A 72,089-nucleotide genomic window follows, 5' to 3' on the forward strand; every position below is an offset into this window, starting at 1 on the left:
TGTCACAATGCATGTGACAAACCATAAGCATATAAATAAATAAACAAACAAACAAATAAATAAATAAATAAATAAGGGAAGCATGAAATATGGCAATATAGTATGTAGATGAATAAATAGCAGGAAGAGGGACTCTGAAATGTATATGGTGACATTTAGGGAAGGAGCTTCAAAAGAGAAAAAAAATTGTCTTTCATAGTCTTTGGAGCATCAAAATGAATAAGACAATTAAGTGAACCAGGAGAAAATAAGGAAATAAATTTCAAAGAAAAGAAAGAGTAGTTTAAAGGTGGTTCCATGTGAACAGATTTGTAATCCAGTGAATTTCAACCATATGGATTGACTTAGTAATATATGCACAAATGTAAACTGGTACAACCACTTTGGAAGTCAATCTGGCTGGCGCTTACTCAGACATTTAGGAATAACACTTTCTCAAGACCCAGCTATACCACTGCTAGGTATATACCCAAAATTTGCTCATGTACACAACAAGGACATTTGCTCAACCATGTTTGTAGCAGCTTTATTCGTAATAGCCAGAACCTGGAAACAACCCAGATGTCCATCAACAGAGGACTGGATATAGAAATTGTGGTATTTTTACAAAATGTAATACTACTCAGCAATCAAAAATGAGGAAATTATGAAATTTTCAAGCAATTGGTAGGATCTAGAAAAGATCATTCTGAGTGAGATATCCCAGAAGGAGAAAAACAAACATGGAATATACTCACTTATATAGACCTACAAGATATGATAAACATAATGAAGTCTATACACCTAAAGAAGATAAACAAGAAAGCAGACATGAGGTAAGATGATCAATCCTCACTTAGAAAGACAAATGAGCTGTGCATTGGACGTATGACAGGAGTCTACCACAGAAGGCATCTGAAAGACCCTACCAAGCAGCGTTTCAAAACAGATACTAAGACTCATAACCAAACCTTCAGCAGAAGGGGAGTCAGTATGACGGGGAAAGGATAGGAGCCCCACATGGACCAAATATATCTGGGCACAGGGTTTTTTTTCTGAAACTGTTTCTCCAACCAAAGACCATGTATGGATATAACCTAGAACCTTTACTCGGACGAAGCTGGTGGTAGCTCAATAACCAATTGGTTTCCCGTAGCAAGGGGAACAGAGACTATCTCTGACAGGAACTCAATGGCAGGCTCTTTGACCTCCCCACCCCCCAAGGGAGGAGCAGTCCTGCTAGGCCACAGAGGAGGACTTTGCAGCCAACTCTGAAGATACCTGATAAAACAGGGCCAGACGAAAGGAGAGGAGGTCCTCCCCAATCCGTGGACTTGGAAAGGGGCAGGGAGAAGCTGATGGAGGGAGGGTGGGATTGGGAGGGAATAAGGGAGCGGGATACAGCTGGGATACAGAGTTAATAGAATGTAACTAATAATAATAAACAATTAAAATGTAAAAAGTATATATATATGTTATAAAAGAAACCATGCATTATTTCCTTTTGCAAATTTATATGAAATTCTAAGAAGTGCAAAGTAATAAAACATGACAAAAAGCTGAACAGTGATTCTTTGTGGTGTAGAGAGGAAATAATAAGAAAGACGAGACAAACTATAGAGTAAAAAGAAGAGAGATATACATATACGTATACGTATACAAATACATAGAGAGACACATACACACATACACATACATTACATTCATCTGGAGAATAATAGTTTCCTGAGCATATTTATGTGTTAAATTTTAAATTTTACAGCTTAAATATGTATATCTTACTACATATGAACTAAACTTCAATAAAGCAGTTTTAATATCATAGCAAGTCAGGAAGGATTACACACACATACTTTAAAGAATGCAATTATTATAGCACAAAATGACCACTGATATTCATAACTCAACATTTAAAAATTCTGTTAGCTAGTGAGAAATAACAGTGATCAGTAATTTGGGGAAAGTCTTGAATGCTTTATTTAAAACTTTCATAGAAATAAAAACCAACTGGGGTTAAAACAAGATCTAAAGATGTAAAGATCTAAAGATGGGTGACTGCCTGTTGGCACAATGCTTATTGGCTGTTTATAGAAGAAGCTTTGACACAGGAGAGTATTTGCGAAGATAGTAGCTCATCAGAGGCAACTGTACTTTCTCAAAGAGGTCAAACATTACCCTAGATCTTGTATGTGGACACACAAGGGAAGCCAGGTAAATCCCATAACTTCACATTTATATCACATTTATGAAATTGAAACTGTCTCAAAATATTCCAAAATAAAGAGTCACACTGATTTATCTGGCAATTATTATTGACTGTGGTTAGGAGAAGGGATAATCACTATAATCACATACTAGAGTGTCAGAACTTACTTAGTACTTTCCCATTCTCCATTGGTTCCAAATTATTTCATGGCTAAATGATATAAACACATATGCATACATGCGCACAAACAAACATACATACACACAATCATACTTGGCCTGGGAAAGTGCTCAAAATACAATGACTACAGAAGATGATATAATCATGGCATATTTGCATAGGATGCATTCTGTGAGGTCATTGCACCTCAGTCCACAGTGTTTAATTAATCTGTGTAAAGGCAGGAGCAAAAGCTGATGCAGGGACTCTATGTCTGTCATAAGTGCAATTTCCCCCTCATTCTTCCTGAAGCATACTCACCACACACTCTCACAAAATACTTGATATACGTCCTTACTGTGAAAGTTCTTAGCGACTGGAAGCTGCTCTTTCTTTATATGTGTGGACATATGACCTTCTCCCTTTCACACACAAACTCACACATATACACAACATACACACAATGAAATATGAACTTTTGTGGGCTATAAAAATAAGTGCTATTGACTGTCTTCTATGGCCACAGGTTAAACTTATACCTTTCCTCACCAGATAAAATGGAGGAAAGAAAAATAAAATAATAATAAATTCTAGGCTCTGTGATTTAAGTGTGGCAATAGATCATAGCTACAGAAAATAGAAACCACAATTAATAGCTTGACCTCTGGGAGCTTCACACTGTCTTCTGAACCTCACAGCCAGCATTTCTGAGGAGACCTACAAGACTCCAGGAATATCCAGCACTACTATTGGGCCACCACCCCAGGCCTGATGCACCAGGAACATCCAGATTAGAACCTTTATCCTGTTTCCATCAGCTGCTGGATGAAGCCTCTCAGAAGACAGGTATGCTAGGCTCCTGTCTGAAAGCATAGCAGAGTATCACTAATAGTGTCAGGAGTTGGCTCTCAAGTTGGGCCAGTCATTTGTTTGCCATTCCCTCAATCTCTGCTCCATCTTCATCCCTACATTTCTTATAGGCAAGACAGAAGTCTAGCATAACAGTATTCTGAGAGGCTTAATCTAGCAGCTAATGGAAACAAATATAGAGGTTAAGAGCCAAACAGCAGGCAAATTTTCTGAGAAAGCACCAGATTGATTTCCAAAGTGATTGTACAGGTCTACATTCCCACCAACAGTGGAGGAGGCTTTCCCTTTCTCCACAATCTCTCCAGCATGTGTCATCCCTGGAGTTTTTGATCTTGGACATTTTGATGGGTATAAGGTGGAATCTCAGGGTCATTTTGATTTGCATTATCCAGATGACTAGGGCTATTGAGCATTTCTTTAAGTATTTTTCTGCCATTCAATATTCTTCTCTTGAGAATTTTGTCTAGCTCAGTAACCCATTTTTAATTGTATTACTTGGTTTGTTGGTGTTTAACTTCATGAATTTTTTATATATTCTGGATATTAGCCCTGTCAGATAAAGGGTTGGTGAAGGATCTTTTCCCAGTCTGTAGGCTTTCATTTTGTTCTACATCAAGATCCAGCTATACCACTGCTGGACATATATACAAAAGATGCTCAACCATACAACAAGGACATTTGCTCAACTATATTCATAGCATCTTTCTTCATAACAGCCAGAATCTGGAAATAACCTAGATGCCCCTCAATTGAAGAATGGATACAGAAATTGTGGTACATTTACACAAGGGAATACTACTCAGCAATTAAAAACAAGGAAATCATGAAATTTGCAGGCAAATGGATGGAACTAGAAAAGATCATCCTGAGTGAGATAACCCAGAAGCAGAAAGACACCCATGGTATATACTCACTTATAAGTGGATATTAACCATATAATATAGGACAAACATACTAAAATCTATAGTCCTAAAGAAGTTAACAACAAGGAGGACCCTGGGGAAGAGGTTTAATCCTCACTCAGAAGAACAAACAGGATGGACATCAGAAGTGGGGAAAAAAGAGGGAACAGGACAGAAGCCTTCCACAGAGGGCCTCTGAGAGACTCTCCCCAGCAGGGTATTGAAGCAGATGCTGAGACTCATAGCCAAACTTTGGGCAGAGTACCTGGATCTTATGGAAGAAAGGGAAATAGAAAGACCTGGATGGGACAGGAGCTCTACAAGGAGATCAATAGAACCAAAATACCTGGGCAGGGGTAAGGGGCTTCAGAGTCTGATGTATCAACCAAGGACCGTGCATGGAGAGGACCTAGATTCTCTGTTCAGATGTAGCCTCTGGCAGCTCAGTCTCCATGTGGGATTCCTTAGTAAGGAGAGCAGGGGCAGTCACTGGCATGAACTTGGTTGCCTGCTTTTTGATCACCTTCCCCTGCTTTTCTAGGCCACAGAGAAAGTGGATACAGACAGTCATGATGAGACCTGATAGGCTAGGGTCAGGTAGTAGGGGAGGAGGATCTCCCCTAACAGGGGACAGAGTGAGAGAGGGTGGGTCAGGGAGCAGATGAGGGAGGGGGTTACAGCTGGGATACAAAGTGAATAAATTTTAATTATTATTAATAATAAAAACAGTAGGCCAAGCTCTGGGATTTTTGTGGAAGAATGGGAGGAAAGATTGGGGAGCCATAAGGGTCAAGGATACAACCAAAAGACATACAGAGTAAACTAACCTGGGCCCAAGGCAGGTCACAGAGACTGAACCACCAACCAAAGAACATGCTTGGCTTGAACTAGACCCCCAACACAAATGTAACACATGTGCAGCTTGGTCATCACAATGGGAGTAGGGGCTGTCTCTGACTCCATTGCCTGCCTTTGGATCCCTTTCCTCTATCTGGGCTACCTTGTCTGGCTTCAGTGAGAGAGAAGGCGCCTAGTCTTGTTGTGACTTGAGGTACCAGGGTAGGTTGGTTTCTACTTGGAGCTTCTCTTTCTCTGAGAAGAAAAGAAGGGTTTGAGGGTATGACTGGAAAGAGAGGATGGAGGGGTCTGGGATCAGGCTGTAAAGTGATTAAATAAATAAATAACTGGGGAAAAAAAAGATCTCAACCTCTGGCTGTCTGGAAGTTCTACTCTTCCACTTGCCCTGACGTGGATAAATCACTTAAGTGACGTGTGTGTGTGTGTGTGTGTGTGTGTGTGTGTGTGTGTGTAAAGTGATGTACATATGCCACATTATATATAATTATATATATATATATAAACATACATAATTTTACATAAAGAGTAGTAATACTAAACCACACCTCAAAAAGACAGATAAAATTTTAACCTAAAAATCTCCTGTAACAAACCTTTGCAATTCCTGGAAATTTATAATGTTTAGTAAATTATTAGTTACTGCTACTACATTACTCTCACTGTGATAATTCCAATGCCACAGCACCAAGAAGCAAAGAAACATTAAAATTCTTAATTATAGACCTTGGGAATTCCTCTGAAACAAACAAAAATTTTTTGTATTTCTAGATCATTTCAGGATTATTTTCAGATATTTTTGCCTACTCAATATGTACTTATTGTACCAAAAAATCTACTGAGTTCAGTAAATACTAGTGAAAGAGTTAGCCATGGTGCCTTCCCAGTCATATATTGGAACCTCAAAAATATAATCATGGCTCAGAGGTTAAGAGCACTGGCTGCTCTTCTAACGGTCCCGAGTTCAATTCCCAGCAACCACACAACCATCTATAATGAGATCTGGTGCCCTCTTCTGCCATGCGGGTGTACATGCAGCTGTACAGAGCACTATACATAACAAATAAGTCTTTTAAAAATATACAATCATATCAAATGCGTTATTCCACTTAATTGTTAAGAAACTAAGGACTGATGAAATTTGTAAAAACAAAGGTCAACACTGAAACCTGGAAATAATGCGTACAATAAATATACATAGAATAGCTTTTGTTTGTAGATGACTTGTTTCCTAGGCACAGAAATTAAAAAGATGTTCTTTTCTCATGTCACTTACTTTCCAGTTGTGAAATATGGGTCAATATCTGACTGAAAACATCTCACCTTTCTAATGATGACAGCTAGTACATAGGATACTATGTCAGAAAGTAGAGGTGGGATGTTTGAGTCTGCTTTTGAGTCTAGAAAAGCTTTCCAAAATGAGTGATACTTGAGAAAAAAATAAAACAAATGTAAAAAGCAGAGAAACGATGTTGCTTGTTAAGAGACTGATTAGGGCCTTCCATCAATCCTTGATCTTCTCAGAGATTTCATGATGGCTTCTTTTACCTCTTTGTTCCTCAGGCTATAAATGACTGGATTCAATAATGGGGTCACTACTGTATAGAACACAGAAACAACTCGGTCACCCTCTGAGGACTGGTCAGCATTGTCTCTCAGGTACATGAAGATGAGGGTACCAAAGAAGAGAGCTACGGCAGTGAGGTGGGAGGTGCATGTGGAGAAAGTCTTGGCTCGGCCTCCAGAAGAGCGGATCTTCATGATGGCCACGATGATGAACAGATAGGACACCGAGATCACCACAATGCAAGCAGGCATGACAAAAATGGCAAAGATTATAATCACCACCTCCTGGATGTAGCTGTCCCCACATACATGTTTCAACAGAGGAGGGAGGTCACAGAATATAAAGTTGATCTCATTGCTTCCACAGAACGAGAGAGTGAAAGCTGTGACAGTCCGAACAAAGCCACTCGAAAAACCAGCCACATATGCCCCCATTACCAAACCTACACGGGCCTTCTCCGTCATGATGGTGACATAAAGCAACGGTTGGCACACAGCCACATAGCGGTCATAGGCCATGATTGCCAAGAGGTAGCAGTCAATGGAAGCAAAGAAGGTAAAGAGGAAGAACTGAGCTGCGCAGCGAACTTGGGAGATGGTTGTGCCATGTTCCCACAGCACAGCTAGCATCTGAGGGATGATAACAGAGGAGTAGCAGATATCCACAAAGGAAAGGTGGCTGAGGAAGAAGTACATTGGGGTTTGAAGCTGACGGTTCTTCTGGATCAGGATAATCATTCCTGTATTCCCCAGCAGAGTAGAGAGGTAGAAACTCAAAAATAAAAGGAAGAGAGGGAGCCCCCACTCAGGATGTTCAGTGAATGCAGTCAGAAAGAACTCAGTCACGAAGGAGTAATTCTTTCCAGCCATCCATCTACGAGCTTATCTGTGAGAGCTAGGACAAGATGCAAAGAAGAGAACCTCACGATAGGAGGTTAAGTCATTTCAAGTAATGGAGTTTAAATTGGTTTTTTTAAATGTGTTCTTTGACTACAACAAAGTTTGCAGACTAAGGAAAACTTAATGGAAATGCAGAGCTCACTCTAAGATAAAAAAAGATGGATATGGATATGTCTATTAGAGTAAGAACAGAAAGTAAGTGAGCTAACAATCCAGATCTGGTACAGCTGTTCTCCAATTAACTACGTGATGCTATATGGAGCACTTAACTTTTCTGAACTGCAATTTCTCCTTCAGTCAGGAGTGGCTAATGTACCCTTGTGCTTACGAGATGATATGCTGATTTAAACAGATGCAGAATGACACTGGAAAGCTAAAATCACTACATAGTAATGCAGTCGATTGTTTAAATTTTTAACTGAGCATCTCAGGTTAGTTTCCTCTCAGTTCATTTTAACTTTCAGTAACTGCTCTCCCTGCATGCAGGATTTTCTTCATAATGAGATGAAGAAAATCTCATTATGAAGAAAAATCATTTCAAACCGAGTTTGTCTTTCAAGTGATAGCATAAAGTGAAAGACTCAGAAAGGTGATCCTTGAAGTACATTTTCTTCTAGAAAAAAAAACATGCATACATATATTTCTTCCAAAGAACAATATAGCTAAAGAATAACAAAAATAAGACTTCAATATTTGAAAATTGGTGGATTTTTCTTTGACGTTAGACACAAGAGGCCATGAAATTCAAAGATGTCAGTGAGGGCTATAGATGAAGGTTTAGAGTGAATGAAGGGAAGGGAAAATATTGTAATTATATTATAATCTCATGAAGAAGAAACATAGAGGTTTCAGGGTTCCTAGACCCTACCACCCCAAGAGTTTTAAGTGTCAGTAAACCTGCATCTATGAAGCATACAGAAATGTTCTGCTCACAGCAAAATATTGAGAAATTTTCTTTCTTTTTTATTTAAAAAAAGACATAAGAAATCAGTACATTAGAGAAATTTTCTTGTTTCAGTTATTTTTATGTAGCTGAACAACCGAAGGGGTGATTTAATGTACACATACCAAATACTCCCCAAAATGAGCTTATGTAAAACTTTGCTTCTAAGCTCTCTGAGCTTTTGAGTGCTCAAAATTTTGATATAACTAACATGAGAATTTTCCCACAGTGATGATTTTTTAATCTATTTGATTATCAAAGAGATTAGAATATACACACTATTTCTTCTCAAGGAGTATGTGCTGTATTTAACTTCCTTGAAAAGGATGCTGTGATATCCCCATTAATAAAATTATGTTGAGTAACTACAGAACTTCTTTTACCAGTCCAGTCCAAATGAACACTTTATATTCTGTCAACAAAACAGCATGATCCAAAAAAAAAAAAAAATCACCATTAATCAGCAATGGTCTCTGTCTGTAGAAATATTTCTGTTTTCAGTTTAACCATATGAATTCATAACAAACAGCTGCAGTGCTGATTCATGCTGACTGGATAATTATGACCGCATATAGATATATGCATATATACACTGGCATTAGCCTTACAACCAAGAGAGCAAACATAAGTTTCTACAGGTTTTTAACAAAGCCCCGTGAGGAATGGTTGATTATTCTCAAAGCCTCTACTAAAGGCAGTTTAATAATAAACATACATATTTGAAACGTAAATAAAAGAGAAACTTCTGTAATCTAGTACTGATGAATACTAATGGAGAAGTCTGAATAAATGAATCTGGAAGTCCTTGAAAAAGTTCTACAACAGGATTGTACAGAATGATTTTTGTGATTAGAACAACAAATTCTACTAAAGCTATGGCAATGCTTAGTTAGGCTGATCTACAAGGGTTAATAACAAAGAAAGAATTAGATGCATACACTGAGCTGTCTTTACCTGAACTCTGCTGATACCTGGTGTGGTGTTTCTATCTGTAGCCTAATATTCCAGGTGATTGCTGAATCTAGTTCACCATGTAGGGCCTCGGTTTTGCTAAGGATTCTTTCCCCTTTGCTGAAGATGCAGCATTTTCTAATAGTCATAGCATTGTGGTTGAGGTGAATCAGATGCAGTTCTTTTATACCTCAATCTCATTGCGAGGAACCTCTCTTCCCTCTCAGCATGAGCAAAAGATATAATCCTCACCCTGGTTTCCTGGGATTGTCTCAGACTCCTGCTACATCAGGGCTTAGAGGACCAGCATGTGTCACTGTGTTTCTGATTCCAACCACCCTGAATATAAGAAGCCTGATATGCATCTTATAGTTACTGTGAAAATGCTACAGTTTAATGAGCTCCTAGAGTGACTCTCCAGGGAAGGTGATTTTGTGACTTCTTAACAAGGTGTCTAATGTCTTTGAAAGTTCCTTTCTAATTTCAAATTCTCAAAGCCCCACAGCATGTCTTGCCATCTCTCAGTAGAGTTGGTTCCATTACACTTGTCTTCTTCCCACTTTGTACCAAAAGGAATGCATTTTTTAATGTCTATATCCTATATCCTATGTCTATGTCCTATATCTCACTTTGATGCTATCCCAGCCAGCTATGACCTTTTCACAAAATGATGCTGTTTATTTTTTTCTTTTTTATTGATTTATTATTTGTTACAATTTATTCACTTTGTGTCCTTTTTGTATCCCGGCTGTAGCCCCTCCCTCATCTGCTCCTTGTCCCACCATCACTTCCTCTTCTCCCCCTATGTTCTTCTTCTAGTCCAATGATAGGGGAGTTCCTCCTTCCCTACTATCTAACCCTAGCCTATCAGGTCTCATCAGGACTGGCTGCATCCTCTTCCTCTGTAGCCTGGCAAGGCTGGTACCCCAGGGGGATGTGATGAAAGAGTCAGCCACTGAGTCCATGACAGAGACAGCCCCTGCTCCCCTTACAGGGTATCCCTCTTCAGTCTACATCTGAGCAGGGGTATAGGTCCTCTCCATTACAGTCTATGGTTGGAGCATTGGTCTCTGTAAGCTCCCTGGGCCCAGAATTTTTTTTTTTGTTCTGTTGATCTCCTTGTGCAGTTCCTGTCCCCCCACCCCAGGTCTTTCTATCTCCCCCTTCATCCATAAGACTCCCTACACTCTGTCCGAAGTTTGGCTAGGAGTCTCAGCATGTTTCTTAACAGACACACTGGGATGTGTGACTTTGAAAGTTCACTGTTAAGAATATGATCAAATCACATTATATACATATACAAAAATGTCAAGGCATGTTGATATGGACACCTATTGTTCCAAAGCTCAGGAGGCAGAGGCAGGAAGGCTGTTGGAAATTCAAGGTCAGAGAGGGATCTACAAATTACATTGAGATCTTAGTTCAAGAGAGACAGAGAGGAGAGGTGAGCATGGTATGTCCTGCGAAACTAATTAATCTGTAAAACAGATATAATTTTTGGTAGAATCAGGGAATGAAGAAAGCGAGGATTCAGAGAAGGTATTATGAAGCTCAGGAGTTAAGAGGCAGTGAGCTTACTGATTTCTGCCATAAAATGTTGAAAAGTCCTGAGGTTGCCTTTACCATATTTCTGGTCCTGAAAATTCAAAGTATATGAAAAATGCTCAAAGAACTGTCTGAAGGGTCAGTACTAACACAGCTACCTTCTGACAAGGTATATTCATCACGGGAAGTAGATATCTGTATTGCTCACAATTATCTCAAGTGTTTCAAGTACTCTGCAAAAATATACCTGAGACAATGACTGATGAGGTTTCACTGAGAGTCTAGTTCTATTTTACTGTCTACACATAAAGCCACAAAGTAAATGTTCCAAGTCCCATGGATGCCATTCTTCCTTATGAGAGAACAGAAATGGGGTGTTTTCTATGCTCTTGTGTCTTATGAATAAGTTTCCAAATCTGAAGCTAGAAAATATCATAACAAAGACTAAGCCTGTTCTTAAAATAGACAATACGAAGAGACTGCAGGACAGTTCTGCTTATCCACACTGTCTTTCAGAATCCCCAAAGGAGCTGTTAAAATTCCAAGGCCCATATTTTAGTGTGTAATAATTAAATAATTAAATAATTAAATAAGAATGTTTGAGTATAGGACCCAGACATCAACACACTTCTTTTTTTTTTTTTTTTTCTGCCAGATGACTATATGTGAGTGAAAACTTCAGAGGCACCGAAGAAGGCTCCTGAATGTTCTTAGGTGTCTCAGTTAGATGATTCAGAACCAGCATTACTCTGATAATTTTCTTAGATATCTTAGAGGCAACTTCATTTTATTTATTATTTATGTAGAAAATCATACTGTATAGGACATTATAAAGTCCTATAATTAAGAAAGGATACCAACCTTAGCCCACTGTGGGAGGATGGTCTAACGCTAATTACTGGTATTCAAGATCTGCTTACTTTCCCTAGATACATCCATCCTTGTTTGTGTAAACCTGCCTAAAAATATATATATCTGATTGGTTCATTAGATGGCCCATACTGGAGCAGGGCAGAATAGGGAAAGCATGGCTAGGTTTCTGAGCTTTTGAAGAAGGAAAAATCACTAGAATCAGGGGACAAACGATGGGAAGATAGAAAGAAGGATGCCACAATGGGTTAGCAGGGAGAAGAAACCACACGACCTAATGTCGGGAAAAGAGCCCAGGTGAAGAATGTAGGACAGTGTCATGGGATTATGAATGAAAGGTAGACGAGCTGAGGAAGATTAAGATGGATGGCATTGGATAGGGGCTGGGAGATGGATGGTGAAGGTATTGAGACAATGTAAGTAAAATATCTGCCCAGCCCAAGGTAAATAAGAGAATTGTAAGATCTAACAGGTGTCTTTGTCTTATTATTTGTGTTAGAGGGTTAGAAAATACTGCTATGATAATAATAGGGCTAATAATAAACATAGAGCTCAACAATTTTCATTTGCTACAACAGCCCACCATTTCCCAAAAGTCATCCACACTAAAGTGACCCAAATGAGGATGCATAAATCTCACTCGGAAGGGGAGATAGAATATACATAGGTAATGGCTGAAGAGAGGGAACAAGGTAGGAGAGGGGGCACAGAGAGTTAAGAGGCTGAAGATCAGACCTGAGAAGAGCAAGGGTAAGGACACAGAAGACCTGTAGAAAAAGGAGAAACAGGGTGGGTCCATCTCTGTGACAAGCTGGAGACTTAAGTCAGGGTAGCATCTTGAGAAGATTTGAGAGATACTCACACAGAAACCCCTAGTAGCAGAGGCCGTACAGACTGAAGAAGACACCCACTAGACAAGTACTCTAGTAGAGAGAGGGGAATACCAACTCACCCACAAACATTTTGACCCAAATTTACCCTGCCTATGAGATGTGCAGGGTAAAGACAGAGGAGGTAGAGCAAAGATTGAGGGATTGCCTTACCAATCCCTAGCCCAACCAAAGACCTGCCCTATGGGAGCATGCCAACTCCTGAAATTATGAATGTTGCTCTGCTAAACTTGCAGACAGGATCCTGTCAGAGTTGTCTTCTGAGGGGCTTTACCCAGCAGCGCCTCAAAATAGATGCTGAGACTCACAGCCAAACATCGGGTGTGCATAGGGAGCCTTGGAGACTAGTAGGAGGAAAGAGAGGAGGACCCAGAAGTGACAGGAACTCCACAAGGAAAACAACAGCCAAATAAACAGGACCCAGAGGAGTTTGCTGAGATTGAAGTGTCAACCAAGGACCACACATAAACTGGACCTAGGCCCTCTACAAAGATGTAGCAGATGGGCAGCTTAAGTTTCAAGTGGGTTCCCTAGTAAGGAAACCTCAGACTGCATCGAACAAGGACTTACTCATTAGCTTTCAGATCACTCTGCCCTAACTTGACTGCTCTGACAGGCCACAGAAAAAGAGGATAAGTTCAGTCCTGATGCCACTTGATGAGCTGGGGTGGATGGGGAAGGGGGGGAGGGAAAGAGGTTGGGACTGGGAGGAGAGGAGGGAAGGGGCTACCAGGATGTAACGTGATACATCCTGTGTAATAAATCAATGGGAAAATAAAATAATATTAAAAACAAAACCAAAAATCCTAGAGGGAGTTTTGCCCCTAGAGACATTGGAGGTGTGGCCACCATGCCACATGTGTGTAAGGAGGTGACAGAGAAGAGAGAGGCTAAGTCTACTCCTCTACACTTAGTATCTGGTCTGTAAATATCTGAATGACTAGTAGCCTAACACTCCTTGAAGAAAGCGAGCCTGGGATGATAACCAGTCTGGCGTCAGAGAACCCAGACAGGGAGCTAGCCTGAGATGACCACCAGGTAGAGCATGCCTGAAATGACCCCTGTCCTGTGCCGTAGCATTCCTGAGACCACTTCTGAGATGACCTCAGACACTCAGAGACTCTGGGCACCACTAAGAGAAACAAGGAAGCCGTGGAGAGAAGGAGGAGAAAGAAACAGAAGGATGTGGACACAATGAAGAGAAGCAGAACTGGAGACTCAAGGATGCGGAAGAACAGCCTGATGTGAATAGCTAGTGATGACTCCTAAGGACCAAGGTGGGGTCTTGGCCTGTGCTGCCACTGGGAGCCACCTCTGGGTCTGTGACCCTGTAGCAGCAGGAGTCTGTTACCACCAAAGGCCAGGCAGATGTGCCTGGGCTGGGCTGCCACCCTGGAATATGTTGATGTCTGAGGGTTGTGAAGAATTGGTCCCATCCCTTGCCTGAATATGATGTGAGAGCTAGCCTCAGGGACATTAGAACAGGAGAGCTGACCCCACCCTAGCCAGCTACAGTACTCAGGAGATCAGGCTCCATACGGCACCCAGGAAGCACAATAGAGCTGGCTCTGGTTTCAGGAGTTGTGGGTGAGCCTGCCCTGAGGGCATGAGTATAGGAGAGCTGTCCTCCCAACTTGTCTGTCATGTGGTGACATTAGTTAAGGAGAGATGCACCCCCTCTCGCCCCTTGTCACCTATGACAGGTGGACCTCTAGGTCAGCTGCAGCACCTGGGAGAGTAGACCATGCACTTTTCTGGGCAGCACAATGGAGCTGGCCTTGGTGAAGGTGGTACAGGTGAGCCAGGCCTTGATGGAGAGAGTGAGGGAGATCTGGCGCCACCACTCATCTGCTATGATGTAGCTCAGACGGGGAGAGATGCCCTTCGCCCCCTCACCCCTTGCCTCTTGAGGCAGTCAGGAGAGGTGTCCCAGGGTCATGAGAGCAGGTGAGCTGGCCTTGACCCTTGCTGACTGCAGTACATGGGAGACTGAGGTCTGCTACTTGTCTGAGCAGCACAGTAGAGCTGGTCCTGGCAGGGATGGAGCAGGTGAGTCAGCCTCCAGGACAAGAGCCTCTGGCATGAGGTGGCATGGGTACTGAGGTGATGCCCTCTCCCTCCTCCCTCACCACCTGTAGAAGCTGGGAGAGTTGACCCTGAGGGTATGAGAGCAGGAGAGTTTGTCTCCCCTCCCGCAGTGGCTGTAGCACTTGGAAGAGTGTGCCCTGCACCATGCCTGGGTACAGCGTGGGGCTGGCTCTGGAGGTATGGCTGTGGATAGACCAACCCCACAGGCATGAGAGCAGGAGAGCAGACCCTGCCCCATCTCAGCTATCAACCAGGTCCAGATCCAGGGACTATCTCTGACATGAACTCATGGGCTGGGCCTTTGATCACCTACCCTTGCAGGGGGAGCAGCCTTACCAGTCCATAGAGGAAGAAAAAGAAGCCAGTCCTGATGAGATCTGATAGACTAGGGTCAGATGTAAGGGGAGGAGGACCTACCCTATCATTGGACTGGGGGTGGGGCATAGGAGAAGACGAAGGAGGTAGGGTGGGATTGGGAGGGAAGGAGAGTGGGGGCTACAGCTGGGATACATAGTGAATAAATTGTAATTAATAAAAAAATAAGTAAAGAAAAAAGAAAATAAGGAACAAGACAGGAGCCTACCACAGAAGGCCTCTGAAAGACTCTACCCAAAATTGTATTACAGGGTGCTGAGACTACAGCCGGGATACAAAGTGAATAAACTGTAATAAATAAAAATTTCATTTTAAAAAGATGGTTAATGATTGGGACAGTTGGTTTCCAAGCTATGTCTATTTAGCAACATTCTGAATAACCAGTTCTTACAAGGCCCTTATTAATCACACATTTTATGACACTCCAGACACAGATGACTGGTGGAGCTGGCCTTACTTTAAAATCTCTAAGGTCTGTCTCTTTTACCCTCAGCCTCTTCGAAGATATATACCCAGAGACAATTGTCCTTATGAGGTTTCTGAGTTTCATCAGAGCATCTGAATATGAACTTCACAGAATGATAGAGCATCAGGGACACTTGGTGATGCCTTATGCACCATGCTTGACCTCCTAGGACTTATAAAACATGAAAACCTCACCTCTTACCAATTCATCTTCCCTGTCCTACACTCCCATTCCCACACCTAACTATTCACTTCTGAAGTACTTGCTATCCATCGTAACCTATGACAAGATACATCCCTGGGATAGCTTCCTTTAAAAAAAAAAAAAAAAAAAAAAAAAAAAAGACTTGCCATGTTTAAAGGCAGGTTGTTTATGAAGTAATCTAAAAGTCAGGAGGATTAAACTCCAAAAAGAGTGCTTGGGGGTGTGATTAAAGTGGTAAGGTTCTCCTTTGTCATCACAAGATCCTGAATTCAGTTACAAGCACTCTGAAAATAAAACCCGAATAATCCAAATAGATAGATAAAGTCTCAGAGCACAGACCGGTCATTTCAGTGCACTTGGCCAACTCCCTGCCTCACTTTGAAGAGAGAGCAATCAAAATAAAGAGGAAAAGAATTCCTTCACGGAAGGCAACCCAGCAGGGTGGTGTGCATCAAGAGATGAAGAGATAGATAAGAGCTGGTATGTGCACACAATTCTACTCAGCTATCAATAATAAAATCATATCATTTGAAGGGAAATTGGTGGAAATAGAGACCATCGTGTTAAAGGAAATAACCACACTCAGAAAAGAGAAACATTGTCTGGTTTCTTCTTTATGGAAACAATAAATAAAATTTATTTGGGATATGAAACGGAGTCAACAGGAGGAAGGAGGAAAAGCAAGAGAGAATTAGAGGAGTAATATATCAAAGTTATATGCATGTATGAAAATATCATAGGGAAACCATCATTTTGTGCAATTAGCATGAACTCACTTTTTAAATGCTTATTCTAATTCTGTACAATTTATTTACTTTGTATCCCAGTTGTAGCCCCCTCCCTCCATCTTTCTTCCCTATTCCTTTTTCCTAGTCCACTGATAGGGGAAGTCCTCATCCCCTATTATCTGACCCTAGCCTATCAGATCCCGTCAGGACTGCCTGGATCCACTTCCTCTGTGGGCTGACTAGATCACCTCACCAGGGAGGAGTGATGAAGGAGCAGGCAACCAAGTTCAGACTGTCTCTTCTCCTCTTACTAGGGAAGCCACACAGTTCCCTAGTTTATGGGCTACATCTGAACTGTTTATGGGCTACATCTGAGCAAGGGGTCTAGTTCCTTTCTATGTATGGTCTTTGCAGTCTTCCCTGGGCTCTGCATTTTTTTCCTTGGCTTTGCTGATCCCCTTGTGTGGCTCCTGTCCCCTGTGGGTCCTTTTATACCCTCCTTCTTTCATAAGACTTCCTGTTCTGTGTCCAAAGTTTGGCTGTGAGTCTCCGCATCTGCTTCATTTCCCTGATGGTTGGAATCTTTGAGAAGACATCTGTGGTAGGCAAGGACATTGCTCAACCATGTTTGCATCAGCTCTATTTGTAATAGCCACAACTGAAAACATACTAGATATCCCTCAACCAAAGAATGGAGGCAGAAATTGTGGTACACTTGCACAATGGAATACTCACCTATTAAAAACAAGGAAATCATGAAGCTTGCAGGTGAACATATGGAACTAGAAAAGAGTGAGATATCCCAGAAGCAGAGAGACATGCGTGGTATATACTCACTTATAAGTGTATATCAGCCATATTTTATAGGATAAACATACTAAAATCCACAGACCTCTTCAGTAGGAAGTTTATTCTTAGTACATCTTTTTCTTTCCTGTGAACTCTTTGCATTTCAATAAATTCTGAGAGAAAGGATACTGATTTAATTCTCAAAGACCCAATATTGTCTTTGTCATTCTATAGAAAATTTCTTTTTGTGTGTGTGTGCATTTTATTTTTTAAAAGTTCTTCCTATGATGATTTGTTTGCTTACTTGAAGATAAGCAACTTGCCTCATAAGCTTCATCTCATCCTAATTCCAATGACCTGTAGTCTGGATAGCTTTCTAGTGGCATTAAACACATCACCAATGTATAAGAAGGTTCATTTTGACAATGCCTCATTGAAATATATGGATTTTGCAAAGCTTTGGGAGGGTGTCATTTGGAAAACATGAGCTAGCAGGAGAAATCGTCATGTCTTCTGAGAATGGCTGGGTAATGCCTTTGCATATTCCATACATTGACAGAAAATTTCCTACAACGTATTTATAATTTATATCTATTTGCTTAATGTTTAAACTGAAACAGTTGACACATGGATTATTTTATACTAACCACCCCTTTAGAAAAGCCATTCATTTTCAAACAGGATTTTAAAAGAACACTCTGTTAAAAATATATGGAGTTGATTATGAAAATTATAAATTATTAAATATAAAGTAATATTACTTTTAAAATAATACAATGAAAACATATCTTGCTGGTCGTCAGTTTTAACTTTATTTTTATCTTAAGAATCATAGACTGATTCTTTTTAATTACTTCATTCTCTTTTAGTATTTTAGTTTATGACATTTTCAATTTGGTCAGTTGTTACAGAATTGTGACTGACATGAAAAAGTAAAAAAAAAAAATTGAAAGAAAAGAATGGTTGATACTGACAGCTGATTGTTGTGGGAGATCTCATATTCATGATTTTATTTATGTTTTGTGATATATCTTGAATTCAGTTTTCTTTACCTCTTGTAGACTGAGAAATCAATTTACCCAAAGCCTCACAATGAACTACAGGTAAAATATGGTTTAGATTCTTGTGTATTTTCTTAATGATCTGAAGAACAAGAAAATATTTTTCCAATTTCAAAATAAAAAAAAAATATTTGTAACAATTTCTATCTTCTTTTTTGCCTTTTCCATCTTCTTGAAACTAAAAGGAGACCACTCATGTTAATAAAAAAAAATGTTCCAAAGCAGTTACTATCTGATGTAAATATTGTACTTAGAAGTGAAGGAAATGCATTTTCTGCTCTGAAGGTTTCTCAGTTTTGTATAGGACCCAGAATAACTCTCTCCCTTAAGCAAATCTTTGGCGTAGGACATAAAGTATGCTTAAAATATCCATATCTGCCTTTACTCACTGTGCTGTGCATGACACAGAGTGCTTAGTGAGAACCTCTTTCAGCATGGGCAAAAGTGTAAGGAAGAACACCAATACACTATGTCTTTCATAAACTATGCTACACTTAGCCCTTGTTGAGGGCTAAAAATAGGAAAGGTGTCTTAGCTCATCTTAAAACTATTAGCATAACTTGGCAGAAGGGACAAAAAATACAGTGAGTCGATGAGTATCAACGCAGTTTGAAAATTTTGTCAGTTTTGACAGAAAAAAAAAGACAATCTAATGAGGCAGAGGGTTGGAGCTGTATCACCATACTGCCTGCTAAAGACTCTGACCAGAAAATCATGCGTCTAAAAGGAAGTTAAAAACAGTTTATCACAATTCACAGTAACTCAACTATGATCTTTTCCACAGATAATTTATAATGTTGATGAAAATTAAGGCAAGAGAGGAGTCTACACCTCAAATTAAGTGAACTTACTTAAAATCTGATTCTGTTAATGATGAAGCAGGGTATCAGTAATGACTAGTGTCAAGGAATGAACCGAGAAACAGAGAAAAAAGAAATTACAATAGAAGTGTCAGGTACAAATTTCACCACTTTTCACTTCACACTCAGCACTAGCTTGCTTCCCGTACTCAGGGCAACAGCATAGCACTCTATGAAATATCAGTAGTGGCTGATCTTTTCACTTAACTTTGCAAGGTTTGAGACACCTGGAATCTACCAGTGACCTTTCTGAAGGCAGCTTTCACATCTTTGTTTCTCAGACTATAGATCAGAGGGTTCAGCATGGGGATGACCACAGTGTAGAAGACAGATACTACCTTGTCTTCCTCCAGGGATTTGCCTGAACTGCTCCGTATGTACATGAAGATGAGGGTCCCAAAGAAAAGAGCCACAGCAGTGAGGTGGGAGGCACAGGTGGAGAACGTTTTACCTCTGCCCCCTGAAGACTTCATCCTCAGGACAGCCTTGATGATGAGCAGGTAGGAAATGAGTATGACCAGTGCATTGGCCAAAATGACAAAGTTCCCAAAAAAGACAATTATAATTTCAACATTTGTTGTGTCACTGCAGGCCAGCTTCAGCAGGGGTGGAAGGTCACAAAAGAAGAAGTTAATTTGATTGTCTTCACAGAAGAAGAGAGAAAAGGTGCATGTGGTTCTTAAGATGGCCCCAAACAACCCACCAGCATAGGCACCAGCCACCAAACTCCAGCATCTTTTAGGGCTCATGGCCACAGTGTAGAGCAGTGGGTTGCTAATAGCAACATAGCGATCATAGGCCATCACTGCCAACATGAAACACTCGGTTGCTGCACAGATGGTGAAGAAGAAAAACTGGGTAGCACATTGGCCATAGGAGATGATCATTTTGTCTTTGGCCAGTGTTGCCAGAATCTGAGGGGTGATGACTGAGGTATAGCAGGCATCCAACACAGAAAGGTGGCTCAGGAAGAAATACATTGGGGTGTGGAGTTGGATATCCACCTGGATGAGAATGATCATGCCCAAGTTTCCCAAAATGGTGACAAGATAGAAGCTGAGAAACACCAGAAAAAGAGGGACTTCCCACTTGGGAAGGTCAATAAAGCCCATGAGAACGAACTTAGTTACTGTAGTGAGGTTATTCTTGGCCATAGAACCAATGTGAACTGTTAATCTGAGAATGACAATGAAGTAAAAACACAGACAAAAAAAAACACAAACTCCTTCTCTCTGTGACAGAGGTTGAGTTTGTAACCATTAGCTTATTTACAATGCTTGTTTCAGAAATCCTGAACCAGGCTTATTTTTCTAGGGCAGTTTCTAAATTTGGTTGGGCTAAGCCATATGCTGCTGTTTCTGATCTACATCAATTCTGGTTTATATTCGTGAATTTCTGTGAAGAGAAGACACATGTGACACTCAGGTTTGGAATAGACCAAGACAACAATTATTTCAATCTTATCTTATGTATCACAAACTACCATATAGTTATATGATAGTGGAATCTGTCCATGCCTTCCACCCGGTCACCCCAGTTTAACTATGCTGATACTTAAATCCACCTAATACCTGTTTGAAATGATATTCTTACAGAAGTTTGAAGATTATAATTTTTCTCTTCCTCTTTTCCATGTATCACACATTCATATTTTTTCTGATTATGTGTTTATTTAAACAGGCTGAGAAAACTACCTACCAAAGATTGAGCAAGACAACTCAGCTGATAGAGGCACTTAAACAGGCCTGACAATGTGAACTATTTACCCATGTCCTACAAGGCGACTGGAGAGGAGCCATTTCAGAGAATTGACCCCTGATTGCTACAGGTGTGCTATGACCTGTGTGGGCCTGTGTGTGTGCCTGCATGCACACACATATGCACACATGCACACACACACACAGAGAGACCACAAAAAATAAAATAAAAACTGGAACAACTAGATCGATATAGATGATAGATAGATAGATAGATAGATAGATAGATAGATAGATAGATAGACAATAGATGATTGATAGATAGATATTTTCTCAAGAAGCCCTAAATAGTCAACATATTTTTCTCTGCACTCCAGTCTTTAGCACCAAGCTCAGAGGCTATAATATTCAATGTATCGTGTTTCATTCCTCATTTCATTATGTGGCTTTGGCAAGGCATCTTGCCCCTTTGACTCTATTTCTTATTTATAATATGAAAAAGATGTGCATGTATTTTAAGTATTATGTAATTTTAATATATGTAAGAGATATAGATTAATATCCAGTTCAGGAATACCTAAATATAGTCTACTATTAGTATTATTATTGCTAATATTACTATAAAATTTAAATTTGAACTATTCTTTCCTTTTCTGAAATATAATACATTTCACCCATATAATTTTTTTATATTTTCCTCTGTACCTTATTAACAATGTATTTTCAGATTTCAGATTGCTAGACAGGTTCACATACACAGAAAATTATGACAAAGTAATTGAGTTATTTTTGTTCTCTTGCTAAATTAAGTAAATCCCTCCTGACTCATTCTTTCTTCTGTTAAAAATAACTTTTGTTTTCCACTCAGAACCTGTAGCATCACTTGTTCTTCTGGCTAGCTCTTCTGCCACTTCGCCTGTTGGTGGTTATGAAAATGGTAAGTGGTGCTTCGCTGTTACAATTGCATATATACCATGCACTGAAAGAATTCTGTTGACTCTGGGAAAAAACCTTTCAAACATCAAGTAAAATTAACGTTCTTTTCCTATGCTTTGTCAATTTTTCAAAAATAATTATATTCAACTTGCTTTACAATGTCTTTTGGAAATTTTTGCATTTTCTGCTATTTCTTATTGCTATATGGCATAGATCTGAGTCACACCATCACCCACATACATAAATAGCCACTGGTCATTTTTCATATGCATTATGTCTCTTCCAAAAATGTTTCTAACACCCAAATGGTCCTTGAGAACTTCTTCATAGAAACTCAGGTGCATATCTCCTTACCTCAAAGGCATTGACACTTATATACTGTATATATTACTGTCAATAATATCACTAGACAAGTTACTATCAATACACCACATATGGAGGAGACTTTGAAAACAGGTATGAAGATTCACCATTGACTTCACATGCAGAGGGATCACTGTTCATGTAAAGACTCCCGCTTCAATTACCCTGGATTGCTTCCCTAGAACCATTTTCTCATTATCTTAGTGCCGCATCCTGCACCATGAGATTCAGATTAAAACTTGCTAAATCAAAGCTGTTGATTCTATAACCAAATGCGTGACAATATAAAATAATTACTAAGAAATTATTATCAATAAGCTTAACTAGGAATTTTGTTTTCTGTCATGACATAGGACTGTCATTATTTATAAAAATCCATCATAATAAAAATGACTCACTTAGCATAATGCATCTCTACCCTTTTTATTAATACTTACAAACCTCTATAGATGCCTCCATACGCCTTTCTGTTTGACAGATTCCTTCATGTGTTACCTACACATACATGTATATATTACATATGTAATTTTAAAAGTGGTTTAGCGAACAAAACCCTTAATTTTTTTTTCCAAGAATCAAATGTGACTTTGCTTACATACGCTTCTAAGATATTTCACAGGAAAACTTTCAGGATGACACTTGTAATATCCACGTTTTAGACACTATCATGTTGGTTTGATCCTAGAATAAAAGGCATCAACAACCTTACTGAACCCAGATAGTTTATAGCTAGCAAACCTTTTGAAAAAAAAATGTAGATATTTATGAGTTGATATTATTATTTATAACATACAATGAAGAACATTAGATTCTTGAAGGGAGAAAAAGAGATGCGCTATCTAGAAAAACTTTTAAAAAGAGATTAACTCTAAAAGTTGTACTTACAGATTTGCAGCACAGGAAAAATTCTCATGTTGTATGCTAGTGACACAAAGTCCAGCATACTTTCATTGACAGCCAGGTTGAGCGATTTGCCATAGGGTATCAGTTTGCTCCTGCAAGAGGTCAATCCTCTGATTGAACACCATCAAGCTTCCTTTTAGTTGAGCATTAATTCCTTTATGTACAACTAAGGCATGAGCTACATTGGCTAAATGATTATTCAGGGTCTGAGCAGTCTGCCCAGTATGACTCATGACTAATGCCCCGGTGGTAGCTCCAACAGCCGCCAATGAGATGGTAGTAACAATGGTGGCTGTAGTTCCAAGATCCCTTTTCTGTCTGAAGAGAGTCATAGCGTGAGGGGACTCCACATTTGGCTAAGGCCGAGGATCTGGCTTGCTTCCATGTATGTGGACCTATCTACATTGCCCACGTGGCACACCTGGTTTGGCTACCCAGAGGCTATTTAAGCTGTGGGCTGGCTTTCCCCAGGGTCCGAGGATTGTTCAAGGTTCCTGAATAAACTGCATTGAAAAAAAAAAAAAGAATATTAGAAGTCACCTAACTAGTGAGCTCCATCTAGCTCAAAGTCTGTTTATTATGTATGGCCAGTGTAATAAAATGTTCATTCAGATTAATAAACTTACTGTATTCCTACTAAAAAAAAAAAAAAAAAAAAAGAAGAGAAATAGGAAACCATAATCAGGATATATTACGTGAGGAAATATACGTTATTATAAATAAAAGGATAATTAAAATACTAATATAAAATTTAATTTCATATCAAGATTTGACAATCACAAAGTCTCCTTGAGCAACTGTAATTATAACTTTATGCTCCACTTATATTTTAAACTTAAAAAAAACAAATTAGTTCTTGACTGTCTTAGCCTGCTATTGCTATACATTGATTATTCGATTTGTAGCTAGCATATCATCAAATTTTCAGAAGAAGAGTCAATTTCAACATGCAACTTTGAGCCTTCCAATATTAATTAAAAGCTTTCTGCTAAAAAAAAAAAAAAGTTGTACTTACATTAACTTTCAAACTCCTGTCAACCTCAGATAAGAAAAACAGAGTCCAAAGACATTAAATGATTTGTCTAAAATATCACTACAAAAATGAAGAGATATTTAGATGTTACCTGAACTTCTGACTGCAGCTGAACTAATTTAGGTCTCGCCGCTTTTCCAAACACTGGTGTTTTGTTCACTGAATACCTGCTCTGCACCAATCACAGCGTGAGCTGTCCTACAACTTTAGCTCACACAATCTTGTGATCCCAGAAAAGAGGTGTTATTTTATCCTTGAAGAGACTAAGACTAAATAGATCAGGATGAGTAAATATGAAATCTAGGTTCATAGTATTCCAAAAATGGAACTCTAACATACATGTTCTACACATGCCATTTAACACAATATTGTAACCCCCCCCCAAAAAAAAAAAAGAGAGAAGGTATTTTGTCCCTGGGGAAACTAAGATTAGATAAGGAAGTTTTCAAGATCAAGGCAACAAGGAAATTTGGGATCTAGTCTAGGTTTAATTTATTCCAAAATATATACCTCTAATATATGTGATTATCCTTCCCCTTCCAGCTTAGATCCACGAGCACAGAACTCACATTCTCAGGGAAATCTTAAAACTAAGCTCTACTATCTGGTAACAGCCTCACTCAAGAAACTGTATGTTCTAAAACTACCTAATAATACACAACTCCAAGAAAATTAAAGCTGGTAGCAGCCAAACAAAATGATCCATATGTACCTGTGCATCTTAGGTGGAAATGGAATGATGGCTCTGGTGCCCTGTTGTTTCACATAATTTGGGTTCCATCTCTAGTACTCACAAGGCATTTCACAATTATCTGTAATTCCAGTTCCAGGGGATCTGATGTCCTGTTCTGTCCTCTGCTGATACCAAGAATATATCTGGTGCACAACTATGTGCAGGCAAGGCATTGGTATAAAAAAGTTAAAAGAACATAAAAAGAGAAGATCCAATAGCATTGGCCTTTGTTCAATCCCTAATTTGGCTTCACTGGTTTGTCTGAAAATATCCGGTATCTTTCCAGGATTCACGGGTGATAGACTTGTCTTATTCCACTCAGAGCTTTTGAATTCAGATGAGCAAAGTCATTATGCATTTGTAGAAAGCTGCTGAGATTACGCACATAGTTCAATGTCATTAATCCATTGTGGGATTTCTTCTTGCATAGCAAACCAGTGGGTATTTAAATTGGTTTGGGGGATGGCTCTGTGAGAGCTACTGAGAGGGAAAGATTTCCCCTGAATCATAAATCAGCTCCAGGGACAGTGCACAAGACTTCTGGGAAAAGCCTCTCCACTCCCACCCCTTGCTCAACAATTTCTCTCAGGCAGAGGCTTATTTTTACATCTTCTTCCCATTTTTGAGAGGATAAAACCTTTGGGATTTTGTGGTTTCTTAAGACTTTTAGGTTCTGGGAGATCAACAGCAGCTTTGGCAGGGAATGGGCATGTTCTTGTATGTTAGTCAGTCTGTGGCCTAAAAGTCAGATTGGAGGTCTCTTCATAAAAGTCTCTTTATACTCCCCATATTCTTACATGCATTGTTCAGTTACAACTCAGGTCTAAAACCCAATAGCACTGGCTGCTCAATTTTTATATAAAGGCATGATTTTTGACTCAAGGTGCAAAAAGCAGTATAAACATGCTTCAGTTGTTTTAATACAGACCATCTTCCCTCAAGATCCATTTCCAGAGATCCACAGCCACCATCCTTACTTCTAGTTCTCATCTATTTCCTACTTCTGAAACCCACAATCATTTTTGTTGAACAATATAATTTGCCTGAATTGGATTTGTGTTACGTTGTCCATAATTCTTCATTAGTTGTTAGTCTTGTTTCTTCAGCTTCATGATAGATTATTTATTGTTGTTGTTATTGTTATTTACAACTTATTCACTTTGTATCCTGGCTGTAGCCCCTTCCTCATCCCCTCCTAGTCTTACCCTCTTCCTGTCATATCACTCTCCCCCAGTCCACTGATAGGAGAAGTCCTCCTACCCTACTGTCTGACCCTAGCCTATCAGATCCCATCAGAATTGCCTGGATCCCCTTCCTCTGTGGGCTAGCAAGGTTTTCCCACCAGGGAGAAGTGATCAAGGAGCAGGCAATCAAGTCCATGTTAGAGAATATCGCTTCTCCTCCTGCTAGGCTTTATTAATAAGAGTCGGAATCTGGAAACAACCTAGATGCCCCTCAAACGAATACAGAAATTGTGGTATATTTACACATTGGAATATTACTTAGCTATTAAAAACAAGGAAATCATGAGATTTGCAGGCAACTGAATGGAACTAGGAAAGATCGCCCTGAGTGAGGTATCCCAGAAGCAGAAAATTTTACACATGGTATATACTCACTTATAAGTGGATATTAGCCATATAATATAGGATAATGATATAGAAATATACAAACCTAAAGAAGCTAAACTGCAAGGAGGACCCTACGGAAGATGTTTAATTCTCATTCAGAAGGGAAAACAGATTAGGCACAGGAGGTGGTAAAAGAGAACCTCAGCTAGAGACATACCCATAACCTCTCAGGAGCTTACCCTGTAACAGGCCTCCAGCTTGACAAAGAGATGCTTACCCCTCCCCCCCAGTTTCCCTTCTTGCTCCCAGACCTCTCACCTCCCATCCCTGTTCTCCTCACATCTGATCCTTACTCTTGTTTCCCTCCGTATTCCATCTCCTGCCTAGTTCCCTTTCTTCATCCACTTCTGCTATCTAATCTATTTATCCTGAGTAACATTCTAGTACCCTCCCTTGGGTGTTCATTGTTACTTAGCTTCTTTGGGTCTGTAGATTATAGTATGAGTATCCTGTACTATATGTTTAATATACACTTAGAAGTGAGTATATACCGTGTGTGTCTATACGGATTGGGTTACCTCACTTAGAGTGAACTTTTCTAGTTCCATCCAACTGCCTGCAAATTTCATGATTTCTTTGTTTTTAAGAGCTGAGTAGTATTCCATTATGCAAATGTACCACAATTTATGTATCCATTCTTTGGTTGAGAGACATCTAGGTTGTTTCCAGTTTCTGGCTATTATGAATAAATCCAGTATGAACATAGTTGAGCAAATGTCCTTGTTGTATGGTGGAGCATCTTTTGGGTACACGCCCAGGAGTGTTAACAGGGAGGAGGGGACATGAAGACCTAAGTGATAACCTCCTAGCCAGGCAGGTCTATTGGAAGGAGGAGAACAACAACCCACCAAAAAACCTGTGATCTAAAAATTACCCTGCCCATAAGGAATAAAGAGCTAACAAAGACTGAGGAAAATACAAACAATAATTGGCCCAACCTGAGACCTACCCCGTGATAAAGAGCCAGCTCCCGACACTATCAATGATGCTCTACTATGCTTTCAGACAGGAGCCTAACTTAACTGTTATCTGAGAGACTACAGCCCGCAGTGGATGGAGACAGATGCTGGGATTTGCAGCCAAGCACTGGGCAGAACTGTGGGGGTCCTGCATAAGTGTTGGAGGAAAGATGAAAGGACCTGGAGGGGCAGGAGCCTCACTAAAAGAGACACAACCAACCAAGTCCCCTGGGGGCTTTCAGAGACTGAGACATCAACTAAGGAGCATGCATGATCTGAACCTAGGTCCTTTGCACACATGTAGCCAACAAAGACCTGGTCTTCATATGGGGTGCCTGGCGAGTGGAGGGGCATGCTGTTTCTAACATGCACTCTATTGCCTGCTTTTGGGTCACTTCCCCAGGCTGTTCTACCTTGCCTGACCTCGGGGGATGAAGATACGTTCCGTCCTGATGTGATTTGATGTGCTGGAGAAGGTTAATACAGGAGGGGGGGCTCCCATTTTCTGGGATAAGCTGAGAGGAGAAGAGGAAAGGAGGGGAAATGAGGGGACTGGGAGGAGGAAAGGGAGGAAACACAAGCGGGATGTAAAGTAAATAAACTAATATAATATTTAAAAAAGAAGAAGAAGAGAGGGAACAAGAGGAGAGTCTACCACAGATGTCTTCTAAAAGACTGAACCCGGGAGGGGATCGAAGCAGATGCAGAGACTCATAGCCAAACTTTGGACAGAACATAGGGAGTCTTATGGAAAAGGGAGGATACAAAAGGATCTGGAGGGGACAGGAGACACATAAGGAGACCAATAAAGCCAAAAAACATCTGGGTCCACGGGGCACTGAGGAGACTGATGCATTAACCAAAGACCATTCATGGAGAGGACCTGGACCCCCTGTTCAGATGTGACCATGACAGCTTGGTCTCCATGGTAGATTCTTAAAAGTCCATTAGCCACATATGTCCTCTTCCATAGACTCCTAGCCTGTTTGCCTTCAACCACTGGGTATTCTAGGATTCAAAATACTGTAGCATAAGCAGCATCAAAAATGATACATACCTCATATGCATCTAAGTATCAAGGTTTTGATAAACACTTTAATATTTAACAAGAATTTTGGCCTAGTAAAAGTTTTACAGATGCCAGATGATACAAATATATATGTGTGGTTTGACAAAATTTGTCATCACTTCCTGAAATTAAATGTGTTTTGAAATGAGTCTGTTGTAAGAGTATGTCTACTGATTTTCATATTTTATTTTATTTTTTCTTTTTTTTTGTTTGTTTTTTTGTTTATTTTTTTATTTTTATTTTTTTATCAGTTACATTTTATTAACTCTGTATCCCAGCCGTGTCCTGATCCCTCATTCCCTCCCAGTCCCTCCCTCCCTCCCTCATCTCCACCGTGCCCCTTTCCAAGTCCACTGATAGGGGGGACCTCCTCCCCATTCATCTGATCCTGTTTTATCAGGTATCTTCAGGACTGGCTGCAAAGCCCTCCTCTGTGGCCTAACAGGACTGCTCCTCCCTTGGGGGGTGAGTAGGTCAAAGAGCCAGTCATTGAGTTCCTGTTAGAAATAGTCCTTGTTCCCCTCACTTTGGGAAACCAATTGGTTACTGAGTTACCACAGGCTACAAACTAGAGTGGAAATTAGGACAGGCTGGAGGAAAGTAAAAGAGGGTATGCAGAAATGAGAATATTCTGTTTATTATAACTAGATAAGCTTGCTGTTGAACTGATTTTGTGATGGTTATTATTCATCTTCCTTTTGGTAATAATTATAAAATCATGAGAAATTTGATACATTTCTCTTTTGTCATTAAGATTAAATATCATGCTGCATAGCCTTACCTACCTGAGATAAATCCCCACAACCCAGTTTTAAAGAACCATCTCCTTGCAAGTTGTCCTCAGACCTCCACAAATATCCCCAGCACACAATTCCCAACTCAAAATTCACTACGGAGACTTACAAGGTAGATGGAAAACTATGAAAATACTACATCTAATAATTATGGTTATAAGGCAAAGAGAGTAATCTTATTCTAGGGAATAGAAAATATTTTAACCTAATCAAGAAAATATTCAAAATTAAGGAAGATATACAATCTAGACAAAAGAAGCATTTAGAACATCAAACAGACAAGATCAGAAAAGAAAAGAGATCCCACATCACACAATAATTAAACTACCAAGAGAACAGAAAAAAAAGGAAGTATTATTTTAAGTGGTAAGAGAAATGCATGCTCATAAATTTCTCAATAGAAACTTTAAATGCCAGAGGATAGAATAATATAACTCAAGTTCTGAAAACAAGCGTCTTTTCAAACTATTATGCTTAGCAATGCTACATTATCATTAAAAGAGAAAAGGTTAAAAAAAAATAAAAAATAAATAAAAAACCTCCTAGGACCCCTGCTCAGATGTAGCCCATGGCAGTTCAGTGTCCAAGTGGGTTCCATAGTAATAGGAACAGGGACTGTCTCTGACATGAACTGATTGGCCTGCTCTTTGATCACCTCCCCCTGAGGTGGGAGCAGCCTTACTAGGCCACAGAAGGAGACAATGCAGCCAGTCCTGATGAGACCTAATTGACTAGGATCAGAAGGAAGGAAAAGAAGACCTCCCCTATCAGTGGACTTGGGGAGGGGCGTGAGAGCAGAAAGGGGAGAAAGGGAAAGATTGGGAGGGAAGGAGGGAGAGAACCACAGGGGGGATACAAAGTGAATAAAGTGTTATTAATAAATAATTAAAAAAAGAAAAATCCTCCTTGATAAAAATTAAGCTAAAGGAGTTTATGACTGCTAAGCTATGTGTTCAAGATACTTGAAGGAAACCTTTGAACTGAAGAGAAGGAATTAAAAAAATGAAACCTTTGAATGAAAAAAAATTAAAAAATGAGGTCACAGGAAGGAAGAAATCACACAGAATTGAATCAAAAAGCAACAACTGTCTGTTTATTACCTCAAAGAAAATGTAACTAACCATTAAAAAAAAAAGATTCTTCTTGGGGTTAAATGATGAAAAAGACGCTCCAAGGAAATAGATTTAGGAACAAGCAATTGTTCTAATTTTACAATCTGGGAAAAAGAAACTTCAATCAAAACTCTAGAAGCGATAAAGGAAATCACTTCATACTGGTTAAGAGAACAAGCCATCAAGAAGACATTTTAATTTTAAACACATGCAAACTGAACATGGGTGTATACAGTTTCATAACCCAAATACTACTTGATGCAAAGTCATGATAGTAGTGGTTGATTTCAATACTCCACTTACACAAAATGGCAGGTCAATATAGAAAAAAATAACCCAAAATACCTGAATTAAGTGATACAGTATGTGCATGTGTGGGGAGGGGGTTAATAAACATTTATAGAACATTTAAAACACGACAAAATTCAAATTTTTCTCAGCAGCACTTTAAATTTTCTCTAAATATATTTCCTATTAGTATCCAAAGACAGTCTGACAAATAGAGGAAAATACTTAAAATAATTACTTTTACTCTGTGTAATCACAATGGTGAAATAAAGCTATAAATCAAGAGCATAAGAGACCATACAAAAACTTATGAAGATTAAACAACATACTATTAAATGATTAAATAGTTGTTGGAGAAATAAAAAAGAAATAAAAATCTTAGAATTGAGTGAAAACACAACATAGCATAACTTAAAGGGTAAAATTAAAACTCATAAGAAAGAAGTATATAGCTCTAAGTTACCTACATTGAGAGAGAAGGGGTATCTTTTAAATAGATAACTTTTCCTGCTTTATTGCCATCTGTGTTTTGCTTTCATATTCAAATTCACTTTATATTCTGAAATGATATCTGGCTCCAGCCAAAGCATGCACACTCAGAACTGGAAGAATGAACCTGGAAAGAAATCAGTCCAAGTGGTGAGCTCCTAAAGCAGGAGTTGTTTGCTAGTACAGAGCCAGGTCACTGGTTTATCTGTGTTGCTCATTGCATGCTTTTGGTTTTCATATGAAAACGTCAAACTACTTTATGTAGTTATTAAACCAATTTATACCCACCACTGTACACAACCTTGCCAAGGCAAAGACAGGGTGCTTTTTTATTTTTGTAAAACCATTCAGCAAATTGAGGTTTTTAAGTGTGAAATTCCTGATTATTATGGAAATTAAGCATTTCTTCATACTTCTGCAGTGATTTCTTTATTATGTACCTGTATGAAATGTTTTCCTAGTATGAGTCTCTTGTATGTTTCTGTGTTCACAAAGCATATTACAAAGTTTATTAGCTCAACATGGCCCAGGTACTTAACACAGAACCAACCAACAGAAAACTCTATAGTCAACTATTCTAATTAAATAGTTATTTCCACATGGAGAAAAAAGAATTCACCTCTCCAAAAATGACAGTTGGGTATAAGAGTTCTGTGGTCACAAAGTAGTAAGTATGCTCAATTAAAAAAAAAAAAAAAAAAAGACATCCGTGGAGATGGAGAGAGAGAGAGATAGATCCGCAGTTAAGAGATGGCTGTTCCTCCAGAGCACTGGGGATCAGTTTCAAGCACCCCAAGGCAGAACACAGACATCTGTAACTTCAGTCCCAAGTGACTTGGTGCCCACTTCCGGCCCCGTAGGGGTACTTCACATGCTCAGTGCAAAACACATGTGTTCAGGGGCTTTGTCTGAATGTGTCTGTGAGAACTTGAGAACTGACATTAGAAATGGCTGTGAGATGTGTTAGAGTGCTTGACACTAACCCGAGACCTCCGGAAGAACAGCCGTCTACCTCAACTGAGACGTTGTCCTTGAGTTTCCTTTGATCATGTGTTGTCATCAATCTATTTCTCCAAATGAATATATGGTGTATAGAAATGATTAATTCATTTTCTTCTGATCACTGCCTTTTGTCATCATTGGTTCATAGTTGTATTAAATTTGTCAATAGTCATGGAATTGTAGCAAGAATATAGGGTTGATGTCATAATGTTAGACAGCACTGCAGTGAAATTTCTGTGATTTTGTTTCTTGAAAAAAAAAACACACACAAAAATGTTAAGGGAATATATTTTCATTTTAATCCCAGGTGTGGGGATAAGAGGCAACTTCACAGCGGCTGACTATGACTTCCCTCGTGCTCTAGCAGAGGCATAGTTTAGCCAGCTTCAGACAGCTTCTGCAAGTGTGTGACATCTGCAATTCTGGGAACTTTTCAGAGGATACATAAATGCCAGTCCCTGAGAGATGGGATTGCTGTTGAAGGCTGGTTGGTGGTTTGATGTTGTTTGTTGCTGTTTGACTAGTCATGGGCAAAGAAATGAGAAGAGATTAGATATCCTATGGGGGAAAAATCAAACTTGCCCCAAGGAACTCAATACCTTTAGTCAGTAGGAAATAGTCTAAGGGTAACTTTGACACCTCCCCACTCCATCCTTTTTTATCTCCTATCTAGTGTTAGGGTTAATAAGAGTGGAGAAGGTTGGAAGAAAGAAAGAAAGGAAACCACAAAGTAGCAAACACTGGCTATAGAACAGATACACAAATCAATAAATAAAACAGAAATCAGTGAGTTATCAAGACAATTTAAAATTTAAAATCAAGACAACTTTATTCTGGGTTTATCATAAATAAACACACTGCAATAATAAAGAAGGAAGAATCTTATACCTGTTATATATAAAAAAAGGAGACAAAAAAGTCAATTAACTCAAATCATAGGAGTCCTGAAATGTAACATTTGACATAGTAACTACAGTGATATTGATAGCAGAGATAAGATGGACAGTGTACCAGAAATTAGAGTAAAAACAGTATCCTTTAGCCCTGCTCTAAGTGATGGTATCAGAGAGCAGCAAGGAGACAGCAACATAAAAAATGTACTTTAATTGTTGGATATAAATTTTTTGACAGGCTTTATTCTCACCTGGAGCAACTTCCCACCGTTATTTCTGTTCATGGGTAAAGCATACATACATTGCTCTGACTATTAGGATATGAATGACACACACAAAACTGACAAAGGAGAGGTCACCTCACTCAGTTCTAAACACTCTGAGAAACCTGTAGTTTACTGGTGACCTTTCTGAAGGCAGCTTTCACATCTTTGTTTCTCAAGCTGTAGATCAGAGGGTTCAGCATGGGGATGACCACAGTGTAGAAGACAGACACGACTTTGTCTTCCTCCAGGGATTTGCCTGACCCACTCCTTATGTACATGAAGGTGAGGGTCCCAAAGAAAAGAGCCACAGCAGTGAGGTGGGAGGCACAGGTGGAGAACGTTTTACCTCTGCCCCCTGAAGACTTCATCCTGACAACAGTCTTGATGATGAGCAGGTAGGAAATGAGTATGACCAAGGCATTGACCAAGATGACAAAATTTCCAAATAAAACAATGATAATCTCGGCATTCGTTGTGTCAGCTTCAGCAGGGGTGGAAGGTCACAAAAGAAGAAGTTAATCTTATTGTCTCCACAGAAAGAGAGGGAGAAAGTACATGTGGTTCTTTGAATGGAGCCAGACAACCCACACACATAGACCCCCACCACCAAACTCCAGCATCTTCTAGGGCTCATGGCCACAGTGTAGAGCAGTGGGTTGCTAATAGCAACATAGCGATCATAGGCCATCACTGCCAACAGGAAACACTCTGTACTTGCACAGAAGGTGAAAAGGAAGAACTGGGCAGCACAGTCACCATAAGAGATGACTGTTTTGCCTGTGGCCAGTGTGGCCATAATCTGAGGAGTGATGACAGAAGAGTAGCAGGCATCCAAAACAGAGAGATGGCTCAGGAAGAAGTACATTGGGGTGTGAAGCTGGACGTCCACCTGGATGAGAATGACCATGCCCAAGTTTCCCAGGACGGTGACAAGATAGAAGCTGAGAAACACCAGGAAAAGGAAAATCTCCCACTCTGAACGGTCAGTAATGCCCATGAGAATGAATTCAGTTACTGTGGTGAGGTTGTTATTGTCCATATTCAGTGTAGACTCCTCTCTCATCAGAAGGGTGGGTTGTAAAGATTCCAGGACTGAAGATCACTCTTTTTCTCTGTAGTGGGTGTTAAGTTTGCATTTCTGAGTTTGCTTATACAAATTGTTTTTTGGGAATTGCTGTATTCTGGCTGATTTTACTTAGACATTTCTGAAGTGTATGAGGTGGCTTATCAGTTGCTATTTCTGACTCAGTTCTGGCTTACCTCTGGAACTTTCTGTGAGGACAAAAGAGGTGATCCTCAGGATTGGGGAGGACCAAGAGCCCCCTTTGCGCCTGTATTCCAGCCCCACTGCAGGCAGGGATCTCTTTGGCTGCATACCAACATGTGTCCGTGTGCTTCCAAATGAGTCTCTCCATTTTCAGTCAGTCCCACCTGTTCATTCTCCCCTTGAAGCTGAATTACACTCTCTTTCCTATATACCGAGCTTAGCTTTTGCCCTTGCACTCAAATCAATTTAGTTGATGTGCCTGTTATTTGAGTCGAAGAATCCCTTATTACTCACACTCATATATTCTTACTAGTATACCATTTCCAGACGATTGCCTATTCAGATATTAAAACAACTTTTTTCAAGTTCAATATTCACCACTACACATCAAAGACCATCAAACCTTAGATACCACACTTCAATATTTTTCAGTTTATAGCACCCAAATGTAAATACATCCAAATTCATAGTCTTGCTTTAGTTCTGCGCTTTGGGTCACATTATTTAATCCCATTTTGCTTCCATTCTTTTATGCATCCATTCATTTTTACTGTTAATTTTTTATTATTGTTGTGATAATTTTATGCATATACATATCTGTTCTTTTCTCTTACTCACTTCTTCCAATATTCTTCCCTGTCCTTTTCCTGCTGCTCCCTTCCTTTCCTCAAATAGTACACTCTATGAATTATATAGGTCCCAAATAGCAGAGAAAAGAAATATCTTGTTTTCCTTTCCCCATGACTCTGCCTTCTTCCCCTCTCTTCTCTATCCAGGCCCCATAGTCTGGCCTTATTTTTTTGTCATATATATATATATATATATATATATATATATATATGTGTGTGTGTGTGTGTGTGTGTGTGTGTACATATACTATATGATATATTATATGTTGTATGTTGTATATTATATAAAATATATACACACATACATTATACACAGTATGTGTGTAAATATATTACAATATATAGTTGCATATAATATAATATACATTGTATATAATACATGAGTAATGTATATATATAATATATGAGTTTAGATATATATTCCTATATTACAGTTTCATAGCCAGAATATGGAAATACATGCCTGTATCATTGAGTTATTGTCAATATTAAGTAATTTAATACTTAAATGCAAATAAAGCATTGCTCAGCATAAAAAAGGCTAAATAATGTTAGCCATTATTATTTTTATTATTGTATTCATCAATTTTAGATAGTATCTACCTATATCTGGCTCTAAAAATAAAGTATTTCTTTCACAAAATTTTTGCTTTATTGCTTGTTATATATCTTTAAATAATGCATGTTTTGCACATATATTTATCTACATATCTCTCCCTATATATATGTCTTTTCAATATTTAATGAGCAAATTTGTACTCTCACTAAATTAGATAAACATGCTTCTCTAATTCTTTCTTACTTTCTACTCCATTTTAACAACTTACACTCTTTTATCTCCTTCATGTAACAGCACTTTCTAGTTTAGTAAAATCTTTACATCTTGTCTATGGGTTGGTTATAAGCAGTGAGTGATGTCATACATTAAAATGATACTAGTGCAATTGCGGGCATAGAGGAAGGTCTGCCGCAAGACTTCTGTTGCTTCCAGGAAAAGTCTTCAAACATCAAGGAAAGGAGTGCTCTTTTCCTGTACTGTATGATTGTTTAAATAAATTATGTTTCATATTATATACACTGAGTCATGGCACTGTTTATGTTTCATAAAATATTTTGTTTCTATACGACACAGATATGAGTTATATGCCAGCACACACTTGATGCTGCCTATGCCGGGAGGACAGTCTGGATCATCATGAAACATGAAAACACCATCAGGCTCACCTTGACTGGATCATCGCAGAAGCTTTCAAAGACATTGCTACTGTCCTAGAACCTTCTGCTTTGAATATTTTACAGACAACTCACAGTAAGCATCAGGCTCACTTACGGATGTAACACTGAGTCCAGACATAAAAAAGTCTGAGCTAACATGAGGCAGGGCGCCCAATGGGGACTCTTGATTCCATTTACCTGCACTGTTCTTCTTGAACCTTTTGCCAAGTATCCTGACACAGCATCAGCCACTTCAGATAAGAACTTGGAAACACAAAGTCCTTGAGTTTATAATCACATTCCTGACTATCAAAATTACGTCATTAAGACATTCTTTTTTTTTTTTTTCAATGCAGTTTATTCAGGAACATTGAACAATCCTCGGACCCCGGGGAAAGCCAGCCCACAGCTTAAATAGCCTCTGGGTAGCCAACCCAGGCGTGCCACGGGGGCAATGCAGATAGGTCCACATACATGGAAGCAAGCCAGATCCTCGGCCTTAGCCAAATGTGGAGTTGTTTGTGACAGAGAGCCCTCATCATCGGGAAGGTGGAAGGCGGAAACCAGCTCCATCTTTAAGGCATAGCATTCCGCAGCTCTCTACAGTTCCCCCTTTTTGTTTTAGACGCATCAGGCAAGAGTAGAGGTCTGATCTCTGATATTAGAAATAAATTGGGACTTTGTACTGATGTTCATTTAGGTGTCATCCACCCAAAGAGCATCAGACCCGTCCGATACCTTTTTCTCAGAGGCGGGACCTGGGGCATCAACCCGCATGCAATCAGACATGCTCTTCTCTGGGTCCAAAGCGGCTGACCCTGAGTGCAGTACTACGATGGAGCAGCTGAGAGTGGCCATTGTCACGGTAAATTCTACCAGAGTGGACGCAGGACTAGCCACAGGATTATCATCATGGATTGCTGCAGCCATGAATCATCTGAAGGAATGGGCGGGCATGGGAGCGTTAGCAGGCCTTCTGGTGTTGGTCTCCTTGGTTTGCCTGTGGTATATATGCAAGATTAGAGTCTCACAACAGTGTGATGCAGCCTTGATCATTCAGGCCTTTACAGCCATTGAAGCAGGACAGTCTCCCCAAGCATGGTTGGATACCATAAAAAGCTAAAATGTTACGCTCAGGATGCGAGGCTAAGACATTCTTATCAAGCCAGAATTTTATTCATTGTAACAAATGAAATTTTTGTCTCACTACATTTTCCCATGTGTTTATATTCACAGTAAGGGAAAATTTCCCTTCTCACTTTCAAAAAAAAAAAAAACAAAGATTCTCACTTTCAAAATATGAAAGAACTTACTATTTTTTAACATTTTCCTCACCATCTATTTCTTAAACTGTTGAAGTGCATTTTCTGACTTATGACTGGTGTGTGGAATCCTTGTGATAGATTGAGTGTTCAAAGTGCCTGAACCGAGACTAAATGGCAATGCAGAGGGCGCAGATACGGGCACACTAAGACTATGCCAGTCTGTTTATCTGTCTGTCTGTCTCTCTCCATTTGTCTGTCTGTCAATCTATATCTGTCTCTCTGGCTTTCTGTCTCTGACTCTTTCTCTGTTTCTCTGTCTCTGTCTTTGTCTCTGTCTGTCTGCCTCTCTCTTTCTCTTACACACACACACATACACACACACACACACACATCAAACCCACATCATATTAACTCTACTACTTTCAATAATAGTGCATGCTGGAAATAAATAAAACTATTTTACGAACAAACACAGTGAAGCCCATACAGGCTACAGAACTTTTTCGTCTTGCTGTATTTGAATCTAGGACTTTCTAATGCCAAATCCTATCCTCTTTCTCCCACATTGTATTTCTATACCTAGAAACAGAATTGTCTACATACCTCAGTCTAAAATTTAAATGCACACATACGTACATCTCAAAGATCATTAAGCAAATAATGATTAAGACTGACTCTGGACTTTTGTGGCATATGTGGTTCTTTCCTCGTTTTTGGTTGAGTTGGCATGGACTTGGTTGCCCTGTGTCTTTCTTGGCATGCCTTTAGGCAAATTGCTTAACCAAAAGTAAATAGGAACGATGTTTTCAACAACTTAGAAGTGATTTTTTTTTAAACTTGGCAGGATTTGATTATGTCATGCAAGGACAATTTTCATGATATTTTACAGAAGGAAAATTTTAAGGGCCCAGGTATTATGAGCAAATTTTATGTGATAGTTAAGAAGGGGTTTGGGGAACTTAGATTGTGAGCAGATAAGAGAGATGCAACTACATCCTTAAACATAAAACTGCTTACAAAAGAGAAATAAATACTTTGTAGCCATGGATTCTTTTTATTAGTTCTTTGGGAATGTTGTAGAACCCACTTTGATCACGTTCATCCCCCTACTCCAACTCCTCCAGGAGCCACACTCCTCCCCCTGCCCACCTGATTTTGTGTCCTCTTTAATGTTTCAATCCATCAAATCAACTTGGTGCTGCATTTCTACTCTTGGATGTGCAGCCTTTGTGGAGGCACGGTTTAAAAACTGACACACCTTATTCCAACAGCTATCAATTGCCAATAGTTTCTGAAGATATTTTTTTCAGTAGAAGGTAGTGAACACAGACCTACAACTTGTTGATGAACAAAGAATAAGAAGCTTCAGAATTTTCAGCCATGTAGCAGAGATCTATACCACACATCCTATCCTTCCAAGGCTCAGCTACAACTGCATCAGAGGGGCAGAAAAGCATGAGCCAGATGTGGTGGGTGACTACAAAGCTAATGATCCTTCTAAGGAAACTAGGACGGGTTGACAGTATTACCTGTAATACACTTTTAGTATAATACATGGCAAAAGATGATGAGGTCTCTGGGATAGCCAAAGGGAAAACGCAATGTCTTAGTCAAGCGTAATATTTGAGAATAGTAGTCCCCAAACCTTGCACATTAAGTTGTAACCTTATCTCAAACTCTTTCTTCTCTGTAGCTCAGGAATGTTAAATTCCTCTCGCCTGAAATTATGGCTCAAAACTATTTTGCATATGTACTGTGTTCTTACTTTGCTTCAAGCACATGCTAAGCATTACAGAAGTGTTATTTCCAATTCATCTCGACAATAGCATTATGAGGTAGCAACAGTCAACGTTAGGAAGAAACTGAGCTTTGGATACTTAGTTATTTTACCAGATAGAGCACAAGCAAAAAGAAAGGCTGTTTAATTTCTACCTTGGTACCCAGACTCCAGTTGAACTCATTTAGGCCACATTGCTTTTCCAAAGACTGGTTGGTTGTTTGATGAACACCTTTTCTGGACCAACCACAACGTGACACATTCTGCACCGTTTATCTTAGACATATTAAGTTATGAGGGAGTAATTTTGTCCTGGAGGAGACCCGGATTCCTGAGTTCAATCAGTATCCAATGGCTAGTCAGTGAAATGATCTGCAGCCTCACAAATTTATTTTTGTCCAAAACTGAAGTTCAAATGCTTGGGGTTGGCTCCCTCTAGTGGATCAAAAGGGCAAATAATAATTTACAGGGCAATCTAACATCCAAACTCAGTGCTATGATACCAGCCCCGTTTGCATGAAACTATGTGTTCTAAAGTTTCAATCAAAGGTTGAAGAAGAAGTGGCTTATCTTACCTACTAGATTCCTAGGATAAACAAGGTCCCGAAAGATGACAATTCCAATGGCCAAGGCCAGAGCTCCCCAGCTCACCTTTCCTAGTTTGTGTGCACCTTACTTTAGAGCCAGTCTCTTTCCAGGATTGCCATGGCAATAGTTATGCGATAATTACTTGGTAGAATCATCAAGTTGATTTATTGGTTTTTAATTCAAACTAATAAATGTTGTTCAACTATTCTGTAGAAAGCATCCACGATCACTCACATGATTCAGCGTAACTCGTACCTTTTTATGTTTTCTCCTTACTAAGCAAATGGATGGCATAAAAAAAAATGCTTTGGGAGTTGGTTCTGCGAGAACAATAAAGTGGAAAGGTTTCCCTGGATTGCAGATCAGCTCCACTGACACAGCCTTTGGGGCTTCTGGGAAAACCCAATCCCTGCAGAGAGAATGCACCTTGGAAGTCACTCATTATCACATCCTCTCCACTCAGCTTAGAGGGTAACAGCAAACCTTTCGGGATTACATTGAAACTCCTAAACATTCTGAATCATACAGCTCAATAGCAGCTTTTTCTGGGGAGGAACTTTTGGGCACTGACTTAACTTATTTCCCATCTTGTTACTGAAAGGCAGTGTTGGTACTGCAGCTTGGAGCTGAGGACTTTTCATGCCTTTTTACATGACATTCATCCTTAGTCTTGTTGTATAGACACATTTTAGGGTCTGGAACTCAGTCATGTAGCTGCTCAAAATTTCATAGAGAAATGTGATTATTGAACTGGGAGACACTGAGTATGGGATAGTCTACATACAAGTCATTTGCTTCTGCTCTGAGTAGCATCCTTGCTCCCCTGGCTTAAGGAGGATATATTTCCAGAGTATCTGGAGTCACCTTGCTCTGTTCCATTTCTGCCTTTTCCCTGTTCCTGAAACCCACAGTCTTTGCCAGAACCATTCAATCTGCCCTGAGTGTCAATTGTTCAAACTTGATTCTCAGTGAATGGCCTCCTCCGCCATACAGATGATTGCTGGAGCATCTTGCTTCTCAACTTCTGTTCTGTTTACATGTATCCACCTAGCATTGAGGTCTCAGAGCTCCTTCAGTAAAAAGGACTCTCAAAGACACCCTGAACTTCATTTCCTTCTAAATAGCAACACTTAGATAAACTCTTTGGTGACCAGCAAGCACTCATCCTAGACAGGAATTTGCAAGTGCAGGTGCCAAGTGGTATGAGAGTGTATGACAAAGAACAGAGGCAGCCTCAACAAACGCTGGGCCTCAACAGTTAACAGGGGTAATCACACCCGTTGATAAATTTTGACAACGTTGTTGTTATTTTCTGAAACTAAATGCAGAAATGGCTCTGTGGTGAGAGTTTGTTTCTTAGAAGTTTAAAAAGTATATTGGGAATTTGGGACCAAGTAGAGGAAAAGGAGGGAGAACACACAGCAATAAGACTATGACACTCATTTTCAGTGCGCAGGCAGTTATAGAATAAATTACATAGTATCTATTGCTTTCCGCCCTTCTTTTGGAAAGGCTTGGATAGCTGGAGCACTTTGATGTATAATTTAGTTATCGGTCTTGTTATTAAAATTAAACATCATGCTAGAAGTTCTGTTTGGAGTTTAAGGAAGAGCTACAGCTTACATTAGCTTCCTTTTAAAAAGACTTGGGACAGGGAAAGCAAATGAGTGTTTCTTCAGCAGAGTGCTCCCAGAAGAACCCTGTACTTGAGAAAATGAAGCAGGAAACGAGTTAGCAAGTTTTCTTATCATCTAGACTTCAGTGTTGGCTGTACTCTTGAACGTAGATTTTAGCAGACATTCTGCCTACAAACAAGGTTTTAGGCTTTTTGAAGTCCATGTGACATTCATTCACTGCAAACCATCCTCAACAGGTCAGATGTGACCTCATAGGTTGGAATTTTCATTTAAAAAAATAAGGAAAACAGGCATGGGTGTGAGTGAGCTAGCCCAGGGGGCATGAGAACTGCCCCTGCCTCTAACTAGTGGTGGCATTGGGTGGGCTAGCCAGAGCAGTGCTGGACAGCAGTGTTCTCCCTAGTGGTGTAGACATGAGAGAGCTGGTGGGTTCACCAGCTCAACTACCACGCAGGCCCAGATTTAGAGCTTTGATTTGGCTCACACCAAAATCTACATCTGTGAGTTCTTGAAGCACGTGAAAGGGCCAGTCTTACTGACCCAAAGCTGTAAGATCTCTATGACACAGGGCAACAGGGGAGAAAACGAAAGTATCAGAGTGAGAATCCAGTATTGATAGTGTGAGAGAAGCATGATCTAGTAACTGAAACCAGACTAATGACTCACTGCAAAGAACATTTGCAAGTGAAGGTGTGAAGATGTGGGACACATTGTGACACACCATAGTTTCTATGTCGAGGTGTTTTCTATGCTTTGTTTTGTTTTATCTTTATTTTTTTCTAGGGGAGAGGTTGCAAGGGTAGAAGGCAGATGCAAGGGGATGGGGAAATGAGTGGGACCGGAATGCATGAAGTCAAATTCAAAGACTCAATGAAGGACTGAAAACAATCTATGGCTTTTCGTGATGTGATGTTTGAGATAGAGTACCTAGATGGCAAAGAGATGAAAGCATTTGGATTTCTGGAGCAATTTGTGCCGGAAAACATCCAGATCAAGTGTTATGTGTTGTTTTATTTTTATTTTATAATTCAATCTTACTGAATTTCTCCATGTGAACTATAAAAGTTTTAGCCCAAGTCTGATGTATTTATTGCTTAATATATTGAAATAATTATAGAAATACCTACAGCACATATAGTAAAATGTCAAAATGTGTATAACTAAGCGTTGAAAAGTGTATAGCTTTCACCAAGTTTGTAGAAAGATTTGTTCAAAAATGGCATATTATTAGAAATAAAGCGTACCAACAGGAAACAGTGCAAGAACAAGAACAAATGGGTGAACATAACCAAGAAAACTTTGAAAATAAAAATAATGGGGAGAGAGAGGCAGACTGTCTGGACATGAAAGCTTAGTGTGAATCTGAAATGAAGTGTATGTTTTGAAGGAATTGGTCATATATGACTAGTTCAAATAACATGGCTGAAAAACATATCCAAGGCTGTACAAGAAACAAGTGGATAGTGAAGGTGCTGCTTCACGTCTGTTCAAGAAAGTGACATTTATTGAACGTCTGATGGTGGAAGAATTGCTTAACTATTTGGGTAAATAAATTGGAAGTGCCGTCTCATGATTTACAAAGTAGTTAAGACATATCCAGCGTCATATAAATCTTGGGTTGCTTCCTCACCATTGGGAAGGAAATTTCTTTTTAAACATAAAAATGCGTGTAAAGGTAATAAATGTTACGCATATTTGTCCAAATTGATTACGTTTTCGTGTGTCCTAAGTAGTGTGCAGAATGATACAAGACAAATACCATGATAAAGAAAAACCTTCTTAGGCCATGTTAGGTTGATATCTTAGGGGAGCTGCTCTTTTCTGAAGGGAAATGCAAGATGAGTGGAACGGAGGGAAGGGGTGGTGATAGGACGACTGGGAGGAGTGGGGGGAGGGGAAAGTGAAGTCAGAGTGTATTGTGTGAGAGAAGAATAAATTTTGCAAGCTTAAAGTTTTTTTTTTTTTTCACTGAACTGCCCACCCTCCCCTTCTTTTCGGTAAGTTATACTGAGTTTTGCCACCGACATAAATCATATGAAATCTTAGTGGCTGAAAGCAACAAGGATTTATTTCTAGTCCATATGATCAAATGTGGCCTATGGATTTAAAGCAATCTCCTCAAAATTTCAAAGTTAGTCTTCATAGAACAAGAAAAACGATCCCACAGTTCACATGGAAACATGAAAAATCACAGATAATGGGAAGGCACTTGTGGACTGGGTAGGATAGCTTGGAGGAGAATAAGCAAAAATATAATAGGTGTCATAGAAATTATTGTGCAGGCTATTTCAAAAATACTTTTTAATAATTTTAGAAATATTTGATAGACTCCTAGGTAGAGTCTTTCAGAGGCCCTCTCTGGTAGGCTTCTGTCCTGTTTCTTGTTTTCTCCTACTTCCAATGTCCATCCCCTTTGTCTTTCTAAGTGAGGATTGATCATCTTACCCCGGGTCCTGCTTCTTGCTTAGCTTCTTTAGTATGTTTATCCTATCTTATAGGTCTAGTATCCACTTATAAGTGAATATATACCATGTGTGTCTTTCTACTTCTGGGATACCTCACTCAGGATGATCTTTTCTTGATCCACCAGTTGCCTGCAAATTTCACGATTTCCTTGTTTTTAATTGCTGAGTAGTATTCCATTGTGTAAATGTACCACAATTTCTGTACCCATTCCTCAGTTGAGGGACATCTGGGTTGTTTCCAGGTTCTGGCTATTATGAATAAAGCTGCTATAAACATGGTTGAATAAAGCAGATGCTGAGACTCATAACCAAATTTTGGGCAGAATGAGGGAATCATAAGAAAGAATGGGAAGTTAGTTAAGACCTGGAGAGGACAGGAGCTCCACAAGGACCAAATATATCTGGGCAGAGGGGTCTTGTCTGAGACTGATTCTCCAACCAAGGACCATGCATGGATATAACCTAGAACCCCTGCTTGGATGTAGCTTATGGCAGCTCAGTATCCAATTGGGTTTCCTAGTAAGGAAAACAGGCTGTTTCTGACACGAACTCAGTGGCTAGCTCTTTGACCTCCCCACCCACCGTGGGAGGAGCAGCCTAGCTCGGCCACAGAGGAGGACATTACAGCCAGTCCTGGTGAGACCTGATAAGCTAGGTTCAGATGGAAGGGGAGGAGGACCTCACCTATCAGTGGATTTAGAGAAGGGCAAGGAGGAGATGAGGGAGGGAGGATGGGATTGGGAGGGAATGAGGGAGGGGGCTACAGCTGGGATACAAAGTAAATAAACTGTAACTAATATAAAAAATAAAAATTTAATAAAAATAATAAAATAATTTTAGAAACCAAAATGGAGCTATTACATGATCCAGCTATATTACTTCTGTGTATTTAAAAAAAAAGTAGTACAAGTAATCATACAATAGAAATAGCTCTACCCTCTTGTTTATTGCGGCATTATTCACAATTTCTAAGCTAGAAACAAGCTAAGGTGCACAGTAATGGGTTAATATATAAAGAATATGTAGTATATGTGCATATTAGACTATTTTCCAGACATTAAAAAAAAAAGAAATAAATCATATCATTTTCAGGAAAATGGTTGGAACAGGAGACCATCATGTTACATGAAACAGATCAGATCCAGAAAGGCAAATGATGGCTCATTTCTCTCCCATGTAGGAATACATTCTGAAAGAAATACATGCAATAGAAATTAATTGGGACAGAAAGGGAACCAAGAGGAGAGATGAGAGGGGAAAGAAGATCATGAAAGAAATAATATATTCAAAGTACATTGTATACATGAAGAATTTCATTATATTTAACAGCCAATGTGCACTAATGTAAAACAAGAAAAAACACATGATTTTCTGTACTGACGGAGGCAAGTTCCCACATCTTTATCATTTGGCTTTTCTTCTTGAATGGACAGCTTAGTAACCTGCTTAGCATTTAGCCAGAGACCAGAAAATATTAACTTGTTTCTTTAAGCCTGGAAATTCAATGTCTTAGTCCTTTCTTTCCACTTACCTACTCTTTGCTTTCTAATGAATTCTGAGAGCTAGTAACTTTTCAGCACACTGATTTCACTTGCAAGAACTAAATATTATCTGCTTCAATGTGCAGAAAATGTTATGTAGACAATTTAAAATTTCTAATGACTCTTTAATGTTCTTCAACATGTAGTAATACAACCTCCATGTGATCTAAGAATTAATCACCCATCTTTATTCTGCACTTTAATATTTGACAAAACACTGCTGAAAGGAGTATAACGTTTTAATATCACTTATGATAATTAGAATGTATACTTTTAAATTTGTGTATCTAGAAAGTTTTGAGGATTTATATGGGTTTTATTTATATGTGTGGTCTGATATTTGAACACTACATTTTCACCCTTAAACCTTGCACAAATCTGTTTCATCCACTGAGTGATTCTCTCATTGGAATTCTTTAAGTGACATATTATTTTAGGCAGGCTGTATTTAAATAATCCTGTTTGACATCATCTCCCTCTTGATCACAAATTGTGCATCATTTGTTATAAGCATAATATTGTTTACTTTTATTCCAAGGAATAAAAGTTTTGGAGTGATAGGCAAGATAAACAGAGATGAATCAATGTTATCTGTTACCTTCCAATTCCTCAGACATAACTGAATCAAAAACAAACAAACAAACAAACAAACAAAACAGAATCTAAAAAGTACTTTGAATAGGCCAGCTTCATTAATTAGGTCATTAAGATAACAAAATTTAATCATCAAATAATGAAAATTAAATTGTGGTGCTGGAGAGACAGGTGACTGTGAATGCCTGTGACACAATCTTAAGAATAAGTTGGAATTATCACCCATGTAACAAGCCTGGAGTCCCATAAGTGCTTGCAGTCCCAGCTCCAAGGGTAGAAACAAGAAAATCACTGGGGTTTCCTGGCTTCCAGCATAGCCCAGAAAACAGCAAACTCGGATTCAGGAAAGACTCTACCTCAAATGAACAGGCAGGGAATGACAAAGGGAGTCATATGATGCTTTTCTGGCTTATATTCTCTCTCCTTTCTCTCTGTCTCTGTCTCTGTCTCTTTCTTTCTCTCTCTCTTTTTCTCACAGGTACACATACACATATCTAGATAAATATAAATAAATAAAGCTTTTAAGATGTCATCTAACACTAGGAAATAACTCGTTTGGGTAGAATAATGTCTACCTAGCAAGCACAAAGTCCCAGGTTTGATCCTGATAATTGCATTAGCCCAGTAAGTTGTGGAGGTCTTTAATGAGAGCAATGAAAGGTAGTGGAAGGAAGATCAGGAGTTCGGGGTCATCCTCCCCTACACAGAGTTTGAAGTAAGGGAGGAATACATACCACCATGTCTCAAAAAGGTTTTATTTAAAGTTAAAATAAAAAAAAATAAATGTGTTCCAAATTTTGAATCTCAAATGAAAACATGATTCTGGAGAGCATAGTGATGGCATTTTAATGCTGTTTTCTGTAACTCATGTTGACGTTAACAAAACAGATCACAGTTTGGTAGTACAATAGATGGATGGGAATATTCAGAAACTGATATTTATGAAAGAAGTAAATATAACAAAATGTTAACATTAACAGAATCTAACCATTGAGTATAATGAGTTTATTAAATGATATTTTCAACATTTTTGAGGAAAATTTTTGCCAAAATTATAACCTTGTTCTGTCATCACAGAGACAAGTGAGACTTCCCATGTTTAGAATGCCCATGTCCTGAAATGCATGGTCCATACTCAAATCTCCTCTCCACCCGGTTTCTACATGTCTTCTTATCTCTCCAGGGAGCCAAATATCCTCACTTTTTACCATGTATCATTGTATCCACATTTACATATTGGACATAGTATAAATAAAAAAATCCTAAAATGCTGGCTTTGGAGAAGAGATTATTGGGATTTCCCAAGGTGGGAAGAGGTTAGGAAGTTTTGACCCTCCTGAGAACTTTCCTTAGTGCTTCCTTCACTTCCTTGTTCCTTAAGCTGTAGATGAGGGGATTCAACATGGGAATTACTGTTGTGTAGAACACAGACACTACCCGATCCTTTTCGGAGGCCTGGCCAGAGTTATCTCTCAGGTACATGAAGATGAGAGTGCCAAAGAAGAGCGACACGGCAGTGAGGTGGGAGGCACAGGTTGAGAAGGTCTTGGCCCGGCCTCCTGCCGAAGGCATCCTCAGAATGGCCACAATGATGAACAGGTAGGAAACCACAATTACCACCATGCAAGCAGGGATGACAAAAATGGCAAACACGATAATCACCAGTTCCTGGATGTAGCTCTCCCCACAGGTCAGCTTTAACAGAGGAGGAAGGTCACAGAAAATGAAGTCGATCTCATTGTTTCCACAAAAGGAGAGGGTGAATGCTGAGATCGTTCGCACCAAGGCACTGAAGAGGCCAGCAACGTAAGCCCCAGCCACAAAACTTAAAAGGGCTTTCTGCGTCATGATAGTCACGTAAAACAAAGGTCGGCACACTGCCACATAGCGGTCATAGGCCATGAGGGCCAAGAGGTAGCAATCAATGGAGCCAAAGAAAGTAAACAAGAAAAACTGAGTAACACAGCGGGCATAGGATAAAACTGCCCCTTGCTCCAACAGCACGGCCATCGTCTGAGGAACAGTAACAGAGGAGTAGCAGACGTCCATGAGGGAGAGGTGGCTTAGCAGGAAGTACATCGGGGTGTGGAGCCTACGATCTATGCGGATCAAAACGATCATGCCTGAGTTCCCCAGCAAAGTGAAGAGATAGAAAAATAAGAACAGATGGAAGAGAGGGAGTCGCTGCTCTGGGTGTTCAGTGAATGCTATGAGGAGGAACTCTGTCACCAAAGTGAGGTTCACCTTGCCCATGAAGTCAGTGGTACTTGAGAAGCAAGAAGAAGCAGGCAAGTATGTTGCGCATAGGATGCTCCTGCAAAAATAATATACTTTTGAACATATCGAAAGCACGCAGGTACCACTAGAGGAGAGGAGACATCGTAGATGATGGACCTTACTCCCTTCCTTCAGAGGAGGTCTGTGAGAGCCGTCTCAGGATATTGAGGGGAAAATGACACACACGTGAAGGTGTGCAGGACAGGAGAGCATGTGATCTCACTTTCATTGCAAAGCAGCTGCGTGAGCCTGTGATTCAGCCAGAGCCCATAGAGCTGGTGTTGGTCATTTTCCTACCATGCAGCTGACCACCTCAGAACTCTAGCCCCGTCTCCTCTATGGCCATAGCTTCTCCCTTATTTCCCATCATTTTCTTGTCTGGGTTAAATCAACAGCCATGGGACTAATTGCTCTTCTTTCCCCCTGGGTCAGATTAACTTCTTATTAATCATTGCCAATTCTTTGAATTCAGATATCAATTAAAATCTTTTTTTTTATTTCAGAGACTTTAATTTGATCACGTTTCACCCTTTTGGCAAAAATCTAGCCATAGAACCCTGTTAAGACCAGGATATTACTTAGCCTCCTCGATATGTTGGGATGATCTATGGTGGTTCTCTTACTTACTTCCTTTGCAGCATCTTACTTCCCAGTCCTAATACACACAGTGACATCTCATTCTCCCACAATTTCTCGAGGTATACTGAATAACTGGCAGCACTGATGACCCTCCATTCTCTGGTGTCTCTTGTCTTCAAGTGGAATATCACTTCTGCCTGGAAGACCTCACCTTCTCTGTCCCCAGAATCCTCCCCAGTGCTTACACTACCATCAAATGGTGACCCAGATCACAGGTTTTAAAAGAAGCATCCCTTCATTACTCCTTCTCCAGACAGTGACTGTCCCCCTTGGAGTTAAACACTGAGTAATACCTAAATATGCCTTGTGGAATGAAGTTATTGAATAAGATGTGAAACATCTTACAAAGAGAACAGTGCTGTGATAGGATTACAGTTGAAAAACCAGTACAGGCCCTAAACATGAGAACTGAGTACATCTGGTGAAAAAAAAATCACTGGTTTTTATGAGTTCTTTCTAGGTTTTATATTTCTATCTTTAACCTAAAAATGCACAACTTAATAGAAATTAATTGTTAATTTTTATATAAATAGGGTTTTACAAGAACAATATTGGCACTGATTAAAAAACATCAGTAGAGTCTACTCTGCATGACTTATTATCAATTCATTTTATCCTTATGACTACTTTATGAATGAATTTTCTTCTTTCTACGGACAAGGAAACTGAGACTACATTTAAGTTATAAGCTCAAGACAGCATTGCTAGGAAATGGTCTCATTACCATTAAACACAAAGCTGTTCATGTCATAGAAATTGCTTACCTTGTAAAAGAATTCACATGATTTCTTGGTTTCATCCAATAGCTGTCCGTCAGGGAATGCTCACCATTAAGTAAAAAACTCAAATAGTAATGGGGACTTAGAAGGTGAAGAATAAATTGTCATCTGGCTGAATCCCAGTGCAGCAGGGCAGACAAGGTGTTGAACAACTCTAAAGCATGAGTCTTGGTAGGAAGGCCAGTGCTGGATCAAGGCACTGGGAAGAATGTCAAACAAAGGAAATTGGTTTGAGTTATTGGGTTGGGTATCAATTAAGAGAGACAGGTCAATTTGATCATTTGAATTCAAATTTGGCTATACCCTACTGATCCTCTTTTTTTAATCAATTAAAATACAGGGTTTTTTTCTTTTTTAGATTAATTTATTTATTACAATTTATTCATTTTGTATCCTGGATGTGGCGCCCTCCCAGTCTCACCCACCCTCCCTCTTCTCCCCCTATGCTCCTTTCCTAGTACACTGGTAGGGAAGGACCTCCTCCCCTTCTACCTGACCATAGCCTATCAGTACTCATTAGGGTTGAGTGCATCATCTTCTGTAGCCAGGCAAGGCTGCACCCCCCAGGCAGAGGTGATCAAAGAGCCAGCCACTGAGTTCATGTCAGAGACAGCCCCTGCCTCCCTTACTAGGGAACCCACTTGGAAACTGAGTAGCCTATGGGCTTTCTCTGTGCAGAGGATCTAGGTCCTCTCCATTCATGGTCTTTGGTTGGAGTATCAGTTTCTGGAGGCTCCCCTGGGCCTAGGTTTGTTGGCTCTGTTGGTCTCCTTGTGGAGTTCCTGTCTCCTTCAGATCTTTCTATATCCCTTTAGTCTAAACAAGGTCATTTTACTCCAGCTACCTGGAGAAGTATCCTGAAAGTATAGTGGGAGAAACATTGTCCTGGGAAGCAAAAGGTTTTCTGACTCCTGTTTGCCTCTCACACTTTCAGTTATGAGTTCTAAGGACATCTTAGTTCCATAGTGTCTCTTCCTTTAAAATTACTCACACACACACACACACACACACACACACACACACGCATACACACACACACACACACACACACAGAGAGAGAGAGAGAGAGAGAGAGAGAGAAGTAAACTATTAATCAATATGGACATAATAATGCCTTGGCAAACTCTTCTTACAATAACTCTCGAGATCCTTCTAGCCATCCACCCTACCAAAGACTCTTTCTTTTCTTTGTTTCCTGAATCTACTAAATCTGGCCAGAACACATTCTTCATTCTGAGTGCAGTTTGATTACACACAGAGGTGAGAGAACAGCCTCTCCTTATATGCTTCCAAGTTTAACAGAAACTCCTTTAGGAGAGCACTAATTGTGGCTACAGAACTCACAGATCCCCCTATAGTGGTTGAAATGATCTCTGAGGAGAGGCATCTGTTACCAATGTGGATTCTTTAAAAAGCACCTGGTCCTTGTCACAAAGGAGCAAAGATGGCTGTTCCCCAAGCCCCAGGTCCCAAAGGCTAACTATTCATCTCACACTCCTCATACAAAAGAAGATGTACAAACAGACACTTCTTTAAAGTGCATAGGATCATGAATTACATGCCTTCATTTTCCATCAAGTCCTGTTCTTATAATGAGAATCTAGTTAATGTGGCTCCATATCTATACTAATTTATTAAAATTAATATGTATGTACAGAAAGTAATTTGCTGTTTATTTTACATATAAATATATATATAAAGAGAGAGTAAGGTTTTTTGATAAAAGTGTTAGTCCTCTGTTTTTCATTGATTAAATAATTTTTTAGATTTGTGTGATTTGAGAACTTCACACACATACAAGTTTTGAATAAATTCCTTTATTCCATCCCCTCCAATATTCTTCCTATGTCCCCATCACTTCTCCCTTTCAGCATCATGTTATTTCTTTTTATTTTTAAATCCAGTGGTTTTATTTAGCTATGCCTAAGTGTGCAAGGGTATGGGATCATCCATTGGAGACTGTACAGATTTCCAGGCCTATAGTACCAAAGAAAACTTTCTCCTCTTGTACTAGCATCCATCAATTGCAAATAGCTCCATAGCAAGGAGTAGGACTTCCTCTACCATGTATGCCGGAATTTAGACTGGTTTGACACTGTGATAATCTTGTACATGTTGTCACAACCACTGTGAGTGGCACATATTAGTGTTTTATAAGTAATGAAAAGAATACAGCCACTTTGGTAAGATGGCAGTTTTTACTATGTTAATCCCATTGATCCATGAGCATGAGAGATCTTTCCATCTTCTGATATCTTTTTCAATTTATTTCTTCAGAGGCTTGAAGTTTTGGTTTGTTTGTTTTGTTTTTGTTTTTGTTAGTTTTTTTTTTTGTCATACACGTCTTTAACTTGCTTGGTTAGAGTTACAACAAGATACAACAAGATCATATTTTTATGGCTATTATAAAGGTTGATATTTAACTACTTTCTCAGTCTGTTTTTTTGTTTTTGTTTTTTTGTTTTTATACAGGAGGGCTACTGATTTTTTTTAGTTCATTTGGTATCCATCCACTTTGCTAAAGGTATTTATCAGCTGTAGGAGTTCCCTGGTAGAATTTTGGGGGTCACTTATATACACTATTACATCATCCACAAATAGTGGTACTTTGACTTCTTCCTTTCCAATTTGTATTCTCTCAATCTCCTTTAGTTGTCTTACTGTTCTAGCTAGGACTTCAAATACTATATTGAAAAGATATGGAGAGAGTGGACAGCTTTGCCTTGTCCTTGATTTCAGTGAAATTGATTTAAGTTTCTCTCTGTTTAGTTTAATGTTGGCCATAAGCTTGCTGTATATTGCCTTTACTATATTTAGGGATGTGCATTGTATCCCTGATATCTCCAAGACTTTTAACATGAATGGGTGTTGGATTTTTTCAAATGCTTTTTCAGTATCTAAGCAGATGATCATATGTGTGTTTTGTTTGTTTGTTTATTTGTTTGGGGTTCTTTTTGGTTTCAGTTTTTTTATATGGTGGATTACCCTGATGGATTTCCATATATTGAACCACTCCTGCATGCCTAGAATGAAACCTACTTGGTCATGGTATATGATATTTTTGATGTTTTCCTCGATTCAGTTTACCAGTGTTTTATTGAGTAATTTTGTATCAATGCTCACAAGATAAATTGGTCTGAAATTCTCTTTTTTTGTTGTTGTTGTTGTATCTTTGTGTGGTTTGGGTATCAAGATGACTGTGGCCTCATAGAATAAGTTTGGTAATGTACCTACTATTTCTATTTTGTCAAATAGTTTAAAGATTATTAGTATCTGACACTTTCTCAGGAAATTGAGAATAGCTCTACCAGCTGTACTCCTGACCATATACCCGAAAGATGCTCCGCCTAAAACAAGAACACTTGCTCAACTATGTCCATAGTTAACTTATTTGTAAAAGCCAGAATCTAGAAACAACCTAGATGTCCTTCAACCAAAGAATGGGTAAAGAAATTGTGGTACATTTGTGCAATGGAATACTACTCAGCCTTCCAAAACAAGGAAGTCATGAAATTTGCAGGCAAATGAATGGAACTAGAAAATATCCTGCTGAGTGAGGTAGCCTAGACCCAGAAAGATATGCATGGTATACACTCACTTGTAAAGGGATATCAGCCATATAATAAAAGATAACCATACTACAGTCAACAGACCTGAAGGAGCTAAATAATAGGGAAGGCCCTAGAGAGGACTCTTAATTCTCATTCAGAAGGCAAATAGGATACAAACTAGAAGTGGTTGAAGAGAGGGAACAGAATGGGAGCCTATCATAGATGTCCTCTGAAAGACTCTACTGAGCAGGAGATCAAAGCAGATGCTGAGACTCACAGCCAAACTTTGGGCAGAGTGCAGGGAATCTGGTGGGAGCATGGAGGAATAGAAGGACCTGGAGAGGACAGGCACTCCACAAGAAGACCAACAAAGCCAACAAATTTGGCGGGGGGGGGGGGCTGCAGAGATTGATGTATCAACTAAGAACCATGCAAGGACCTAGATCCCTCTGTTCGTATGCAGCCAATAGGCAGCTCAAACTTCATGTGGGTTCCCTAGAAAGGGGATCAGGAGCTGTCCCTGACATGGACTATTTCCTGCTCTTTGATCACAGAGAAAAAAGATGCAGGCAGTCTTGATGAGACTTGATAGGTTGGGATCAGATGGTAGGGGAGGACGTTTCCCTCTTTCTGATCACTGGGGAGGGAAGTGGGAGGAGATGAGGGAGGGGTCTACAATGGGATGTATAGTGAATAAATTATAAAAAATAAATTTAAATTTAAAAAATTTTAAAAAGAATATAGCCAATTTTAAAAAGTATAGTTTGAAGACCTACTTTGTTCATTTTTCCCTCTTGGAAATTAAGCAAGCATGCTGTTGGGGCTGGCCAGATAGCTCAGTAGTTATGAGCACTTGTTCTTATAGAGGACCAAGGTTCAATTTCCAGAAACCATATGGCAACTCACAAATCTACAACTCCATTTACAAGAAACTCAGTGCTCTTTTCTGGCCTCTGTGGGAACTGCATGCACATGGTACCCAGATATGTGTGCTGGCAAAACACTCATACACATAAAATAAAATAAAAATCTTAAAAATAAAGCAGTGTCTGAAATAACTAAAGCTTCATTTTGCTCTGCTTGGTATATTCTAGTAGCAATTGTACATGGATCCAACACTAGGAAAATCATTCGTCTGTTTTAGACATTTTAATAAGCATGTATTGATTATACAACATGACTCATTTGTAAGCAGATTTGGTTTCTACCTACAAAGTAGAAATTGGGAGAAAGGTGGCATAACTTATTTCCTCTATCAAAACTAAAACTTTAGTCTAATATTTTGTACATTTCTTTTGATTTAAAACTTTCTCTGAAATGAATGATTTCTTAAGTTTCTTATCACAAACCTCTTAGTTTTCTCTTTCCTAAAATGGATTTGAGAAGCATTATACAGTATCTCATAGAAATGCATCACAATGCACTAGACTATGCCAATTGAGTCTATCCTCTGTCTCCATCACCACCAGCCTCCTTTCCAAATCAACTGACTGCAGGAAATTGGGCTTTTAAAAATTCAGGACACTTCTTATCCTGCTCTTGGACTAAAATCCACAAGTCCCCAAGCACATCTGCAAGGCTCTGTGTCCCGGCTTCTCCTGAATCCACTACTTGCATTTCACAGAGCATCCAATTTCACAGAATTTGGCATTCACAATTATCCTAGTCTGACATAATCTCCCCAAGTAAGGAAAACAGCATACTTAATTATTTAGGCCTCTGCCTACATGCTATTTCTTTGGGCATTTTTTTTTCACTACATAAAACTATGTTAAGGCCTTAAAACGCCATTTAACAATGCCCTGTGACTTTTTTTCTTTTCTACTTTCCAAAACTGTAAGAATTAATTTCCTGTGCAGTAGTCTAATATCTTATAATTTCCCAGGTTTCAAATTCCACTCAGAAAAACTCTTATTTTATTTGTTACAATGTTCCAACCAAACATCATGTCTGATACACAATAGTCTCTAAATATTTGCTAAAATAATGAACAAAACTGTGAAGTCTCCATAAAGATATCCCAAGTAATATTTCTAGGACATAACTGAGGTCATTAAAAGGTGATAGATTCGTCCTTCTCTGTCTTCTGACAATAAAGTAAATATCTAGATGAAATGAGAACAGATAGTGGGGATCTATTAATAAAGAGTAGAAGATAACATGTATTTTTTTTTCAATGCAGTTTATTCAGGAACCTTGAACAATCATCTGACCCTGGGGAAAGCCAGCCCACAGCTTAAATAGCCTCTGGGTAGCCAGCCCCAGCATGCCACGTGGGCAATGCTGATAGGTCCACATACATGGAAGCAAGCCAGATCCTCAGCCTTAGCCAAATGTGGAGTTGTTTGTGACAGAGAGCACTCACCATCGGGAAGGTGGAAGGCGGAAACCAGCTCCATCTTTAAGGCGCGGCGTTCCGCAGCTCTCTACAGTTCCCCCTTTTTGTTTTAGACGCATCAGGCAAGAGTAGAGGTCTGATCTCTGATATTAGAAATAAATTAGGACTTTGTACTGACCATTCAGGCCTTTACAGCCATTGAAGCAGGACAGTCTCCCCAAGCATGGTTGGCTACCATAAAAAGCTAAAATGTTGCACTCAGGATGCGAGGCTAAGCACTGCACTCAGGGTCAGCCGCTTTGGACCCAGAGAAGAGCATGTCTGATTGCATGCGGGTTGATGCCCCAGGTCCTGCCTCTGAGAAAAAGGTATCGGACGGGTCTGATGCTCTTTGGGTGGATGACACCTAGATAACGTGTATTAATTGAAACATCTGTCTATGAGTACTGCGAAAGAAAAATAGAACTTTTGACCTTTGGTGATCAAGAAATAGTATATTGCTATATGTGTAATGCAGTTCAGCCATACATGGAGATCAAACTGTTTCCAATAATTAGCATAAATCATTACTGTAGCACTAATTTTTAAACTATTTTATTTAGGGTTCCTTAAAACTCTCCTTCTAAACCCCAACACTAAGTAGGAGAGAGAAGGTTAGTGGGGAGAGAGGTCACAGACCCCTTTATTTCTCCCAGCTGTTTAGGGTCAATGGGTTCTTTTAGGTCTATATACCAATCTCCATCAACAGCAAATGCAGCCAGCTGTCTCCTCCAAGCAGCTCTGCCCTGAAGTGTTTCTCTCTGCTCCAAAATCCCACAGGTTCATCTCTGGTCTGCTACTTGGCACATGCCACCACGAGACACCATACTTTCTCTTTCTGAGCTCTCATGTTTATACCCTCCGAGCTCTAGGCCATCCTCCTCTCAGTGCCACATAAGGCAGGCTGTTACCAGCTGTCAAAGGCCAATCCTCACGTGTAACAATTACCAGCTGTGGACAAACTAAAGCCCAACTAAAACCCCACGCTTGGGATTAAAACAAAAACATATTTACATAACATAACTGAGTTTACAAAGAAACCAAAACTTCCATTACAACTACTTCTTCCCTTTCTCCGGCAGTATCTTGACTGTGTTCCCTCTTAGAAATTAAATGAACTCTGGCTGAGCATTCCTCAATTATAACTTTTTTCCATCCAGTCTTCCTTCCTTTGTAGCTACTTGTTTTTCTCCATGAAAAATTCCTATTTTGGTTATGAGTGAAAGTTCAGTTTCTTTGTCCAATATTGGTAACTGCTTTGCCATCCATAACTAGAGAGCTTATCTTATGTATATAAGAAATGTGTTGTTGTTTGTAATTGTCCAATGTTCAAAATGAGTTTTATATGAAACAGCAAAGTAGCTGAGAACACATTCAACAATATCCATTACAGAAAAAAATCTTACATTTTATAACATGTTTTCATTTATAAAGGTCCTCAATATTGATTCCATCTCTTTTTGGTCTGGGTTAAGGATCTTGACTTTTAATCATAGCAAGGCAGAAAATTTTTATTTAAAATAAATTAAGTACAGGAGAGCCATGCTACAATCCACAGACCCAAAGTAGCTAAGTAACAGGAGGGCCTAAGGGAGGATGCTTGAATTTCACTCAGAAGTGAAAATAAAATAGACATCTGAAGCAGATGGAGAGAGGGAAATAAGTGGGAGAGTGTTGGGGACCAGTCTCAGCCAATTGTGGGTCTTGAAATTGGGAAGATTGGATCAGTGCAAAAGAAAATCACTTCACACACAGGGCAGGTATGAGCTGATGGATGACTCATTAGAGACTCTTCTCAGGAGGCAGTTTCTCTGGTGTCTGTTCATGTTCTTCCCCACCCCTCAGAGAGTCAATCCCAGTTTTTCATTGTTAAATAATTTCCTTATACATTTTTTTTACATGATCAAAACCTTTTTGTCTTTCTCTAAAATACTGGTTTGTTTTTTTTTTTTCCCCAAAGAACCACAGATGAGGATAAACAGAATGTACTCTACATACATGATACAATGATTGTACCCAAGAACTCACAGAACAGAATATAGCAAACTGTACTCTACATACACTGTACATACACGGTACATGCACTGTCCAGTGATTCATTGCAAGCAAGCATGTTTAGTCATTAGCTCAGTGCTTTCTTCAGACAAACCTCCACATCATAGGTCATCTGGGCAAAATCTTGCTGTTCCAATAAGTGGCATAAGAGCAAAGAGAGGAGGACCTACCCTATCAGTGGAGTTAGAAAGGGGCAGGGAGATGAAGGAGGGAGAGTGGGATTAGGAGGGAAAGAGGGAGTGGGATACAGCAGGGATACAAAGTTAACAAACTGTAACTAATATTAAAAAAAATTAAAAAATGGAAAAAAAGAACAAAGAGATGCTAAACAAACTAAACTATTCTTAATTTTCAGCTGCTGTTTGTAGCTGAGCAAATTCTTTCTAATCTCTTTCTAAACATCTTTTGTAATAGGAGTGATCATTCAGAGGGTCTTTAGCCCCTTCCTCATAAACTATATAAAACTCCTGTGATCTTCTTATCTTATCCCAAAGAATCATTTTCATGTGACCAAGCCTTCCTAGAAAAGAAGTTAGTATGAATCCAGTAGTTTCTCTATGATCTAATGCTTTTCTGAGGGCAGCAATCTGGGGGGGCTGAATGGAAATTCAAACAATTCTTGATATCATTTAATATTCGTGAACTGATTAAAGTTTTTCAGAGAACAATTAGCACAAAAGGCCTCTATGAATTCAAGTTCTTATTCAGACAATTCAGGGTTTACTGCCTTTACAACCAAGAGGGATGCTTTCTCCATAGTGGTTGTTTCTGGGCCATTTCCTTCTCCCCCACTTTCCCCTTGGAAATCTTACCAGTTGCTTTGACTAGGGTTGAATTAGAGTAAAAAGATGGAGTCACAGTAAGAAACAAAGCAGGCAGAGATATAGGAAAAAAACAACACAATTTGTGGGCTGGTAATCCAGAAATATTTCTCCAGGGCAACAGTGTTCCTTCAACTGGAACTGTGTCAAGCAGCTGCTTCTGCAACCATCTCTTACCTGAAAGGGGAGGGGATGGGGAGGACCAAGGGGAAGGGGAGCAAGTGTGGGGAGAGGGGTGGAAAGGGGGATGGGAGACAGAATGGAACCAGTCAGGGGGAGGGCATCTCTGGGACAGGAGAGGCTCCCAGGAGTCTATGGCGGTGACCCCAGCTGAGACTCCTAACAGCGAGGGATATGGAGCCTGAAGTGGCCACCTCCTGTACTCAAGTGAAGCTTCCAGAGAAGGGAGGGGGACATAAACCCACCCATAATACCTTTGACCCAGCCAACCAATGACTGGACCAAATGAATCTCATGCCAGAACAGAGAGCCCACCCCTGACACAGTTAGTCATATTCTGATATATTTGACTGGCATAAGTGTCATCTGAGTGGCTTTCCCCCAGCAGCTGATGAAAAGAGATGCAGAAACCCACAGCCAAACATTAGGTAGAGTGCAGGGAACCGTATAAAAAAAGGGGGAAGAAGGATTAAAAAGTCTGAGATCAAGGACACCACAAGAAAACCTACAAAATTAACTAACCTTGGCCCACTGGGGCTCACAGAGACTGAACCACCAACCAGAGAACATCCATTGGACAGACCTAGGCTCCCCACACATGTACAGCTCGGTCTTCATGTGCAACCTCTAACAGCAGGTCCTGACTCTGTTGCCTGCCTTTGGATCCCTTTCTCCTAACTGAACTGCCTTGTGTAGCCTTGATAGAAGAAGATGTGCCCAGTCCTACATGATATGCCAAGGCTGGTTGATATCCATGGGAAGTCTTCCTTTTTCTGAAAAGAAAGGTAGAAGCAGGAGTGTAAGGTAGACAAAGGGACTGGAAGGAGAGGAGGGAGTTAAAGTTCCAATGGGATATAAAATAGATTAATTAATTAATTAATGAAAAAGTTATTGTTTTATTGTTAATTCTGTAATCATGTGAGTTTTGTGTGTGTGTGTGTGTGTGTGTGTGTGTGTGTGTATGTAAGTGGGGGAGAGAGAGAAAATGTACATGGAGGCCAGAAGATCACATGGATGTGGAGCTACAGGTAACATCCCAGTGGGGGTGCTGAAACCAGAATCTGAGTCTTCTCCACAGCAGGATATACTATCAAATCCTAAGCCATCTCTACATCCTCAATAAAAACTTATTTGTGTGAGAAAATGGTACAAAACATTTATTGCTTAAAATAATAGAGCTACTACAGTTCTGGCAGTCAAACTTAGATTTTATGTTTCAATATATGAGTGCAATTCTGAGGGCAGAGTCATATTAAGAAGACAAAAGAAAAGCACAATGGACAGTTAAGAACTTGTGGACTGGTGGAGCATAAGTCTTACTTTCCTTGAGAAACCTTAATTCTTTTGAAAGCTTTCTTCAGAGCCTCCTTCACTTCCTTGTTCCTCAGGCTATAGATCATTGGGTTCAGCATAGGGATCACCACAGTATAGAATACAGACACAATCTTGTCTTCCCAGAGAGATTTTCCCATGTTGCCTTTCAAGTACATGAATATGAGTGTTCCAAAAAACAGAGTCACTGCAATCATGTGAGATGCACAGGTGGAGAAGGTCTTGGCTTTGGCCCCTGCTGTACGAATCTTCAGAATAGCACCAATAATGAATAGGTAGGATATAAGAATCACTGAAATACTAGTTGTGATGACCAAGAAAGCCAAGAAGAAGATCACCTGTTCCCGTGATTTGGTGTCACTACAAGCAAGCTTCAGCAGTGGTGGGAGGTCACAAAAGAAGAAATCAACCTCGTTAGATTTACAGAAGCTAATGGAAAAGGTACACCCGGTCCGGACCATAGTATTTACCATGGCACCAGAGTATGCTGCAGCAACCAGCCCCAGGCGAGTCTGTGGTGTCATGGCCATGGCATAGAGGAGGGGCCTGCACACAGCCACGTAGCGGTCATAGGCCATCACGGCCAAAAGGAAGCACTCGGTGCTAGCATACAAGGTGAAAAAGAAGAACTGGGTGGCACAGCGCTCATAGGTGATGACCATCCTGCTAGTCCCCAAGGTCTCCAGCAACTGAGGCACGATAACAGATGAGTAGCAAATGTCCAGGAAGGACAGGTGACTGAGGAAGAAGTACATAGGTGTGTGGAGCCGAGGGTCACTCTGAATTAGCATGATCATGCCCAGGTTTCCTCCCACGGTGATGAGATAAAAGGCCAGAAACATGAAAAAGAGACTCAACTGCAGCTCGGCTTGAAGCTGGAACCCCATGAGAATAAACTCTGTCACCCCGGTGCCATTGTATGCCATATAGCCAAGGTCACCTGGGAAAAATAAAATAACAGTAATAGTAAGATATCACTGAAGATAAATTAAGATGACTATACAGCTTTCTTGGATTGTACTTTGCAAAACACTTTACAACTTTTACAAGATTGGTTTCACGTGGACTACACATCCTGTGAAGCAGATAATACTGTGTTAATCTCACTTTTGACTGAAGAATGACAAAAAGATAAAGTGACTGAGCCATTGCGTAAGGCTTCTTAGTTCGGAAACAGGTAAATCCAGGGCTAGCATTCAGTTTCTCAAGAGACTTCCAAACCTCTTCAGATCCTGTGCTGGGACTCTATACTGACTTCATGTGCAGCCAGAAAAAGCCTTCATAGAAACAAGAGTGAAGTACTATAGGTTTCAAATCCCTTCAGACTTTGACCAAGTTCATCAATCTTTCCGGGCCTGGGTTCCTCCTTGTTCACTAAGATTACAACACTGTAGTCACAGCACTACTGTGAAGGACGTAATTTGCATACCGCACATGGCACATGATCTCACACACTAAGAACTGCTTTTGTTTTCTTAATGTAGCATACAACGGTGGAATAATTAATTAGTGTTATAATACTTAGTAGAATAATAATAACTGTACTAATGGTACAACTATTAATAATAATGAAGAAGAAATAGAACAATACAATTGCTGAGTCTATTTAAAAATATCTTCAGCACAAAAAAGATGACTATGTAAGAAAACACGTTAGTTAGCTTGATTTAACCTTTTCATAATGCATACGTTATAAAACAATACACACCATAAATGTATATAACTGTTAATTAAAAACTAAATTAATAAACTCTGAAATTTATTTTTTCTAGATTCTATGAGTGATCTGGTCCTAGATACATTAGAATCCTCTAACCTTCTCTTCTATAAGTCAACAATCTGGTAGAGTTTTGACCTCAATTCTCTCTTTGGGTTAGCTTTTGTTGTTTTGAGTTGTTCTGTTTGTATATTTCACTATTTTTTTTTTGTTACCATAGAATATAATTGATTTCATTACGGTGCGTCCAAAAATATTTATTGTTGTACTTCGCTTATATTTTCTCCCCAAACACCACTCTTTTTTGACCCCTCTCTCCCCTCCTACTGGTCCTCTTAGTCCTTCAAATAGCTCTACTTCTGTTCTTACATCATACATATATAGTTAAATCCACAGTCAAATTTCAAGTAGAAAAATTTGAAGTTTGCCTTTCTCCTCCGAAGACACTCATTTATTTCTACATCTCTTCCTTTAAACACTTTTCTCACTGCCCCATATAGCAGCCCTTTCTTTTACTTTTATATCATGAATTTATTAAAAATATGCATCGCATATAAAAGAAAGTATGCAATATTTGTTTCTGAACCTGGCAGTCCGCTTAACATGATCTCAAGTTCCATTCATGCTCCTGCAACTGGCACGGTTTTGCTCTGTATAGCTGAAAAAAAAAATGTCATGTGTATATTTTTCTATATTTGTTCATCCTTTGATGAACACCTAGGCTGGTTCCATGTTTTGGCTATAATGATTAGGTCATCAATAAACATGGCTGTGGAAGTCTCTCTATGGCATGCTGTCATAAATCTCTTTTAACACAGACACAGAAGTAGAATTGTTTGGTCAGACAGTTCTAGTGTTAATGTTTTGATGAGTTGTCATGATGGTTTCCATAATGACTGGACCCGTCTACATTTCAATCAACAGCGTAAGGGTTCCTCTTTCCTCAGATCCTCACCAGCAATGTTTTTGTAAGTGTTTGTTTATCTGTTTATTTACTTGTTTTGTTGTTTGCATTAATGGGAACTCAACCCAGGAAGGGCAATATGTACACTTAGCAAGCTTTGAACTTCATACCAACCTGCCTCATCCTCTTAATTGCTGGAATTACAGCTGGGCCCTGCCTTACCTGGTTTTGATGTTGCTTTTGGATGTGTACATGAGAAAAGAATGAACTTAGCTGCTAAGCAGACAGAAAAAAAGACCAAACACTCTTAGAATATGTACAGTACTTTGCCTGGTTGATTCTCCTTCTCTGTACTGCCAAACATCATGACCTATATTCCAAGTTTGCTGATTCCCAAGGACTTATCCTATATTTTTAAATGACAGATGATTATCAATCAGGGAGATGCGTGAATCCGGTCATTCCATTATGAGCCTGTAAATCTCATCAAGAGACAGAGTGGGCACCTTAAAATTAGAATTTCATCAAAGATGGGTTCTTGCTGGGCAGCAAGACATCCCTGGCTCTGTGCTTTTATTTATCATTTGGGACCCTGAAATGCTGGAATGTGGACTTTGTACATCATTCTACTTGTCCTCTCAGCACGAGTGAAATAAAATGTAAATTTAAGAAAGATCTCATATAGATTTAGATAAATAATAAAGTAAAACTTTGATTGATGTTAGGGAAAAGCTGGATTAATGGTAGAATAATGAATGGTCAGTGTCTAGTGTTTCATCCCCAAATCTGAGATGCTTGTTAATATACAGGTTTTCTTTGCTTTTTGTAGTCTTAGGGCAAAATCCTCTCTTTATCTTCTCCCAAGACAGTGACTTCCCCTGTTCTCAGGAGTTGTGAAGGCAGCTGGAGAGATGGCTTGGCAGATACGGTGTGTAGCGTTCTTGCAGAAGACCCCAGATCACTGCCCAACTCTTGCCATGCAGCTCAAACTTTCATGAAACTCAAGCTTTAAGATTTCTGTCAACTTATAATACCCTGGAGGACAGCTGTACAAATGCACACACATCCACACACAGATACATAGTTTTTAAAGTCACATATTTGCTTTAAAAAGAGTCTGTATAATCAAGAGGAAAACATTCTGTGTTCATGTGTTTATTCAGTGAAAATGTTCTGAGAACTCATTATGTATTAAGCTTCTCTCAGTTGCTTGGAAGAAAATGAGAAAGAGCCATGTATTCATGGAGCTGTCATTCTAACAGAACTACATATACACAAGGTGTATTGTACAAAGCAGATAAATATATCTTTACTTGACATCAGATCCTAAGTTCTGTTCTGTGAGAGAGGGGAAAAACCAAAAGCAAAAGTATGCTAGCTTGTCTGATGGCACAGGAAGAAAAGGCCTGATAGCTCTCCCAAAAGCACAGGAGGAAAAAGCCAAAAGCTAAAAGCCAAAGAGCCAAAAAGCTAAAGAACCAAAGATACTAAAAGGCTAATGAGCCAAAAAGCCGAAAACGTTAAAGAGCTTTTGCAAAATGACTTCTGTAAATATAACTTACAAACTGATCCAACCAAATCACACTAACCAACGAACAGATTATGGAGAGAAATGCAAATATTCCACGGATCAAGTGGGGAAGCTTAAGGAGATCTCTAGGCATTGTTATCACAAGCAGCTTCTGAAAATTTAAATCAAGGGCCAGCAAGATTTCTTAGCAGGTAAAACTGCTTGCTGCCAAGCCTCATGACTCGAGTTAAACAGCGAAGACCCACATGGTAGAAGGAGAGAAGCAAGTCCTGCAGGTTGTCCTCTGACCTCCGCAGATGTGCAGTGATACATGAACCACTTTGAACTTGGTTGCTGAGAGTGAGAAAGCAGAACACTGGACCACAAATCTCCTATTCTTAAAGCCCACACATGGAATTGCCAGCTCGAACGCAAGCAACAGAAGGAAGTGACTCTTACTGCCCATTGAGCCCACCACCCTCTGTTACACAGAGCAAGATCACACACTTTCCATCCACATCACTCTGTTGCTTAATTGTTCACCAAGTGAAAAAACATTTCACTTCTGGGCCTTGCTCAGCAGATCTCTGGGCAGATATCCTTCCAGGAACATTAGTCATGTTTTCCCAAGGCTCTCAGCCTCATGTTTCGCATGTATATGTGGTGTACTTACATACACTTTTGTTTGTAGCCATACAGGTGAGGTTTGGGTGTACATGTGTGCAGGTCCCTGCGGAAGCCAGACATTCTTCCTCGATGTTTTCTTCAGTCACCCTTCACTTTATTTATTGAGGCAGGGTCTCTCACTGAACTTAGAGCTCACCGAATCCAGTTATCCATCTGGCCACTTTGCCCTGAGGATCCCATTCCTGCCTCCCAGGTTCTAGGATTGCCACTGGCCACCATGCTTGTCCAACTTATGTTCCAATCCTTACATTTGTGAGGATTGCCTTATCCATTAACCCTCCTCACCAACCCTCCCAGCTTCATTTTTTCTATCATGCAACAGTGAACACACCTGGGATACATGGATCTACCTGTTCTAAAGTCGGAAGAGAAGAAGCTCAGGTTGTTTTCTCTCTGAGATTGCCAATGCCTTATCCTAAACCTTGGCCAACACTCAGGAAACTAACAGGCATTTCCAATGTGAGAACGACCAGTAAGCTTTAAGAGGCTCTGTGACCTTAGAGATGAGTAAGATGTGGATTAAGAACTGGGAGACTATTTTGAGTCAAGTAAGAAAATGCTTTAGGAATATAACTCTAAAAGTAAAATTTAAAAGTTTGTTCTTGCAAGAGATTATCTGTGTGCCCTGAGATCAGCTTCAGAATAGCATGCACCAGGAGATATGTGTGATGCAGTGGAAAACTATTTACATGACCCTCTTAGCACTTCATCACATGTTTTATGTCATTCTTAGATGGTGAGGTAGAAACATTGTGTGATATGCCGAAAGTAATGTGACGAGTGCTGACGGCTGAAGTTAGGCAACAAAACATTTAAAGATTTTACCCATTTACTACGTAGCTGACCAAATGCTGGAAATGGTGGTAAAGAAATAGAACAAGTGGATACAGATGACTGTCATTCTCCCTCTGTTCCTATAATCAAACTGGCATCCTCTGCCTCGGCTGAAGTAAATGGAAAGAGGTACCAGAGGCAGCATGCTATGTCTTCCTCTCAGTGTGCTGGGGAACACATATGTCCTCAGGGTTTTGAATGTTGGAAATTATGACAACTGTCTACACCATCCTGAAACAGATTAAGCTATAAGTGAAAATTGTCTCTATTCAAGAGATGCAAGGATGTGTAGATGGCTCCATGAGTAAACTGCTTGCTTCACCATCATGGAGACATGAGTCTGAGTCCCAAAACCAGATAAAAACCCCAGTACAATGACACATGCCTGTAATCTCAACACTGAGAAGGTGAAGGCATAAGAAACATAAGAAGCCAGAGTAGCTCCAAGTTCAAGGAGAAACTCTAAAAATATTAAGGTAGAGAGTGATTAAGGAAGATACTCTACATCAACTTCTGGTCCTCACCTACACATGCACGCATATACATAAAGCACCTGTACAGATACATATGTAAACACAAACACATGAACACGTTTGCACACATACAAAACACTGAAAGAGCTAATTATTTCCCTCGGAAATTTGGTTAGAAAAAAAATTAACCATTTCTAGTTAAATTTAAAAAAAATAATAATTTTTCAAAAACTTTCTGGCAGCAGGCTTGCACTATAAATACCAAAAATAAGCCCAGCATGGTATCAGGTACCAGAATTCTTTGAAGTTCTATTACATTTGCTCAAATCCCAGCCAGTTGCTTCAGTTTCCTGGAGCCTTGTGTTTTATAAGGCAGTCCTAATACTTTCCATCCCGTGGGAATCTCGTGAGGATGAAATGAGAAAATGTATTTCATGTGGACCAAAACTTAGTTTTGTGATACACAGAGAGGAGACATCCCTTCCCCAAACTACAAATTATCTACATTCCCCTATTTTAGAATACTGTATACCTATTACCTCACCTGATCCTCAAGCAGCACATTTTAGGAGGAAGGAAGTAATTAAAAGATGCCAAATGGTGTGTACATGAGTTATGAGAGCTAGGAGGGGGAAAAAAATCAGAAATGTGAGAGGCTAACCTCAGAGACTATTAACCAAAGTCAACAGTGGGCCCAGAGGCACTGTGCTAAAATTCTAAAAGGAGTCACAGCTAAGCAGTGAAAAGACCGTCTTGGGATTCCGGAGCACCAAAAGTGTGATGGAGATATCAGTGTCCTGCCACAAGGGGAAGAAAGTTTGAAATTTTGAGATCACGTGGTTCTTCCTCACTTTCCAACCTTATAATAAGCTCTGGGGTAGTATCACATAACATCTGCACAGATGTTGAGCTGAAATATTTTCCCACTTTGCCCCATATCCCATTCACCCTGCCCTATCTTCTGCTTACATTGGATCCTCATTAGAACCTTGAAACTCAAAGGAGCTTCTGAGGCTTGTTCCACCTCCCTGCTTCAAACAGATGAATTATGTTACCACCTCTCCTGGAGATGAGGAAGGCAGATATTGCAATGAAGAAGGTGTTGGCCAGATACAATCAGCCAATGGGATTGTCTGGAATAATCATATTTCAGGCTTCATGCAGCCCAAGACATTCTTTTACTGCTTAGCTAAGACTCCTTTCAGTCTTACCACAGTTCGTCTGGTCTCAGAGCTTTCAACATCCCTAGTTCTCAGAAAATGATGAAAGCAGATAACTTAATCTTTCAAGGGGTTGTTAGGAAACTATGGTATAATGGTGGTGTGAATTCTACACAGGGCATCAGTCCTCCTTGTTCCTGCATTGGGACCTTCACCTTCTAACCTCCTTAGAATTTCTGTCAAAGTCAGCACCTAGTTGGCCAGTTTTTAGAGGATGCATCTCAGTTCTCTATACCTGGGTGGCCAAGCTAAACACAGAGAGCAGTTTCATGAGCTGCAGCGATCTAACCTGTGCCTTCCACACAGACTATAAGCCCTAGTTAGCATCACTAGCAGCCCGTTTCTAAACTGACAGCAACCCTTTCTGACTAGGCACATTTATGGACCCCAACAATTCCAAGGGTAGAAAAGTTACTGTCCAAAGAAAGGTTCTATGTGTGTGTGTGTATGTGTGTGTGTGTGTGTGTGTGTGTGTGTGTGTGTGTGTGTTGCAGCCTACCCAGAGTCTCCATTTCTCTTTTAAGTGCATAGGCCATCACACTGTATTATTCCAAATAGTCCTAAACTGTACAAGTTTCTCAGAGGTTCAGCAAGAATCCCTGAGTGGACTCCCACCTTTATTTATAATTTCACCATTGGTTCTCAAGTCTTCTAAAAACAATAACCAAAAGCAGACATAAGATCACTTACCATAAGAACACTTTAGATGTTAAGTGCCAGGCATACCTGCCAGGCACAAAAAGATCATGCTTAGTTTTGACACTGGAGGAACAAAACAAGATGTCCATTTTAGATGAAAGGAAAGCAAAACTCTGGTTGTCTAGTACATTTAAAATCTGGACTACAGTTTTTCTTTCCCTGAAAAACTACAACCTCACTCACCTTCACCAAGAGCGAAGGTCCCTCCCATATACAGAAAGCTGTGTGGGTGTGGAAAGAAAGTAGTGTCTACTTGAGAAGAAATGGGCATTTCTGGCATCTGAAGCCCCAGAATAACAGAAAGCACTTGCTAACAGGCCTGGGACATTTGGCCTCTCCTGGCCAGGATCCTCCATCCCAGCAAGGCAATTATAAGACTGGGGCTAGGGGATTATCACTGAGTGGAGTTTCTAATCAGGCCCTGAGCTTCTAATTAGGACTCCCTCAGCTCTAGGGGGAAAAAAACCTTCAGAAAAAGTCCCCTACAATATCATTCTTAATTCTTCTCCACCCAATCTTCATCCTTTCTACAAGCCCCACCATAAGTAGAACAATCATTTCACAGGGGTCTCATGCCATATATCCTGCACATCAGATATTTGTATTTTGATTCAGAACAGCAAAAGTACAGTTATGGAGTACCAGTGAAAATAATTTTATGATTGAGGGGTCACCACAACATTAGAAACTATATTTTATTTTCCTTTAAATGTTTATTTTTTTAGAGATTTTTATTTTTTAACTTTTATTAATTATACTTTATTCACTTTGTATCCCCCCATAAACCCCCCTTCTCCCTCTTAGTCCCTCTCTTCTCCTCCTACTCCCACTTTTCCTCTCCCCTCTTCACGCATGCCCCTCCCCAAGTCCACTGATAGGGGAGGTCCCCCTCTCCTTCTTTCTTAACCTAGTCTATCAGATCACATCAGGAGTGGCTGCATTGTCATCTTCTGTGGCCTGGTAAGGCTGCTCCCCACTCAGGTGGAGGTGTTCAAAGAGCAGGCCAATCAGTTTATGTCAGAGGCAGTCCCTCTTCCCATTGCTATGTAACCCACTTGGACACTGAATTGCCAGGGGCTACATCTGTGCAGGGGTCCTAGGTTATCTCCATGCATGGTACTTGGTTGGAGTATGAGTATATGGAAAGACCCCTAAGTTCAAATTTTCTGGTTCTGTTGCTCTCCTTGTGGAGCTCCTGTCCTCTCCAGATCTTACTATTTTCCACTTCTTTCATAAGATTCCATGCACTCTGCCAAACAGTTGGCCATAAGTCTCAGCATCTGCTTTGATAGTCTGCAGGGCAGAGCCTTTCAGAGGCCTTCTGTGGCAGGTTCCTAGGTTGTTTCCTGTTTTCTTCTTCTTCTGTTGTCCATCCTCTTTGCCTTTTGGGATGGGCATTGAGCATTTTAGTCAGAGTCGTTCCTCTTGTTTAGTTTCTTTAGGTGTACAGATTGTAGTAGGTTTATACTATATTATATGTCTATATGAGTGAGTATATACCATGTGTGTCCTTCTGCTTCTGAGACATCTCACTCAGGATGATCCTTTCCAGTTCCCACCATTAACCTGCAAATTTCATGATTTCCTTGTTTTTCATTGCTGAGTAATATTCCATTGTATTGATGGACCACAATTTCTGTATCCATTCTTTAGTAGAGGAGCATCTGGGTTGTTTCCAGCTTCTGGCTATTACAAATAAAGCTGCTACAAACATGGTTGAGCAAATGTCCTTATTGTGTACTTGAGCCTCTTTTGGATATATGCGTAGGAGTGGTATGGCTGGATCTTGAGGAAGCACCATTCCTAGTTGTCTGAGAAAGTGCCAGATTGATTTCCAAAGTGGTTGTACAAGTTTACATTTCCACCAGCAGTGGAGGAGGGTTCTCCTGTCTCCACAACCTCTTCAGCATGTGTTATCACTTGAGTTTTTGATCTTGGCCATTCTGATGGGTGTAAGGAGAAATCTCAGGGTCATTTTGGTTTGCATTTACCTGATGGCTAATGAAGTTGAGCATGTCTTTAAGTGTTTCTCTGCCATTCGTTACTCCTCTATCCAGAATTCTCTTGTTTAGTTCTGTTCCCCATTTTTTAATTGGATTACTTGGTTTGTTGCTTTTCAGCTTCTTTAATTCTTTATATATACTGGATATTAGCCCTCTGTCAGATAAAGGGTTGATGAAGATTCTTTCCCAATTTGTAGGCATTCGTTTTGTTTTGATGACAGTGTCCTTTGTTTTACAGGAGCTTTTCAGTTTCATGAGGTCCCATTTATTGATCATTGCTCTTAGAGACTGCTGTTGGTGTTCTCTTCAGAAAATTGTCTCCTGTACCAACAAGTTCTAGGCTCTTCCCCACTTTTGATTCTAACCGACTTAATGTGTCTCATTTTATGTTGAGGTCTTTGATCCACCTGGACTTTAGTTTTGTGCAGGGTGATAAGTATGGGTCTATTTAGATATACAGTTAGACCAGAACCATTTGTTGAAGATGTTATCTTTTTCCATTGTATGATTTTGGAATCTTTGTCAAAAATCAGGTGTCCATAAGTGTGTGGGTTTATTTCAGGGTCTTCTGTTCGGTTCCATTGATCCACCATTCTGTTTCTAGCTAGTACCATGCCGTTTTTATTACTGTTGCTCTATAGTACAGCTTAAAATCAGGGATTGAGATACCTCCAGAAGATCTTTTATTGTAGAGGATTATTTTAGCAATTCTAAGGTTTTTGTTATTCCATGTGAAGTTGAGAATTTTTCTTTCAAGGTCTGTAAAAAAATTGTGTTGGTAATTTGATGGGAATTGCATTGAATCTGTAGATTGTTTTTGGTAAAATAGCCATTTTTACTATGTTAATCCTGCCAAGCCGTGAGCATGGGAGATCTTTCCATCTTCTGATGTCTTCTTCTAATTCTTTCTTTAGAGACTTGAAATTTTTTGCATACATGTCTTTGACTTGCTTGGTTAGGGTTACACCAAGGTACTTCACATCATTTGTGGCTATTGTGAAGGGTGTTGTTTCCCTAATTTCTTTCTCAGCCCTTTTGTCTTTTGTATACAGGAGAGCTACTGATTTTTTTTGAGTTACTTTTGTATCTGGCCAGTTTGCTGAAGGTGTTTATCAGCTTTAGGAGTTCCCTGGTAGAATTTTGGGAGTCACTCATGTATACTATCATATCATCTGCAAATAGTGATAATTTAACTTCTTCCTTTCCAATTTGTATCCCCTTGATCTTCCTCAACTGTCTTATTGCTCTAGCAAGGACCTCCAGAACTATGTTGAAGAGATATGGAGAGAGTGTGCAGCCTTGTCTTGTCCCTGATTTTAGTGGGATTGCTTCAAGTTTCTCTCCATTCAGTTTGATCTTGGCTATAGGCTTGCTGTATATCGCCTTTACTATGTTTAGATATGTGCCTTGTATCCCTGATCTCTCCAATACTTTAAACATGAATGGATTTTAGATTTTGTCAAATGCTTTTTCAGCATCTAGGGAGATTATCATGTGTTTTTTTTTTCTTTCAATTTGTTAATATGGTGGATCACATTGATGGATTTCCATATATTGAACCACCCCTGCATACCTGGGATGAAGCCTACTTGGTCATAGAAACTATATTAAAGGGCTACAGCATTAGCAACATTGAGAACCACTGCTATAGATTACAAACACTTTTTGAAGTATTTCT

The 72,089-nt window shown here is 39.6% G+C and overlaps 4 protein-coding genes, 1 non-coding gene and 1 pseudogene across 5 annotated transcripts; 1 reads left to right on the forward strand and 5 right to left on the reverse strand.

The window, feature by feature from the left end:
* Positions 1 to 6,462: 6,462 nt before the first annotated feature.
* LOC110541138 (olfactory receptor 9Q2) lies at positions 6,463 to 7,407 on the reverse strand. The gene has a single exon (XM_021627938.1). It carries the CDS (start codon positions 7,405 to 7,407, stop codon positions 6,463 to 6,465), a length of 945 nt encoding a protein of 314 aa, XP_021483613.1.
* Positions 7,408 to 13,453: 6,046 nt separating this feature from the next.
* LOC132651882 (small nucleolar RNA SNORA17) lies at positions 13,454 to 13,592 on the forward strand. Its single transcript, XR_009589438.1, has one exon. It is a non-coding gene; the product is annotated as a small nucleolar RNA SNORA17 (small nucleolar RNA).
* A 5,818-nt stretch (positions 13,593 to 19,410) lies between these two features.
* On the reverse strand, positions 19,411 to 20,361 carry LOC110541140 (olfactory receptor 9I1-like). Its single transcript, XM_021627940.1, has one exon. It carries the CDS (start codon positions 20,359 to 20,361, stop codon positions 19,411 to 19,413), a length of 951 nt encoding a protein of 316 aa, XP_021483615.1.
* A 13,118-nt stretch (positions 20,362 to 33,479) lies between these two features.
* Positions 33,480 to 34,414, reverse strand: LOC110542616 (olfactory receptor 9I1-like; annotated as a pseudogene).
* Positions 34,415 to 47,670: 13,256 nt separating this feature from the next.
* On the reverse strand, positions 47,671 to 48,606 carry LOC110542617 (olfactory receptor 9Q1-like). The gene has a single exon (XM_021629171.2). The coding sequence runs from the start codon at positions 48,604 to 48,606 to the stop codon at positions 47,671 to 47,673; it is 936 nt and encodes a 311-aa protein (XP_021484846.1).
* An 11,736-nt stretch (positions 48,607 to 60,342) lies between these two features.
* On the reverse strand, positions 60,343 to 61,290 carry LOC110555661 (olfactory receptor 9I1-like). Its single transcript, XM_021649001.2, has one exon. It carries the CDS (start codon positions 61,288 to 61,290, stop codon positions 60,349 to 60,351), a length of 942 nt encoding a protein of 313 aa, XP_021504676.1. The 3' UTR covers positions 60,343 to 60,348.
* Between the last annotated feature and the right edge of the window lie 10,799 nt (positions 61,291 to 72,089).

The sequence above is a fragment of the Meriones unguiculatus genome, chromosome 1 (assembly GCF_030254825.1).
Source record: "Meriones unguiculatus strain TT.TT164.6M chromosome 1, Bangor_MerUng_6.1, whole genome shotgun sequence".
NCBI classification, from domain to species: Eukaryota; Metazoa; Chordata; class Mammalia; order Rodentia; family Muridae; genus Meriones; species Meriones unguiculatus.

Coding starts and splice junctions, on each gene's coding strand:
- LOC110541138 (XM_021627938.1), bottom strand. CDS start 7,407: ATGGCTGGAAAGAATTACTCCTTCGTGACTGAGTTCTTTCTGACTGCA.
- LOC110541140 (XM_021627940.1), bottom strand. CDS start 20,361: ATGGCCAAGAATAACCTCACTACAGTAACTAAGTTCGTTCTCATGGGC.
- LOC110542617 (XM_021629171.2), bottom strand. CDS start 48,606: ATGGGCAAGGTGAACCTCACTTTGGTGACAGAGTTCCTCCTCATAGCA.
- LOC110555661 (XM_021649001.2), bottom strand. CDS start 61,290: ATGGCATACAATGGCACCGGGGTGACAGAGTTTATTCTCATGGGGTTC.